General features: G+C 35.7%; 1 protein-coding gene across 12 annotated transcripts; it reads left to right on the top strand.

The window, feature by feature from the left end:
* Positions 1 to 20,190: 20,190 nt before the first annotated feature.
* LOC149550839 (uncharacterized) lies at positions 20,191 to 51,047 on the top strand. 12 transcript variants are annotated; one of them, XM_089786415.1, is made up of 20 exons: positions 20,395 to 20,484; positions 21,325 to 21,416; positions 46,177 to 46,206; positions 46,295 to 46,357; positions 46,893 to 46,965; positions 47,091 to 47,239; positions 47,506 to 47,571; positions 47,762 to 47,836; positions 48,213 to 48,321; positions 48,416 to 48,462; positions 48,564 to 48,621; positions 48,834 to 48,883; positions 49,054 to 49,110; positions 49,218 to 49,270; positions 49,481 to 49,675; positions 49,798 to 49,956; positions 50,070 to 50,097; positions 50,296 to 50,415; positions 50,529 to 50,594; positions 50,703 to 51,047. In XM_089786415.1, exons 6-20 carry the CDS (start codon positions 47,156 to 47,158, stop codon positions 50,730 to 50,732), a joined length of 1,197 nt encoding a protein of 398 aa, XP_089642541.1. In that variant the 5' UTR covers positions 20,395 to 20,484; positions 21,325 to 21,416; positions 46,177 to 46,206; positions 46,295 to 46,357; positions 46,893 to 46,965; positions 47,091 to 47,155; the 3' UTR covers positions 50,733 to 51,047. The 12 variants fall into 12 exon arrangements, with proteins under 12 accessions (XP_089642537.1, XP_089642539.1, XP_089642544.1 ...); XM_089786413.1 differs by lacking the exon at positions 21,325 to 21,416 and having other exon boundaries at positions 20,204 to 20,484; XM_089786411.1 differs by lacking the exons at positions 21,325 to 21,416; positions 46,177 to 46,206; positions 46,295 to 46,357 and having other exon boundaries at positions 20,191 to 20,484.
* The last annotated feature ends 21,042 nt before the right edge of the window (positions 51,048 to 72,089 follow it).

Raw genomic sequence — 72,089 nt, 5'->3', positions numbered from 1 at the left:
CTTGCATGTGGGATCATCACATTACTTGACAACTCTAGAGCATACGATTGTCATGTCCCCAATTTTTAGGTGATAATTCGATTTAATTAATTTAATTAATGGTTGTCCAAGGACGACTAATTAATTATTTTAATTAAATAAATAATATTAAAAGATAACCTTGTATTTAATAAAGTGACTTGGAAAATATTTAATAAAGTCACTTGAGGGATAAGATCAAAAAGGTTCTAGAAGTCTCTGGAGAGGATGGAGGGAAAAGAATAAATAAGCACCCCGGGGCTCCATTCGAATCAGGCAGTTGATTATCTCTCTTTGTGTTTCAGATTGTGATTCAATCACGGGTGCATTGTGGAACCTAGGGTTTCTACAATTGTCACAGTTGGCCATTGAGAACAAAAACTCTCAATTGGTACGCAACTTTGAGGGTGTGAAATATCATCTGAATTATTGCAGATTGGAGGTGACATTCAGTCATTTCATCAGGGTGATTAATTGCGGCTTAAGGCCAATTTGTAGTTTTTTTCATTGAAGGATTTGATTCAGATCCATCGGTTCTGAATGTTCAAGTAAACAGATTGAAGACCAAGATGGAAGCTAGGCGATGATGGAGTTAAGGAAGCAGCTGAGTTTGAAGAATATCGAGGGATAGCTTATGAATTTTCAAAACAGAGATCACCATTAACGGATTGGGAAGCATATCTCAACTTCACTCCATAGTTATTCATGACTCAGGGCACAGTGTTTAATATTAGACGGATCATATTAACTCACCCACAATATCCTGCAGATTGCAAGTAATATTGATTTGTATTAATGGTGAAGCACTTAAGGTCATTCGCTTCATAGTTATAGCAGGGGTCGGGTGTATTATTCTGCTTTAAAGATAGTAATCGACCACTCATGGTTCACGGCAGACATTCATTGTTGGCATCATGTGTCGTTATTCTGTGGTAGAACAGTATTTTGTATGTGTATCGAGCAGTGTACATCCGATATAAATCGAGCAGTATATCTCTTTAACAGTAAGCTGCGCGAGGATCTCCTGACAGAGGTGTGATGATTAACAGCAAGTTTGTCAATAATATAGTTCCAAAGACACCGAGCGAGCAGACAAGAACAGATCGCGGGCAGATCCTAGGCCGTCCTACCATCCGTTTTCCATTAGCGATGGACAGAAGTCTGAATTGATATAGATAGATTGCAAGGTGGTGAAGTATAGTTGCAGACGTCCAAGTACGGGTAGCAGAAACTATCAATCTCCAAGCATTTCATGCGGACATTCAAACTCGAATTGTATTGCAGCTCCAAAAACGCGTTAGGGAAAATGCGAATGAACTCGGGAAAAGGACAATAAAAGTCTCTGTCCATCTAGGCATCATTGAGGGACGCTGAAATCATAACCGGATAAATCGCACAGACTTCAGCAGCTATTCAGTCACCTCAATTAGATAGTCCATTATAGGATGAAAATCGCAAACCAAAATCTGGAAGTCTCATAATGCAGGCGACAGAGAGGAAGGAAAGAACCAGAACCTTAGCATGTTATTATCCAGTTTTCAAATCTTACAATAAGCAATAAGTCAGGGCTATGGTTTGGAAATTGGATTTGATAAGACTTCCTCCCTGAACATTGAAGGTACGGTTACATTTCGCATTTGATATGTCTTGGTGAATTATGTATTCATGACAAATCTCATAGGGTATTGTACAATTCTGATTATGAGAATAGAATTTGACATCAGTTTGTAACTAGTTCGTTAAATAACCTTTGTTGGCTAATTGTTTGACGAAATGTCAAACCCATGAAGTTTAGTATTTTGGTCGGGGTTATTTCAGTACTTGCAACTTATTTGACGAATTGCCACAGTACAATATTGGGATTTAGTGACCTTTATAGCTAGGGTCATTTCAGTGGTATCAGAGCCGAAGTATTAAGAGTTTTTTTGGTGCTGGAAAAAGCAATAACCTGTCAGGGTTATTTCAACGATCCCGCTGTTAAACCTCCTTGGTGGAGAGATGATGATTATTGCAACTATCATAGAAACAAAGGCCATAAAACCGATAATTGTTTTAAACTAAAGGACATTATTCAAGATCTCATCGAGGACGAGAAGATTGGTGTGGATGGGCTCATTAAAAACTCAGATCATAAGGCTTTCAAGGAACCTTTACCTAAATATAATCAAGGAAAAAGTTCAAACACCAACATGAATGTGGGAACGAAGAATCATGATGGTAAAATCAACTATATGTATGCTCATACTAAAAATCTCATTGCTACGCTTGAACCTGTTTGTGAGAATGTCAATATGATGAGGCCTAGATATGATGACTATGGTACTAATGATGAAAGACCAAAACTTATCTTAAGAGGTGTTGGTTCTATTGAAACACAAGATTCTACTAAACATGAATCCTTGATCATACTTGGAGGGGCTACTCCTTCATCTCATGGTGATAAATTGAACGTTGTTACTAGAAACCATCCAAAAGTTGTCCTTAGAGGAGCCAATATTTCTAAGCAACCAAGTGCTAAGCCAACCAATTCATCAACTACCTCTGCCTTGATGTATGACCTTGTCAATCAACTACAAAATACCCCCGCACAAATTTCCATTTTTCAGTTGTTAGAGTTCTCACCTCTCCACAAGGATATCCTTGAGAAAGCTTTACACTCTGCCAATGTTTCCACAGACATTAATGTGGAACGATTCCAAGCTATGGTGAACCACATCTCCTCACCTCACTATATTGCCTTTTCTAAAGAAGATGATCAAGCTCTTAGTCATCCCCATAACCTTGCTCTCCACGTCGAAGTTCAAATCTTCCATACTCGCGTCCATTGAGTCTTGATAGACAATGGTGCAGGATTAAATATTATCTCATTCAATGTGATGCAACAATTGGGCATGTTAGAATTTGTCATTGATCCTAGACGCAAAATCACCATAAAAGCCTATGGTGAGGTTGAACGACCTTCTAAGGGTTTAATTGTGCTACCAACCCGAGTTGGTCCGGTGGAAAAAGATGTTGTCTTCCAAGTCCTAGATAAACCTCTTGCATATAACTTGTTGTTGGGGCGACCATGGATTCACGACATGCACGCAGTGCCCTCTACTTACCATTAGTATATCAAATTCCCATTCAATGGTACCGAGATAGTTGTTCCCAGTGATAACTTGATGTCCATCAACACATTGTCTACTGTTGAAATGTTGATTCCACACAATCACTCTTCACATGAACCAACACCGTCCTTTAGAGAGTGTGAACGAAAACTATAAATGATGAGCCTTGGTATGGGCGAGTACACTCTAGAATCTATTGCTACTCTTCCAATTTCTTCTCGGTCTTATGGGAAACCAATTATCACAAAGAAGCCTTCCGCTTCTGCTATGACACTTTTTGGCACTTTTGTGCAGTCATCAGTACCTCTAGAGGCAGAAAAGGAAGAACAAGCCATTAAAGATTGGATCTACAAAGGAGAGGAAGATGAAGAAGTTACCATGACTACTCTTATTTCTCCTAAAAGATATGGCAAAGTCTATAAATTTCTGACAAAAATGGGCTATCAAGGCCATGGGTCCTTAATTGGTCATAAGAATGCTCTAGTTGAACCTTTAAGTCACACTCAAGGTCATGATACTCAAGACATTGTTGGTTTAGGCTTTGGGCTAGAAAATGACATACCAACACGTGGTCAAAGACTACCCATATCTAGTGAATTAGAAGATGATGACCCTCCCATGATTGCCACTACTTCACGAGATGAAGACTTTGTCCCTCTCCCTTCCCTCCTTTGGGGAGAAGAAATATTGACCACTAATAATGATGAGGAATCTTCCACTTCCCAACAACAGGAACCAACAGAATCTACTACTTAGGACATGAACAGAGGACGAATTAGACAAAATATTGCTCTTCTCATAGCTAGGGATTAGAGTACAGATTCTCATGAGTATGAGTGGTAAAGTCTATCAGATGCATCTTGTGAGCTAGGGGTGGATGTAATTCATGCCTATGCAACCCAACCAAGTGTAGTTGAATGGTCTAGTATAGGGTTGGATGAGTTTGACTCACAACATGTCTCAATGGGTCACGCTAGTCCCTCTAGGTCTATTCCTGAGTTGGACTCCTTTGCAACATTTTCTATAGGCTTGACTTCACAAGTCACTAGAGATGACTCCTTCCATATCAATCACATCAAAACTTCCACCTCACTCTCGCTAATTCACCCAGATCTCATAGATTGGTCTCTCCAAAATCAAAGACCTGAAATACGATCTTTCCAAAATGATTACGAGATCACTTGTTACTTGAATGCCATTGAACCCATCACTTCTTCCACCAGCGAACCCACAGTTAACATGACAGAATTAGATATCAAGTACCTTAGTCAAAAAATTAAAAGAAAAAATAAGCAGTCAAATGGTGAAAACCACATTGTGGCAATGTCTGATCCCCTAAAAAGTAAAAACAAAGACGTATCTAATGGTGAAAACCTCTCAAAGGCAGTTGTAGATGAGGTACTTGGTAGCCTACCAAGCTATTTCCAAGAAAGATCTTCAGTTCTCATTGAACCTATGCAACCTATCAACTTGGGTACAGAAGAATGTCCTAAGATTATTCATGTAGCTCAATCCTTGTCAAACGAGGAAAAGACACAGTTTGCTCAATTCTTCCAAGACAAGAAGATCAACTTCGCATGGACATACTCTGATATGCCAGGGCTTGATATAGATCTCATCATGCATCACTTATCAATCTCCCCAGATGTGAAGCCTGTCAAACAAAAGTTGAGAAAAATGCATCCACATGTGGCCTTACTAGTCAAGGCGGAATTGGAAAAACTATTAAGTGCAAACTTTATCAGAGCCATTGATTATACATAATGGATTTCCAACATTGTACTTATCTCTAAGCATGACAAATCCATCCGAGTTTGTACTGATTTTAGAGACCTCAATAAAGCATGTCCCAAGGATGACTTTCCACTACTAAATATTGATATGATAGTGGACATGACTGTGGGTTATGAGATGTACTCTCTCATGGATGGATTTTCTGGGTATAACCGAATCAAGATAGCTCCCGCAGACCAAGAAAAGACAGCTTTTACATGCGCATGGGGTACCTTTTTTTGGAATGTCATGCCTTTTGGGCATAAAAATGCTGGTGCTACATATCAAAGAGTAATGACAACCATCTTCCATGATATGATGCATAAAAACATGGAAGATAATGTTGATGACACACTGGCTAAATCTAAACAATGAGACACACATCTTGGAGACCTTAGTTTGATATTGGACCGTATGGAACAGTTTCAACTTAGGCTGAATCCAAAAAAATGTGCCTTTGGTGTCACTTCTGAGAAATTGCTAGGTTATATTATTTCAGCAAAAGGCATTGAGGTTGATCCTGAAAAGGTCCAAGCTATCATGGATATGCCTCCCCCAAAGAATATTAGTCAACTTAGAAGTCTGCAAGGACGTCTACAATCCATAAGAAGATTTATCTCTTAATTGGTCGATAAGGCTCAAGCTTTCAATAAAAATCTGCATAAAGGATCTACCCATATTTGGAACAGTGACTATCAACAGAGTTTAGATCAACTCAAAGGCTACTTGGCAAAACCTCCAATTTTGATGTCACCCATCCCAGGCAAACCTTTGATTCTATATATTTTAGCTACGAATTCTTCTCTAGGAGCACTTCCAACCCAAATTGATGAGATGGGTAAAGAAAGAGCCATATACTATATTAGTCGAACTTTAGTGGCTTATGAAATAAACTATAGAAGTATAGAGAAGGCATGCCTTGTTGTAGTATTTTCTTTCCAAAAACTCGGACATTATATGTTGGCACATACAGTTCACTTAATTACTAAGATAGATCCTTTGAAATATCTATTAAGTAAAGCTGCACTCACTGGTCATCTTGCTAAATGGATGATGATTTTTTTCTGAATTTGACATTTAGTATGTCGAACGTAAGGCAATCAAAGGGTAGGCCATAGCTAACCAGTTGGCTAACTTTCCACTTAAAGATACAACACCCATGCAAATTGAGTTTCTAGATGCCTCAATCATGTACATCACTAAAATAACATGGAAAATGTTTTTTGATGGGTCTCATACTCAAAATGGAGCTGGAGCAGGTATCTTGTTTGTTTCCCCTCGTGGATATACGATTCCCAAATCTTACAAACTCTTGTTCCCTCGTACAAACAACATGGCAGAATATGAAGCTTTAACAAATGGGATCAAAATTGTTCTTGAATGGCGGATAATTGAACTACACATCTATGGAAATTCTCAACTTGTTGTGAACCAAGTGAACAATGAATATCAAACAAAAGGTGACAAGTTGATTCCTTATAAAAAATTGATAGATGCTCTAAGGAATTATTTTACCTTTGTAACATTCCAATAGATTCCTAGAGTAGAAAACAAGGCTATCGATGCTATGGCCACCTTAGCATCTATCCTCCAACTATAAGAACATGAATCACAATTTGAGTTCCTGGTGGAAGAACTGTCATCCCGCCTATGATTCCTCAGATACCCAGGTGATCTACACTGTTGTAGGTCATGATTCCTCCCGCTATGCAGCTATCTTCTCCTACTTGCGTGATTAGGCTATCCCTAAAACCCTCACAAGCAACCAAAAATGCCAACTCCTCTGTAATGCTTCACATTACACTTTGGTCTCTGGTGACTTGTATAGAAAGGGTCTAGATGGAACGTTGCTTAGGTGTTTAGAGCTAGAAGAGTCTGAAAAGGCACTTGTCGAAGTCCATGGAGGCATTTGTGGGGCACATTCTAATGGCCTTGCACTTGCCCAAAAATTGCTTAGGGAAAGTTATTACTGGCCCACCATGCAAGCTGATGTTGTTTGCTATGTGAAGTCCTGTCAGAAATGTCAGCTCCATGAAAACTTGATACATGCTCCTGGGCGAGAATTAATCCCTTCTGTGACATATTGGCCATTTCAACAATGGGCCTTTGACTTGGTAGGAAAGATTCATCCAAGCTCATCCAGCGGTCATAAATTCATCATCACAGCAACATAGTATTTCACTAAATGGGTTGAAGTTGTACCATTATCTGCTGCTACAGGCAAACATGTTGCACTGTTTATACTAAATCACATCATTTGCCGATATGGTATCCCATCCTCTATTGTTACAGAAAATGGAGGGCAGTTCAAGAATAAGGACCTAAGGTAGTTGTGCAAAAAAGTTTCGAATCAAACAACATTGGTCCTCTATTTACTATCCCCAAGGGAATGGCCAAGTTGAGGCCTCCAACAAAACATTTCTGAAAATCTTGCATCGTACAGTTCATAAGTTTGGGAGAGATTGGCATCTACAGATAAATCCAGCACTTTTGGCCTATAGAACTACCATTCGTACTCCTACAGGGGCCATGCCTTTTTCTCTAGTCTATGGCTCTGAGGCTGTTCTCCCATTAGAAGTAGAGATCCCCTCCTTGCGAGTCTCTTTACATGGGTTGATAACTGATGAAGACCATAGAGATATGCAGATACATGAATTAGAGACTCTTGATGAGTGTCGTAAGGTAGCTTTTGATCACATGAGAGCTTATCGGAAGCGCATGTCTGCTTAGTATAATAAGAAGGTTCATCCGCATGAGTTTCATGTTGGTGACCTCATGCTTAGAGAAAATCCAAAAAATCAATAGCATAGGGAGCAGAAAGGAAAGTTTGAACCTAATTGGTTAGGCCCATACATTATTACAACAACATTTGGGTCTAGGACTTATCATTTGTCTACTCCCGAAGGTGAAGAACTATAAACATTCAGTTTCTCGCATACAAGTAAAGGTTTTCCCTACTCTACGGATTTTATTATTCACACTTTTACAGAAATTACCTTTACAATAGTCTTCAAAAATTCCAAAAACATTCACATAGTCTTTAAAAATTCCAAAAACATTCACATATTCTTCAAAAATTTCAAAAACATTCACATATTCTTCAAAAATTCCAAAAACATTAACATATTCTTCAAAAATTCCAAAAACATCCATATATTCATAAAAAAGCTTACAAAACATTTAAAACATTTTTCAATAAAATCACAAGAACATCGACCTACGGCATGAGATTGCCACGATCCACTTGAACAAATACTTCCTACCACATGATACACAAAGTCACAACATTAGTTCAATGCTCGTCAATGTCCTCCTTGTGGAGGTGGGGCATTTGGGTTTCCAGTTGGGTGTATTCCTATTTGTGTAGCCCTAGATGATGAAGCTCCTGCGTCAGTCTCGCACCTTCCCAGATTGTATCCATCAGAATCGGGATATGGCTGTGTCTCAACAAAGTATTCATCTGAGTAATAAACATCCTATCCGAGAAGGATATTCCTCTCCTGTGCTCTGGAGGGACTGCCTGATGGTACAATCCCATGTAGTACGCTGCCTCTCATGCCAGCTTCTCCGACTTCTCCCTCACTTCATTCATGTCTGCTCACAATTTTGCTGCCCTAGCTACTATCATTTCTTGTTGAGCAATGTCTCATTCCGCCTTATATGTATTCCTAGTCATCTTTCATGATTCCCTCTCATGTTTTACTTCATGCATCTGGCTCATGAAGTGGGTGATCCTTGTGTTGGCAGCATTTAATTGATCTTGTGATCGGTATGCTATGGCATTAGTCTTTGTCATAGTTTCTTTGAATGCTTCCACCTGAGCTTGTAGCAACACCATCTCATTGCGAATCTATTCCAACGCTGCTTGCTCTATCGTCAGAGATGTCTCTGCAATTTTTGCCCACGCTCGTTCTGCTGACAATGTTGCTTCCACATGCTTTGCTTCCTCTCGTGCTCCATCTTCTTGAGCTCTTTCAATCAAACCTTGAAAGAACTCTACATCTTTTTCTGCATTATTAGCCCACTCTATCTCTACCACTAGTGCTTTCTTTAGCTCTACTTCCATCGCCTTGGCTGCATCATGAACTAGTGGCAACACCACGCTAGGTTGTGCTTCCTTAAATGGACAAAAGGTAGACCTTAGAGCACCACTTGTGTTCTCCTCAAGGATGTTGCTCATACCCCCTAAGATGTTTTTCGCCCACCTTAATGGTGATGCAACAAGTTTTAGCACTAGTCCTTGCTCCATATCTTGAGAAGGCTCCTCCATTGGCATTTGTTCCTCTGCTTGGCTATCTATGAAACCAATATGCACATCTGTAGTCTCACTAAGTCTCTCCAAGCTTGGTGATCTTGTTTCCTCTGTTGGTTTCTCTTGCTCCACGAGTTGCATTGCACTCTCTGCTAACAATTGAAGCAAAGTAGGGTCCTCTGCGTTGTTCTCCATTGGACCCTGGATTGGTAGCTCCACTTGGCTTGCTCTAGCCACTTTTGGGTTGGATCTACCAACCCTTTGATGAGACGACACTCCTCTTGGTTCTGGCCGCTTGCGCTTTTCTCTTCTCTATCCCCTTCGCCTCATTCCATCCACCAAGCTATCGCTTCCCTCATCAATCCATCCCCCCTTTCCAGTATCTACCATCTCTGGTTCTTGTTGCACTTTATCGTGAGTGCTGGCCATGACTATAATAATTCACAAACTGTTTTTACTTCACTCCAATCTCTCAAGACTACTACTAATCTTGCAGACTTGTGAATTGGTTCACTCAATGTAACTGCTCATTTATAGAAAAACTTCCACATACATTGTTGCCTCTGCATGTCATTTCACTCGTCTTGTCATTGCAATGTGTCAAAGTAATAATGGGAGTAGGTGAAGTTGTCCGTTGATTTGCCAATATTAACTTGGGTAGTTGTGGACAGATGTCTCACATATCCTTTGTTATTATACTTTTCACTCGATTTGTCCATTGGATACTGAACTTTTCATGATATGACATGATTTATCGATTTTCACTATTCTTTAATGGTCCAAACTGACTCCCACTTTTGCTTTATTCAACAGGATAAGAACAAATTGCACATTGTTAACTACTATCACACACACTGTTTTGCAATACACAAAGGCTATGTGATATTTTATTTTCTTCAGCCCCATGTTTCTTGCCACTCAATGATGTTCAAAACTAGAGGAGGAAAGACTGTGGGATATGATATTTTATTTGTTTTTTGCTTGATGGTTTAGTTCCAATGATCTAACGAATCCATATAAAAGGGGTGTCTACTATAAGAGCCTCTATCTTGTGTTGGATGGCCATGTATACCTCGACTCATTTTGTATGGATGCTTTAGTGAGGTTGGTTCTTCTCCTTGCTTGTTGGAGTGAACTCTTCATGCTATAGTAAATACTAATACTTGTCTTGTTAAGTGAACGTATGGGTCATTGCAAGTATCCTTCGCAAACTTCTGTCTCAAGTTACGAACGCAAGGGTTGTTGCGGACAGAAAACTTCCTGATTACTTAGCATAAGAAGGATCTCTTGTGTGTCTGGTGTGCTTGTTTGCAAGAAACATTCTAGTCATCCTAGCCTTTATGCTTTGATGCTTATGTTCTCTTGCTAAATTAAAAGAGATAGGTGTTCTGGTCATTCTGGCTTCTTATGCCTTAATGCTTACACCTCATCCCGACATCCAGATAAGGTCATATTCATATCTTCATAGCTCATGCTAGTGATGATTGTATGATCTTATAAAAGCTCGATGATGAAATTAGAGTCTAAATGTTTTATACTCCTTGCTAGTAAACCAATTTGCATATTCATTTGCATAGTCTTGCATTCCTTCATATAGGGAGAGCTCTCTCTTTATCTTTTTTTCAGACATCTCAGCTAACTGCTTTCATCTCATCTTTTACTTTCTTCTTGATCATGTCTTTTCACTCTCTTGATCTTTCGCTTCGCCTCTTTGATATTCTGTCATCAAAAGGGTTAACCCTATCATCACATCTATCTACCCTTTTGTATCTCTTATTATTTTTGACCCTAGCTACTTTTTGCCATCTTGGATCCATTGTCAGGATTGAAATTAAAATTTGAGTTTATCTTTCGGGTCAAAATCACATTTTCACATTCTACCTTCTTCTCTACAGTTAGATGACTGTTGGTGGTCTCGTCCTTGAATCTCCACTGGGGCATCTTCATTCCTCCATGAATTCATCATTACCATGCTTCATGTCTACTTCAATTCACAATTTTCATCTCTACAACACTCTTTTCGATTGATTTGACCTCATTTTCATATTTCATCATTCATGGTCAACTCTTGTTCACTTGGGGCATTCCATCACTTCTTTATGGTCAACCTTTGGTTCTAATCACCTATTTGTCGTTATGGACTTTGCTATATCTCGATTTGCTCATATCTTGCTAGTTTTTGCACTTCCTCTCTACCATTTCAATTTCGATCTCGAGGGGGCAGACATAATCTATCATTACTATGCTTGACAACTTTTTCTCTTTCAGGGGCATATGCTTGACCATCTCCATTTGCTCTTGATCTATCTACTAGTGTTCTAGACTATTGCTATCAGTCTGGTCACTCAATGCTTGCTACATCCATCGCTATTATAGTCTCTTTATTCTTTGACTTCATGTGTTCCCATATCAATCACACATTAGTTAGAGAATGGTTTCATTCTTTGAAATTAGAGCTGTCATGGCTTCTTCATTTGATGTGTTCTCATATCGATCACATATTAGATGAATAGTTTTAAACTTTTTCTAGTCTTTGACCACATGTGTTCCCACATCGATCACGCATTAGTCAAAGAGGAGCAAATGTAATCACCTAAAAATGGTTACCTAGACCATAAACGCCCTTCTAGCATTTCTTGCTAAGGTTATCAAGTGTTTGATCACAAGAATAAAGTAAAATCAATTTATTTGATTTTAACCTATAATTTGACCATCATATTCTAAAAACATATTTGATTAAAAGAATTTTATCCCTTTTATTTCAAATATAATTCTCAAAAATCCATCCACACATTTCTTATTTCATAAATAAAAGAAATGCATTTTTGTCTACAAATGAGCCTTCTATTTTGTTTACACATGAAGGTGTAATTTTCCATGTGTAGAGCCCCCTATTTTGACCAAATATTTTTTCTACACATGAAGGTGTAATTCTCCATGTGTAGAGCCTTCTATTTTGACAAAATATTTTGTCTACACATGAAAGTGTAATTTTTCATGCGTTGAGAAGCCTCCCATTTTGACAAAACAAAATCATTTTCTACAAAACTGCATAATTTTCTATGAGTGAAGCCTTTTATTTTGATTAAGGACGTTTTAATGTCAAAAATTAGGCAAGGATTATTCTCTGCCCTTGATTAACCATTTCTTGTCTTTTGATCTCAACCATCCAATTTTCTTTAGAAAGAGGTCTCTCTCCTCATATGAAGACACACTCTTGAATATTGTTATGGTGCAGGTTTTCTAACAGGTTTCTTGGATCTTTGTGGAGAACTCCATTCTCTTATCTTCATTCCTTGATATCATAGCATTTTAGCTTAGATTCATATTTGCATGCTAGTCTAGTTTCCATTTTGCAATAATTCTATCTCACATAGCTTAATAGTTGGTTTGTAATACTCTCATCTGTGCTTAGAGTAGTTGCACTTTGCATTCTCATCTTAGCTTAGTTTTCATCTTACATTGCATCATTGAGGCATATTTGGTGGACATTTGCACTCTTGCATCTCGTCTCTAAAAGAACCTCCCATTGCATGGTTTACTGGCAAGAAGCACATTTCTAAGACTCAGCTGAGAGCTTGCATATTCAAATCCTAACTTCTTGCACTCCGTGGATAGGGAGCTCTAAGCCGACATCTAAGCATTCCAATTTTATGGAATACCTTGGATTGAAGGGTTTAGAGTGTTACACAAAATACAGTGTATAGGTTGCCTTATAATAATCAATAAAATAATTGATTATTAGATGCCTAAAGTTTAGCTTAAACAAACTAGAGTTAATTAGGAAATATCTAATTACTCTAACACCCTAAAGATAAACTTAGGGAGTAGCCAAAAACCTAGAAACTACTATAGAAAGTAGAACTAGGTCCCATCAAACAAGGCCTGATGAGGTACCCAAGCACAACCAAATCTTTGAAAAGAGGAGAAATAGAGAAAACCACTTGGGAAAAACCCTACTCCAAAAAGAGATGGAAAAACATGCTGAAAGAAATTAATGAAGGACTAAAGAAGCCTCCAGACTAGGGAATGTCCCAGAAGATAGGAATAAACGATGATCATGAAGAACATCACTAGAGCATGTAGAAGCTGCACAGCTCTGTCAAAAAGTAATTGCTGATTTGAAAAACCTCCACTGAAATAAAACTTGACTAGGTAAAAAAGATTGTAATCTGCATCGAATCAACAGGCACACAAAGGCAAACAAATGAACTCAAAGATATAGATGACATGAAACACCAAAGCCTGAAGAGTTGATCAATCGAACCAAGGAAGCATGAGAAACAATAAAAGAACCCCCCTGATGCAAACAAGGGTTAGGTGACAGACAACTAGAAAAGTGGACCAAAAGAATTGCATGTCAAGGAACCATGATGAAGATGCACAAAATAATACATATGTGTGTACTGAGATGATCAATCTCAAACACGTCATGAGGCTAATGCCACAAAAGGGACACTCATTGGACAAAGGAAGATGGTAAACAAAAGCAAAACATCAACCCCTAATGACACTTTAATTAGAGTAGTGCATGTACAATAAGGCACTAGATATGGTGAATCTCAAGAATACAATAATCTGCATGAGTGTCCTCAGATGACACCACTCAAATCAGATGGCAAAACCACTAAAACTAAAATACAGATGCAATATGACACTTTATTTGAATGCATTTGCAAGAATGCATAAAAATGATGCTTGAATATACTAGAAGAGACATAAGACTGATACAATAGATAGTACAAGTCATGACGAATCATCTAAAGCAATGAAATTGATCCTCGGACCTAAAACAACCAAGTTATCTACCAGAATGCAAAAATGTAGAAGACTGAATAGAATGTTCTTGGAGAAGAATTTGGAAAAAAAATCATCACCTGAAAGAGCTTGGAAAGACCTTTCCAACGATATAAACAATTCCCAAATCGAAGATTGAATGCTCAAGATATTTCTCCCAGAGTGCAAAACTATACCCCTAACTTCGATAGCAGAAAAACTATAAAAAATATCAAAACTGAAAATCACCTATATTATTGTGACGACTTCATAACTAGCTTTTTGGTGATATCTCAGTTTTGGAAAATGAAGTTTGTATGCCTGAGATATGAGCAAAAACACGAAGGTAGGTCCAAATAGAGCTTGAAGGGAAAATTGGTTGATGATGTAATGGTGACATGGTGCTGACATCAACAAGTGACGAGCCCAAATTTGATGGTCAAACAGTCATCGAGGCAAAAAAAATGCTTGAAAAATGACTCTTACTGGATAAAAGTATATGATCACCAGAATCAAGACAATGTATGAAAAATATTGTCGTTGGTAAAAGAGTTAGTGCTAGATGAAAAATCTGATAACCAAAATAGCACATGTGACAAATATATCAAACTTGAAAATTCGAGTGCATGACAAAGGTTACAAATCCCTTAGTGCCAAAAACAAAGCTAATTAATCTAAAATCATGAACAATCAACGTTAAAGTGTGCCAAAACCTTAAGAAGTGCAAAAAATTTGCCTCAATGCCCAAAAACATGAAAATTTCCCACATATTACAAAAAAACGTAATGATGGAGTGATCAAGAAGAGGAAGTAGATTAGAATGGTTTAAAAGAGATGACACTTGTATCTCTTGTTTCACCAACTATAGTTGCTCATCAGTTTGGATCAACACCATCTTTAATGCATACATTCCATCCTCTAAGATGTGTAATAGACCGATAGGCTCCTTGGCAGGGGCTAGAGGTGTTTGCTCTTTAACCAAATAAATGAAAGAAAACCCTCCACCAATTTGCCTCACAATTTTGAAGCAACTTTTGTTAATCCAGATATTGCCTTTGCCATTGACGATGTCATAGAGAGCACTAAAAAAACCATTGAAGTCAACATAAAATGTGTGTAGTCTCCAAGCATTAATCAGAGGAAAGTAAAAAAACTCCAAGCATGAGCACCATGAAATTCGGCTCAAAGTGGGAATACCAAATAAGGCCACCGATGAGGACCACTGAACACTCTGTCTCCCCATAAAAAGGTGTTCCTCCTCCAAAAATTATAGATCACGGAGAAGATGGTGTGTTGAAACTGGGCACACGTAAGATCCAAAGGCAAATGCAGGAGAACAAAGGATGGTGGACCATCCAATAATCATTGAGAGAGCATAAAAATACTTGCATGAGTGAGAGATAACACAAGGTGGGTGTGGATTCCAAAGCATAAAATCCATCATGCACTCCAAAAATTCAGATTGTAGCACTAGTTGACCCTATGCCTGATACACGAAATATAATTCTAGAACCATCTGTGAAAACAAAATGAATTCCTTTCTTCGATGCAATACTCCCATCAACTAGATCAATGTATGAAAAATCATCTGCAAAATTGAGTTTATAGCTCCCATACTTTTCTCTTGATTTAGTTTTAGAACGTAAATCCCTTAGATGTGCAACCATTTTGTTGGCTCCATTTGATTGTGTAGAGGTCGTTCTCCAAGATAACGGAGCCGATGCACTTTTCAAAGCTCCAAGTTGACAAAAGTCTATGTATGGAGGGGGGGGCATAAAGAGCTTCCAATCAAATAGAAGAGCCCGATAACAAAGTCATTGGGTGTAACAAAAAGTTGGATCATGTGTAGTCACCAAAATGTTCATAGGCCATTAGAGGATGCTGATATGGTTGCTTTGATTGATGGAGGGCGTGTGGGAATGCTGAGGTGAAGACCCCAAAAACTATGTACCAATTCAATAAGATGTACTCAATAATTTTGGCATGCATTTATGTAGCGCAAGCCTGCCAAATATAATGGTTCTGTAGCACCATGTAGAATCTAGAAGACAAATCTCTCCACCACCAATCAACTATCTGCAGTCCAATGATACAACAAGCTTTCAATTAAAAAAAAATATTTTGATAAAAAAAATGCCCTTACTAATACAACTTTTTTTAAATCAAAAAACAATATTTTGATAAAATAAAATTGCTACCTCGATTTGCATGCTCAGGCCAATATGGCCTAGGTGCAAATTTTTTTGGTCTCGTATTTCAACAACGTCTAGACTGGACATATTTTATATGGAAATGGGGGTTTTTGAGTGCTCTAAGCTCAACAATGATGTCCACTTGGGCTCAAAGTGCTCCAAAAAATAGGTCCCCCCCAGATCCAATACAAAAACTTTTGAAAGCCACAGATCTGAAAGTCGATGCCAAATCTCTCAAGAATAGAACAAGGGCATGAAGATCTAGAGCTCTAATACAATGTTGAAGTTGATGAAAGATCAACCCCACAGCTCCAAAGAATCGCCTACATGTAAACACTTGTCAAAGAAAGAGAGAAGAAAAAGCTATGGAGGTTGAAATTGCTAGATCCATAGATGAAACATTCTTAATGAGCAAAAAATAGATTTCAATAATCAAAAGTGAATCGGTCAATAATTACAAAGAGAGATCATCCTTATAAAGGAGATCAAAACCCTAAAAAGGTCTAATCTAGCCTACATTATAATAATTAATAAAAGAATTAATTATTATATCCCTAAAAGTTTGGCTTAAGAAAACTAGAGTAAAGGGAAAAACCTAATTACTCTAACACCCCCTTTCATTAAAAAATCACTCCATTTTAATCCTCTATCTACTAGGTCTCCTCCTTACATCTAGAATTGAACATTATGGGAGAAAATTGAGATCTCTTTACTTTAAACTTGATTTTTGTTTTATTGAAAGTGTAAATAATTACTAGACATTGTTATTAAAATATTTTAGCCCAAGCTATTGAATCTTTAATTTGACAAATACTTTAAATACAAAAAGAAAACAACCCTAATTTTGGGAGCCCTTGGGACTTGTTAAGGAATACATTTGGCCTTTTTTTGTTTGTTTTATCGATGCCCTCAGGTCATAGAATGTGTGGTTATGAAATACTTGATGAACATGCAATACACGTTTATTTCTTGTGATTCAAATTAGTTTGGTATTTACATGTAAATCAATCAACATAGGAAGCTAAGCAATCCATGTGTCAATTGTCATAGGTAAATGATAGGTTTTATGAATTTTGAAGATTAATATTATTGGTAGAGAGAGGATAGTGAAGGATAGGTGTAGTTAGCCAATCACCACCTACACATAGAAGACAATGGTGCTCGTATTTCAACTCTGATCTCTTTCTCTGTCTCATACTAGAGAACTGTGATATCTCCTGCATAGATTCTTATAATGCTATTTAGGGTATCTATTGTTAAATAAAACTTACAATTTTTTCTATAAAAGATATAGGATGTGCACTAATTACCTCTATATTGCCAAATTGAGGAATTTGATAAGGGGTATGTACTATGGATATACATAGGAACAAAATTAAAATAAATATTTTATCAGATGTTGTTGTTGAAAGCACACTTCAAAATATGTATAAAAAATATACAAAAGCATACAGAAGGAAACTAACAACCTAAAATACCTTAGGCCAAAGGTTAAAAAAACTTACAACACTCTGAAACACAACTATTAAAAAACCACCCCACGATCTTACCCAACACTTTGTGGAAATTATTTTAGACTCTTGCATTTTAAGATACTATTGCCATGAAGATCTGTGCAATAAAATCTTCCATTTACATCCACCTCAAAACATGCAAGCAAACCCTAATTGCCACATTTTCCTTGCTATGACATGTAATAGATGCCCTAGACAGACATGTGGACAACCATAGCAATATAACAATCTAAGAAATGCAAGAATAGAAATTCTAAGCCTCCTACAAAATCCCACTGGATGCAAGTTGTGAAAGATCGCATGGGGCACATGAAACATTTATAACATGACAATTGCCTAACTTTTTAATCGGTCGACCACAAATTTTGTCTAATATTTGGATGAAAAAATGGAAAAGATTACCGAAAAAAATACAAACAACTAATAAAAAAGAAGAAACTATAAAATTTGAATACCACTTTAATACAAAAAAACCATAAATTTAATGAAGTTTGCACGATGTCCCAAAAATAAACTAATAGTAAAGTTGCTACCAAAAACTATAATTTACTAGAACACAAACTAACAAGGAAAAATATTATTTTAAATTATTTTTTATATTTCATAATAAAATTTATGAAATCTTATGAAATCTAACTTCCCTCTATTTAGAAGCTTAAGACCCCATTTGGTTGCAGGCAGGAATAGGAAAATCTAAATACGCACATTCACTAATCTGACATTTGTTTGCAAAATGCAAATTTGGAATTAGCATTCGCCTATCCTAATTTGACCCCAAAATGAGCCTAGTGGAATTCCTTAAAAAGATGGAATAAGAATAGCTTATTCTTATTCTAATTTTTAATAAACCCAATTTGATGGGTTGTCGAGTCCATGACTTTGTCGTTTGATTGTATTTTGCCATTGATTTTTGGACTATTTTCTCTGTTCATCATAAGATATAAACTAGGTCAGCATTATTTAATGTTTAATATGTATTTTTTTAAATGACAAAAAAGACTAATATCATATTTGATATCTTTTTTACACTTTCATAAAATTATCTTTACAAATAAATCTTGAGTTTAGTCTTATAATTAAAACTATGTTGAAAGATCATTTAAATATCATATTAATGATCTCCACTTATTTGTATTTTTTTCTTTAATATATTTATAAATAAAATGATTTTAGTTTTGATCTTATACTCATCAAAATAATTTGATTTAATTTAGAATTAAATTTATAATATACAATATAATATGTCCTTCGAATTTTGATGAATTTCAGAGGTTGTGGTATATCTTTCATTTATAAAGTCAAAACTAAAAATAAAATGAAGGCTAGTTAAAATAATTTAGAATTTTAAAAAATTAATAAAAAATGAGTTTTTATGAACAAAAGATCTTGTTTACTTAAAATATTACCAAACTAAAAAATGTACTAATTATTAAAATTTTAAAACAAAACTTATTCCAATTCCTATTTCAATTGTTGCAACCAAACATACAATATGCATTTTTTGACTCCTCTTCTAGATTAACCAAATAGATCTAAATGATATTCTAGAATTTTTTTTAAGAATGCACTATACCAGAAGAGAGGTTATTTCAATATAGATGAATGCCATATTCAACAATTCTTGTAGCCAAACGGGCCCATTAGGAATAGAAAATTTGGAATTTATCAATTAGAATAGGGAATAAAAGTACATATTACCATTTTACCTCTAAAATAGGTTATACCCATTCCAAAAAATAACTATTATTGATATTGTTGCAACCAAACATAGAATATGCATTTTTCGACTCCTCTTAAAGATCAACCAAACAGATCCAAATGATATTCCAGAACTAATTTTAAGAATGCACAATACAAGAAGAGAAGTTATTCTAGTATAGATAAATGCCACATTTAGCAATTCTTGCAGCCAAATGGGCCAAATAGGAATAATAAATTTGGAATACATTTTAAAATAGGAATAAAAAATTTATAATTCATCAATTAGAATAGGGGAGAGGACCTAGTACTTAAATGGGTTCCAATGGTTGTGATAGAAATTGTTTACTTTATACCTACACTTGCTGATTTAATGTCCAATTTTTTTGACAACATTGCACCAATACTTGTGACTTTAAAGTTGTTAGTACAATGATGATTATGAAAAAATGAATGAAAATGTACCTTTTGATCTAAAAAGTAACCAATGATGTGATGCCACATTAGCTCTTCAACTACGGGTACCTTTTATGCACGACCATTGGTCTCACTGTGTTTGGGGCTATTTTGGACAACTTGGCAAAAAGCATGCTGATGTGGCATCATAACGAGTGACGTGGACTTGAAACCTTAGTTATAAGTAGATGACTCGCCAAATACGCTGCTGTAAAAAATTAGAAGTGATCTAAAATTTTTACATAAGATTTTGATAAATGCATAGTTAAAGTGTTCAAGTACCGGATCCTCTCCCCTAGAAAATAAAAGTACATATTACCATTTTACCTCTACCATAGCGTACACCCACTCAAAAAAAACAAGTGGTTATTGAAATAGCCATTCCTATTCCCAATATACATTCCTATTCTCCATTCAGGTTTTTTTCCGCTCATAAATTTATCCTACTTTTTACAGCGTTTTAATATGAGGCGGTGATTCGAGGCGTTAAAATCTTCAATTGCTTCTCTCTGGTACCGAGCCTATGCCATAGCTGTGGTTCTTGGTCGAACTTGGCTACACACTTCATATATAATTAGCCCGACTGAAGGAATTGTTTTTCCGGAAACATATTCGAAAACGAGGTGGAAGGGATAGAACACTAGCGCTCTGCGTTTTTCAATCGTTGCATGGTCTTCGTTTTGAGTCTCATAGTGGTACGTCTATTATTTACTTCTTTGATTTTAGATTTTTTCTTGTAGGGCTATCTTTTGTGTAATCTTTCTGTTTTCGAAATAAAAATCTGACGGACAAACCCTCATCTCGTATTGATTTATAATTCCCTCGATATGCACCGGATTTGAGGGTAAAACCCTAGGAGTTATTGGTTTATTGGTGCTTTTAAGTGATCCGTTGCTGAGATGAGAGAATTTCCTGTAAACTACCATTTAATGGATATCTAGGGTTTTAAACGTGTTAAACCGTGTTTAGGGAACTGCGACACTCTTAGTTTAGATATCGTGGAATTGTGTATTTTCAATTTGCTGGACTCTTCGGTCAGGTTTGGGGTTTTCAAATGGCTGTTCTTTTTCTATTTATTAAGAAATTCAAGTGAATATTAGCTATTATGCGGGTAATGGTTTTCAACGAGTTGAATCTTTGTTTTAGTTGGAGATATATTATTAGATTCAAGATACTAAAAAGGCTGTCTTAGCTGTGATTTGATATCACGGTGTACTTCAAGAGTGCTGTTAGATCAGATCGAGTAGGTTACCACATAGCAAATACAAAAGAAGACCCCTTGTATACTTTGCACATAGAGAGAGAGAGAGAGAGAGAGAGAGAGAGAGTATATGCTGTGTAGAAACAGCTGTCTGTAAATATATACCTGCACAAAAAGAGTACAAACTCCTGCTGGATCCCTGTAGTCCCCTCGCCTCTCTATTCATGCTACCTAGACTGTATGCCTTTCAATACGCTTCAATACCCTACTTCCTGGATCTGCTGGCTGTATGGATGTGTTACTTGTACTGAAATTGGAATGGGAATGTGTACAGATGCTGATGGCGCATCAAGCTTGAGCAGGACGGATTGATGGTGTGCCAAGCTTGAGCAGGACGGATAACTGCTAATAGTACTGCTGCCACTGGTTCATTTGCTGCCTTTTCATTTCTCTAACCCTCTTACTTAAGCTCTGCCATGAAATTGTTAAACACGAGTTTTCAACAGACATAGCAAAAAGAAAATTGATTCTATCATAATCGATGGATAAGTTTTTGTCTGTAATTTGTTTCATGTGAAGTCCATTATTTCTATTGATACCCTGTGTATATGCAGGATATTTCTCATAATTAGTGAACTTAAAAAGAAGCCATTTCATATGCATTGTGACTTTGGAAACATAGTACTCTATTTGAGTCTGAATTCTGATCTTTGCATGATCATGATGTAACTAAGAGTTTATGAAAGTGTTTGTAATGTGGTCTTGAGAAACTTAATGAAGGAATCATCATTTATTGTGGTTAGGTTTTCCCCCTGGCGAGGAGGGTTTTCCTAGGATAGGGACTTGTGTTATTTATTTTGTGTTTTGCATCTCAATTATGTTATTTTGGTTCAAACATTAGCACTATTAATCCTCTCTTTAGCTTCTTTATTTTTACTAGCATGAAGAAAATTGTATATGTGATATGGTGATTGATATGAGTGATCAAATGATATGAGTTGTGTTATAGTACAAACGAATGGATTACCATCTATTATAGTAGTTCTGATACATTGGTGACTTTCACAATTGATACGAGTGATGACCTTCACAATTGATATGAGTGATGACTAAAATCATGTCACACAAAGAATAGATGATGCTGACATCTCTCTAGAAGATGTAACATGACCACAACATATGAACTTAGAGCCTTTATCTTCATGTTTCAACTAATTTACTTTGGCCTTGACTTTGACACCTTGAGTCTTAATATTTTGAATTGTTCTCAAAGAGTCTCTTGCTTGAGTAAGGGCTTCTCTAGCATTCTGATGAAGGTGATCTTTTTCAATATGGTGTGCAACAACTAGGAGCTCTTTATTTAATTCAAACGCTTGTCTCTTAGCATCCTTGACTTTCTTCCCTCCCAAATGCTATCAATCTCATCCCCAGCATCTTTACTTATTAGTAACTGAAAGAAGAAGTTAGAGCCTTCATCTTTATGCTGTAACTAATTCCCTTTGGAGTAACTAGGAGGTCTTTATTTAATTCAAACACGTGTCTTCTAGCATCCTTTACTTTCTTCCCTTCCAAATGCTACCAATCCCATCCATAGCTTCTTTAATTATTAGTAACTGAAAGAACTTAGAACCTTTATCTTTATGCTATAACTAATTCCCTTTGGCCTTGACTTTGAATCCTTGAATCTAGATGTTTTGAATCTTCCTTTGAGGAATTTCCTGAATCTTCCTAGCATTCTGATTAAGGGGATCTTTTCAAATATATTCTGTAACAATTAGGAACTCTTTATGTAATCTAAACACTCGTCTTCTAGCATTTATGGCTTTTTCCCTTCCCACCATCTAGAAGAGTGTTTTCCATTTCTTCATATTCAGAACCCATAGATCAATTACATTGTACTATTCAATTGTCCAATGATGTAGATTGCATAACAATTCCATCTTCTAACAGATTGACTTTTAGTTCAAAAGCATCCTTCTTCGCTTGCAAAGCCAATGGTTGGTCAGTGTTTGAGATGCCATGTAGTATGTGGTGATAATATGGTAATGTATATGGAAAGACCTTACACACGATCCTCATTTTTTATTAATTTAAAGACATCCCTATTTGCATAAAAATGGTCTAGTCTACTGTAGTTCCTCTTGCCCCCTTGTTGGAAATGTCACCATGTATATTGAACGCCTTGATTGCCATGTTTGTTTCCAACTGTGGGTTCAAAGAGGTTGTGCTTGTATAGCATTTTGTACCAGTAGACCTGCTCTTCCCCGTTGCATTCGATTTTTCTTTCCCTAAGCTTATCTTGTGGTTTTTCTATCATGTTAAAATCATCTCACACAATACATGGTATCTCCTTCGTTTGAAACATCCACTTCCACAATTCCACCATTTCCTTATAATCATTGGGATCATCAACAAAGCATATTCCAATCTCCAACTCATCTTTCAAAATGACCGACACCAGCCTGTTGCAAGGAGAATATCATCACCTAGTCATTGCATTCCTCCATCTGGGCCCTACTAAAACATCACTCCTATTCTCCTTGTTATGCTTTGTGGTAAAGAAATTTGCCTCTAATTGCATCTCAGGTTAACTTCTAATTTAAATTGTACAACTTTCATCTCTTACTGAAGCATAATGCTAATCTTCTTGTTTATGTTGACAAATCTCTTAAAAATGTATTTTTTGTTTAGGGATTCCAATCCCCTGACATTCCAAGAATGAAGGTTCAACTCCATAAGATGCATGGGGTGATATCCATGGGTGTCTTGAAGTTCTTATAGCATCCAGGCAAGTCACCTTTGGTGATCGTCTTCTCACCCCTTTTGGCCTTAGTCTTCCTTATAGCTTTGATATGACTGTAATGATCCTTTTTTTTACATTTGACTAATTTTCATAATAACTGCTAATTAGGGTTATTTATGTTAGGGAATCATTACATATCTAATTATTGAATTATAATCAATATATATGATTATGTGAAAATCACATTACCTTCTCTAATACTAAGGTCATCCTTAGATGGTAGATTTACTATGCGAAGGTCGTGTGAAACAAACTACATGCATTGTCCCTCAATATCTAACCCTTGTATTGGGATAATTTGTCTTGTGCCTGAAATTACTCCTCCTTTACCTTCCACAAACACCCTATCTTAAAATACCTGAGTACAAAGCAAGGGATGGAATTTTTATGTTTGGACAAATATAATTTTAATTCCCTTATAGTTTATAATTCTAAAAAATGTAAATATATATTATGCTTAATACAATTATAAACATATTTATTATTATGATATACATTATTTTCATAATATGCCACAAGATTATTTATTTAATTATCTTTACATGTTTGACTATTTATCATGTTATAAGAGCATTATAAAATCTAATAAATAACAAAAATGCCTTTGCATTTATATCTCTAAAAATGGTAACTATTTCCAATTTCTTATATAGTTTTGATTAAGTAAAAGCAGGTTTTAAAAGGACCCGAAACCTATACAACAGTACAGTTCTGGAAACAAGCAAGAGAAAAGAACTACAGAGAAAAGAAACCAAGACCAAGCAAGAAACAAACCTCAGACAACAAAAAGAGGTCACAGAGGACAGTGTTGGAAAGAACAGCAAAAGTCTAGCAAAGGAATAGCAACCGACCAGCTAAGGAGTATTGATCAGATTCACAGCCTAGTCCACCAGAGAATGCATGGTTTCAGCAGCAACTTTGACCTCGTCTTTCCTATTGGTTTCCTCAATCTTCTTCGAATGGGCCTGGGTACGCATACTTGGTTCTTGAGAATCAACCTCCAAGGGAGAATCCTGGTCTTTACCTACCTCATTCTTCTTCAGGAAGGTAGAAACATTTTCCACCATCTGCTTAAGATGTTTGTCCATGTTGCCCAGTCTGGATTCTAGTTTTGACACCTTCCCCTGGACACTACTAATATCCTTGTCCATAACCCTCTGTTTAGCTTCCAATACAGGAATCTTATGCATCAAATTTTTAACTTCTTCAGCATTTCCTATGACCTCTGAGAGCTTGTCAATATGCTGTCCTAGAGTTCTTTCCCCTCTCGCCATTTTGGAAAATTGTTCCATTTCCTTGTTTAGCAGAAACATTTTATGCTTTAAGATGCCAATGTCCTTCCGAATAGAGCCCGGGTTGCCAAACATACCTTTAGAAAACCCTAACCCACTATTGCCCCCTTCAGATTTAGATCCCTGCTCATCAAAATCAGCATCAGAATCATCTTTGACTTTCTTAGCATTTTTATTGACCTGATACCGCACAGGCTTCCTTTTCCTCTCCAGGCGTTGAGCCAAAGGCTCATCATCAGAATGCATAGGCACTCTCTCATCTAGACAACCCTTACCTTTACCTTTACTGCCTCCCCTGTTTTTGATGTGCTCGCGAACAATTTCTTCAACAAAATCACTTTCTTTCTCCCGGTTAGAATCTGCCTTCTCATTATTCTTCTTCTTTTTCTTATTGTTGCCACCGGAACCAATTTTAGGACTAGTCATACCTCCTTCAGCCTCATCTTGTGGATCAGAGTCATAGCCTTTTTCTTGAATACTCCCTTCAGTATCTTGATCTTCCACTTTAAAATTCCTTGGTTTCTGGATTTTTTTAGATTTGAGCACATTTATGATCAAAACCATAAGCCCTTCATGGCATACATGTTCCCCAGTTGGGTCACGCTGAATGGCTTGAGTAGAAATGACAAGGGATTGCATCAGGTAGGAAGGAAAATTCACCCTAATATTATGTCGAAAATGGTTTGCAAGCACAAAGTGATAACCATACAATTTGGTATATCTACCATCCAAAGTTAAATATTCCATAATGACAAAGAAAATAAACTGCCATGGACGAGACATAGAAGCCGGGTTAAAATAAGAAGTACCTATCTTAACCAGATGGTTTCTTTCCTGTTCGGTCTCAACAAAATCATCAATTGTCTTGTCCGATATCTTCCTTTCCCTGTAGAAATTCATCCTGTCCAAATCCAACCTAGTAGCCCCCGCAATGGTCTCAGCCGTAACCTCCATCCTCTGATTCTCGACCAAAATTGAGCCATCCTTCCAAGATTTTACAAACTGGTGTGTGATAGCAGGATTATTTCCTTTAAGTCTCTCCTTGTAGCTGGTAAAATTGCCACACCTGAGGATATCCCAAACCTCTGGTTCATTCTTCCATTTTGCACAACTAGGCGGTTCAACCCGTTTCCACTTTCCCCCCATAATCTCTGCAACAAACACCCTAAATTGCTCTGACTGAGAAACCCCAAACTCTCTACAAGATGAGGCTCTGGTTTCCTCACACTAGAGGACCCCAATCACCCTGCGATCACCACAACCTAAACATTGATAGAAAGAAGTAACCCATAATCCGTGCGAGCTGCCCACATTGCCAAAAATAATTGCCCACTTCACTACAAAGAGGTAAAAATCATAATTCCCTGACAACGTCATTATTAAAAGATGTTTGTTGGGATTTCTGTTTGTCATGCTTGACAAACTCGCGGCCATCAGCAGGTAAAGTGGCATATGAATCCCATATGATTTTTTGATCATTATAACAGGCCACATTGGAAGCCCAATCGGCTAAGCCATTTGCTTCCCTATAATTATGGGAAATAATGCAATTTTGAAAAGAATTAATAATATCCCCAGCCTTAGATATAATGTTACTAATGTTCCATGATGGTGGGTATATCTTCTTTAAGCAATTTATAATGTTGAGGGAATCACCTTCAATCCAAATATTTACCAGATTCAAGTGTTTGGCATACATAAGACCATAAAGAGCAGCTGAGGCTTCCGCAACATGATTGGTTTGACACCCCAAAGGTATAGCCATACCACCAACAAAATCACCATTAGAATTCCTAATCACCACTCCACAACCAGCAAGGCCCAGGTTCCCTTTCAAGGCCCCATCGAAGTTCAACTTAAACCAATTAGTCGGAGGACAATCCCATCTAGCACTTTCCCTTGGGTTAGGATCCTTTGTATCTAGAATCAGGCTCCTTATATTCCAACTATTCATCACCCCCACATCCCAATCATTAGAAGGTTGCTGTCCCTACTGTCCCTTACCACAAATTTTGATATTTTCATGCAGAAGGACCTTGATTTTATGGAAAACTTGAATAGAGTTGGATTCCACTCCTCTGAAGATCCTATCATTACGTTCTTTCCAGACCCCCCAATTGTAGTATCCCTTCTGGATATTCTACTAAAAATTGAGATATAGACTTGCAAGTTTAAAATCGAACAATAAACTGACACTTGATATAAATTTCAGAACTTAAAACAATTTGTTACCCATAGATTTGCATTCAAAGAAACTCAGAAAAACTTGTTTTATTTCTCCAATAATCAGAAGTACATATTAAATCAGGAGTTAACTCAAATAACTCAAAATGCGCTACTGTATTATACATCAGCAATACAATAATGTGCAACAACTCCAGTAATCCAATCTTATAAACTGAAAATGACAGTCAGATTGGAAATATAAATGAAACCTGTAAGAAGGCTAGGTTTGCGTCCAACCTTCAAACGCTTCTCCAAGGGTTTGCGTCCTAGAAGAAGAAACCAACAACTGTTTCCAGTTCCCAGATTAATATTTGCCTGAATATTATAATCTTCATATATATCCTCTCAAGTGGAGCTTGTTGTACCTTTATTACATTTCCCAATGAGATGCACGCTCATTCAAGCAATGTGGGATAAAACAACCTTTTGTCCTTTAGTCACTTAAGTGAACATAGAACCTTTTTAAAATAGAGTGACATTAAATAAACCTTTAAAGTCACTTGACCAGTAAACCATAAAATCTTCAAGCATTAAAATAATTGACCGAACGAACTCGGATAAGCTTGTGCTATAGCTCGTTGGAAAGCTCTCAGCGAGACGCTTCCAGCCCAACACTGAAGTACTGAAAATACTGAGCTCTGATTACTTACTAAAAATAGTAAGTATCTGGACAACCTGCCAAAACTGCTCCGATGGGTTTGGAACTGGAAATGTCTAGGCCAAATCTCGAACTGAACCCCATACAGAACCTTTTCGCCCCTAAAACCTAGGCGAAGTGAGCTGGCCACAAAGAATTATAATGTCCCAGAAAAAGGGGACATTACAAAGCCTCCCCTCTCAAAGATTGCTTGCCCTCAAGCAATCCGCTCATACCTGAAGAAACCAAATGCCAGGATCCCATACTCGCCTTGAGAATGCGATTTTACTCCTCAGCCACTGTACCCTAGCATGCATCATCCCGAACTCAAAATGGTGAAACAGTACAATAGGAATCAATGTGCCCGATAACTGAATGCCAGGATCCCAAGTCTTACCATAAAGGGACACCAATGGCCATGTGCTACTGCCCCGAGTACCCCACTTCCCTTAGTCAGAATGAATGCCCCACTCCATGAGTGCCCTTGCGAATCTCTACTGATAAGTGATGATGGGAGCTCGACAAGATACCAATATCCACTCCAAGATGATAATATGCATAGGGATGCTCCCCCTGGATCCCAAATGAGAACTCGTGCACTGATTGAGATACCACTGACTAGCACCTGTAGTATATGCACCACTATATCGATGTACCACTCCGGCAATATCCGTACCGATGCCAATGGTCAATCCAACCGATCTGACTCCACCACTATATCAACCTGGTGGAAATTGAGTAAGCCTAATCTCTGGAATTCTGATGTGTCAGAAGGTTGAAACACACAAATCATAGTCATAGCATAATCCACTAGAACACCTGGATTCTCAACCAACCAATACATTGTGTCAAACCTGTCGCCACTTGGATCCCAAAACAATCGAACCCCACATCCATTCACCATATAGAGGTAAAAATACTTGGTAGTGACTATAACACAACATCCGTCTACAACTCCCGCTAAACTCCCATGGATGTGATAACTAACCAAACCATCATGCCCACTGGCACCATAGTCGTCCTGTAACCATGTACCCATAAGAGAACTTTGTGACATAGAAGTAGCAAACCATGTTGGATACATATCAACATGATGTAAAATTGATGGCTTTCCCTGCAAGTAATCCCCCATAAACAGCTGAGTTGGATGCTTGTATCCGCTAATCCCACCTTCCGAAGATGGTGAATACTCATCCCACAAAGGATGATATAATTCTGGAACCAACCCAAACCAATGCATCATCAAGTCCTTCGTGCGTGGGTCAAAAGAAAAATGATGAGCATTCCTCATTGTGTATTCGTGGTAAAATGCTCCAACCTCTGTCAATGGCTCATCACTAAAAACACTTGAATCAAGCAGCTGATCCCTTTGACTCTGAAAATCAACAAGCTGGTATCCAAAATCGGCTGCATGGAATGAAGTGACAGATTTGCTTCCAGGAGATGGAAACAGATCAACATGAGAGCTATACTCCCATCCGGGTGACACTCTGCGAATGCCCTGTGTGGATGACGGAGTAGTGTCGTGCACTACCACACAACTCTCAGGAGAATCCACTATTGTGACACAAGAGCTACCAGTAAATTGTCCTATATCAACTGTCACGACACTAACCTTAGGAGAACTCAATACAACTAGTGGTTCTCTACTGTTCTCCATCAAGGTACTCTTCCCAGCTGAAACCTGTGTAACTATATCTGTGATAGATGTAACCACATCCCCACTACAACCTGTGGATATAAGATCCTCATCAACTGCCTCTGTATGTAACTGTACTATATCTGCAGCTGGTGGAGACTGTGCCAAACTCAATTCCTCTGTAAGCTTCTCAATCTATAATTGTGACTCTTGAAGGGCTAACCGGGCACTTTGCAAAGAGTTCGTAGTCACCTCAAGCTCATGAGTGAGCTTATCAACCTTCTCCTCTTTTCCCTGCAATGCAACATAACAAATGCGATCCCACTTGAGAAGAAAATCTCTATCTGCAAGTAGTTGTAGGTAATTTTGTTTCATTATTCCAATCGCCTCTCGAAGTGCATGTATCTCTGCAAGGGAAAAAACACTATCACCATGCTCATTTGTCAAAGGAGTACCCCAACCATAGATGGCCAACATTTGACGAGCAACATCAAAATGCTTAACGGTTGTGGCAACCATCCTGTCATTAACCTTCAATTGACTTGCTAAATGATGATCCCCTTGAGATAAAACATATCCGCACAAATCTTCCCATTTGTCATCCGTGCTGTGATATGAGGCTGAATCAAAGTCACTCTCCATATGATCAGCAGCATCGTGTATGCTATCCTCTAGGCACACCTCAATATCTAGGGTTCTATTGCTATGCACCTCATAGGATGGCTCAACTGGCAGGGTAGAAGCTGTTGATAAAACAGTATCTTCACGCACTTCCACTTCCAAAGTGACTGCGTGTCCATCCACATCATGATCTTGGGATTCATTGTCATCAAATGAATTTTTTGATTCGTTTTCTAAAGTCTGATTTTTGCCCTCCATAAGGTCAGCTGTATCATGGTCACCAACTGCTGGGAATTCATCATAGATGCTTCTAGATACTATAGAGGCCTCTTGTTCCTCTTTCTCTTTGTTCTGTGATGGAGTCCTCTTAATCATGGAAACCATACATCGTGCCACTTTCTCTAGTTTTGCAGGGTCTGAAATCAATGCATCCATCCTTTTCTGATTTTCATCCAACCTTTTCAAACTTTGTTTAAGCTTCCCCATATTCTGGTCCCACTGCTTCTAGGTACTTGAAGTAAACATGATTATCTAACTGATTCAATGTCTAGCTCACTGTAATAAACTGAGATTAAATTATGTAATCAGAATGTTGAATGTTTAGTATGAGAGGAATTTGGTCAAACAGTTCACAGCCCCACTGGAACCATCTTGAACCACTGTATAAAACTCAGCTAATTCTGATCAACAGTAAAGATCTGGAACTGTTGTACTCAGAAAAAAAATGCTTGTCTTTTAACAACTTCCTGAACCAGCACAGAGAGTCAGTACCATGACAGAATGAGCCTCCAAAATACATAAATCTGTGAGTGCAGTACCAAATGCTTTCCAGCAGATCATCTCAGAAAATCATTTTCACACGTTCATATAATAGCTGGATCAGGGTTCATCACACTAGCCTCCAGTTGAATGTTTCGTATCCAGAACACTTCAGTTCCTTCTCCAACACTGCTGCCCACTGGAACTGTATATGCAATATTTGATATGGTCTCACATGTTCTCTTCTCTGCAAACACTAGATCCAATCTGTTAATTTGCACAACAACTGGCTCTATTTGAACATTTGAAACTGACGGAATCTGTATGATCTGATATCATTAATGCAGTCAATTTATGCTGCAACTTTAAAAGCCAACATGTTTGGTGAAAAATGTATATAATGACCAAGCAAAAGAAAACAACTCCAACACCCACGTTTTCTTCTTGGCCTATTCTGACTGTCAGGTAGCTATGAAGTTGGTTGGCACCCGAAAAAGGGCAGGAATGGATAATCAAAATCACTGCTAGACTGTATTTGAATGCCCCTCCGGTCACAACTTTCTGCCTACAAATTGTGTTGTAAAAAGGCACGCCCCTGTATGATAATACTTCCACCGATAATTCCCAGAAAAATAATATGAAAGGAATTCAAAACTCCCTACAACATACAAGACAATGCTGACGCTAAAATCTGGAAATTCCCGTATTGAACAACTGCATCAACGACAATTTCCAAAAAAAAAATTGCACACACTTCCAGCATATAGGTATTTGTAAAATGATGCAGGGCCCTTCCCTTCCAATTTGAGATTGCTGATTCTGTCCAAAACATCTCTTGTAATAATCTATTCTTGAGTTTTATGTTCAATGCTGATGGATAACTGAGTTATACATTTCGTCAAACAGTTCTCACAAATGCAATGTAATACCCTCACTGGATTTTAAACAAAATACTGGTTTGTGTTCAGAGTCATTATTTCAAGCAGTTGTCTGCAAACTCAGTCTACATTAACCTGTCATTGTTATGTTACTGCAGAGTGCTGATGACATTAACAAATAGCAGAATATTCACTGATATTTCCAATAACCAGGTTCTCATTCAAATATCAGAGATGAGTTTTAAAACTTGCAGATACAGTAATCCAGAATGCTTATTAATAAACTGAACCATTCATTCAAATCTCTGAAGCGAAAATCAATTCACAGCTAATGAAGTTCTGTTAGGAGTCATGGCGAACAGAGTTACATACCAAAATGGTCTCCAGAATTCTTAAAGCGTCATGTCTGCTGTCATCTAGTAAATGAACAGGCACATAATGCTAGCGCAAATCCAGAAAAAAAAAAAGGTGAATCTTATATATTGCTGTGTTATGGTGGTTTCGACCCTATCACATTAATCCCGTGGGTCTGGCGGCTCCTGTTGTTGCCTCTTCACATATAAACTGCTCAGCCCGCTATGGTCTTCAATGCAACCCGTCAATGCCCACGTCCTTAACCTGTACACCCACGTTGCCCCCTTTTAACTTGATGTGTCAAGGGTACAACAGTATTCGAAGCTCGTGTTCAGACTGTGAATGTTCACCCAAAGAGCTGATTATATTTTTGTGTGCCGTAAGCGTGAATGGAGTTTAACCCAGTCCTCTTTCCACAAGCTCAGCTAGTTTCTTATCTCCTTTACTTCGACCCCCATGTGAATGCTAAATCCATCTATAACAGGAAAACCCAATGCCGAGTTTGCTCCAAACGTAACCAATTCTCTCTGCCACAGACGTCCACAGAAATCTGCCAGTATCATATTCCTTAGACGGAATGAATAGCCTTCAACTTCAGTGGTATTAAATTTGTTATTGCCAATCCGACTGTGTACAATGCCGTTTTTTGACCAGTAAATCTGTCCCGACCATACAATGTTATAATCCCTTCCACGTGTCTGCAGCTGAAACACGAGTAGAAAATGCCGCCAGTTATGGCAAGACAAGATTTAACACTGTACCAGTTTCCACCCTGGATGAATGCCGCCGACCTAAACCTTTATTATCTCAGCAATGGTGACGACCTGATGAGAATGCCTCTACATCTGAGATACTCCTGTTGACGCCGCCCAACTCACCATGTTATACCAGTATTTCCCACACGAATTAAAGGTGATACCTGTATCAAATAATTCTCCTTGAACGTAACCAGGTTTAATACTAGATGCTGCTGCTCAGACTTTCCTGCTATCATGTACCTTCGACTGACTGTATTGAATAAATGAATTCAAGCTTCCAAAGCAAAGAAAGAGACCAAGAAACTTACTTCTGCCTGTCCTGAAAAACAACACTATTTGCCGAATATGCTGCTATGGAATTTCCCAGCTTGGAAAGATTGGGGTGACGTCCAATCAGTTCCAGAAATCAAACTCGTGGGGTTTTGTCCTCCGAATTTCCAAACCAGTGACATTTAAGCAACCAGAACTCACAAATTTTCTTTTTCATAAATTCTTCTATGTATTTCCACAGGATGACAGGATAGCTAGGCTCTGATACCACTGTAGTATCCCTTTTGGATATTCTACTAAAAATTGAGATATAGACTTGCAAGTTTAAAATCGAACAATAAACTGACACTTGATATAAATTTCAGAACTTAAAACAATTTGTTACCCATAGATTTGCATTCAAAGAAACTCTGAAAAATTTGTTTTATTTCTCCAATAATCAGAAGTACATATTAAACCAGGAGTTAAATAACTCAAAATGTGCTACTGTATTATACATCAGCAATACAATAACGTGCAACAACTCCAGTAATCCAATCTTATAAACAGAAAATGACAGTCAAATTGGAAATATAAATGAAACCTGTAAGAAGGCTAGGTTTGCGTCCAACCTTCAAACGCTTCTCCAAAGGTTTGCGTCCTAGAAGAAGAAACCAGCAACTGTTTTCAGTTCCCAGATTAATATTTGCTTGAATATTAGAATCTTCATATATATCCTCTCAAGTGGAGCTTGTTGTACCTTTATTACATTTCCCAATGAGATGCACACTCATTCAAGCAATGTGGGATAAAACAACCTTTTGTCCTTTAGTCACTTAAGTGAACATAGAACCTTTTTGAAATAAAGTGACATTAAATAAACCTTTAAAGTCACTTGACCAGTAAACCATAAAATCTTCAAGCATTAAAATAACTGACCGAACGAACTCGGATAAGCTCGTGCTATAGCTCGTTGGAAAGCTCTCGGCAAGACACTTCCAACCCAACACTGAAGTACTGAAAATACTGAGCTCTGATTACTTACTAAAAATAGTAAGTATCTGGACAACTTGCCAAAACTGCTCCGATGGGTCTGGAACTGGAAATGTCTAGGCCAAATCTTGAACTGAACCCCGTACAGAACCTTTTCGCCCCTAAAACCTAGGCGAAGTGAGCTGGCCACAAAGAATTATAATGTCCTAGAAAAAGGGGACATTACACCAACAAAGATAAGGAAGTATAAAATCCCACAATTTAATAATCAGAGGGTTCTTAGAAGGAGCTTTCCAAGACAAAAAGAACAACTGGATAGTAGCATGAGGGACCCAGTCCATATTCATTAAGTCCCAAATTTTATCCCAAACCTCAGTAGTAAAGGGGCAATGGAGCATTAAATGATCCATTGATTCCTCATCATTCTTACAAAGAACACACCGATTAACAATGAAGAATCCTCTCTTCTTGAGATTATCAAGGGTTGAAATTTTGTTTTGCAAAAGGGTCCAAAAAAAGATATTAATTTTAGGAGTCATACCTTTTACCCAAGCCAACCTCATAATCTTCAAAAGAATTAGCAAAAGCTGACGAAGTAGAGTACACACCACTAGGATCCTTTTTCCAAATCAGAACATCATATTCATGGTTCAGACAATAAGCATTCAAGCATTTAGCTTGCTCAACAAGATTCAAATTCACGCTAAGAAGATTCACCCATGAGTCATTCTTCCAGTAATCACTAAACAGAGTACCAAACAGAGTCTTGCACTGCTCCATAAACCCATTCCATCTTGGATCTTCACAGAGGGGGTAATCCAAAATCCAAATATCTTCCCAAAAAAGTATCTTCAAACCATTTCTAGCCTTCCATTTGACTCCTTTCCTTAAAATGTGTTTAAATTAATGAGCATTCTTCCAAATCTGAGATCCCCCTTGATTAGAATCAAAATGAAGGAAATGTTTAAAATCAAAGTTATTCCAATTATATTTATAATCCCAAATATTCCTCCATTCCCCCTCTTCCTTATGCCATCTCCAAAGAAGTTTAGCCAATAAAAGTTCATTCATAAAAGAAATCCTTTGAAGCCCAAGCCCTCCCTTCCCCTTGCGAATGCAAACATTCTCCCAAGCAATAAGAGGAAGTCTCTTTTTAGTCTCCATACCAGTCCACAAGAAAGTTTTCTGTTTTTTCTCAATAGCAAGTGCAGACTTTCTCGGGATTTTAAAGACACTCAAAGCATAGAGTGGCACACTTTGGAGGATAGATTTCAAAACAATGACCTTCCCAGCTTGACTAAGGAGGGATCCCTTTCAGCCAACAAGTTTCAAGTGAATCTTGTCAATCAGAGAGTTCCAAAAATTATCAGGGGGAGATAAACCCAAAGGTAGCCCCAAATAAGTTCCAGGCAAGGACCCACTTTCACACCCAATAATCCTTTTAATCTTTAATTGTCTAGCCTCACTAACATTAATAAAATAAATCACACTTTTATTCTAATTAATGGTTTGCCCAGAAGTGTCCCCATAGTCAGTCAAGGCCTTCTTAATATTCCTAGCATTTCTCATCGAGGCCTCTCCCATGACAATAGAATCATCCACAAATTGCTGATGCGAGCACACTAGAGCAGAGGAGGAAGGGCTAAGACCAACAAAGTCTCCTTTAACAACCATATTATTAATAAATCTTCCCAAGCATTCAGCCAAGATAATAAAAATAATAGGAGAGATTGGGTCTCCCTGTCTAAGGCCCCTGGAAGCCTTAAAAAAGGAGGAAGGGGAACCATTAACCAGAATAGAAAAGGAAGCTGAAGAGATAAGCATAAAGATAATATCCTTGAATCTCTTATTAAAGTCAAACGCTTCCAAGCACCTAAGGAGGAAGTTCCAATCAACTCTATCATACGCTTTAGAGATATCAAGCTTAAGCAGAAACCACAAGAGAATGGATGTTTTCATGAACCGTAATTATGGAATCCAAGATCTGCCTGCGATGAACAAAGCCATTTTGCTGACCAGAAATAATAGCTGGAAGAATGGAGAGAATTTTGAGAGTCAAAACTTTGGAAATAATTTGATAAAAAGAATTGCATAAACTGATAGGCCTAAACTGATCCACACTATCAGCACCCGACTTCTTAGGAATAAGGGCAATAAAGGTCCCATTTAATTCTCTAAGGATGTTTCTTGAACCAAAAAATTCCTTAACACCATTACAAACATCAGAACCAATGATATGCCAATATTTATGAAAGAACAAGAGGGGAAAACCATCAGGGCCCGGGGCCTTATCACTCTCAAAAGAAAAAACAGCCTTAGAAATCTCATTCGAAGAGGGAATGGAAGTCAAGACTGAGTTTTGAGCTTTAGAAATACAGGAAGGAATATTGTCCAAGAACATTTGTTGCTTTTCCATATTCAGGTTTGGGTCACACTGCAACAAGCTATCAAAGAACACCATGGCCTCCCTTTCAATGACATCTTCCTTATCAGTAATACCATCAGCCGTCATGAGTTTGGATATTCTATTAGCCATCCTATGCTTCAAGGTAGTCATATGAAAGAACTTGGTGTTTCTATCACCTTCTTTAAGAAAAACTTTTCGGGAACACTGTCTCCAAAAGGTCTCCTCCTTAGAAACGAGATCATGAAGTTCAATCAGTTTATTGCTTTCTTCTTCCCTAGAGACCATCTCATAACCATCAGCTTGAATCTTGTTTTGAATGTCTTTAAGCTCCTCCAATATCTTGGTTTTGTTCTAAAAAATATTACCTAAAGTAGTTCTATTCCAGATTTTAATGTGTTTCTTGACATTTTTCAGTTTGGCCGCTACTATAAACATAGTTGTACCCTCGAAATCAATATTCCACCACTCTTGAATGAGGTTCTCCAAATTAGGATGAAGGGTCCACATTTTTTCTCATTTGAAAAGAGAATTCTTTTTAAAACTAGAAGAGTCAGCAAAAAAGAAAATTGGAAAGTGATCAGAGCCCACCCGAACCTGAGCAATAAGAGAGCATTTAAACTTCAAAATCCATTCATTGCTGATAATGGCCCGGTCCAGTCTAACCTGAATAAGATCCTTACCAGCTCTTCTATTCGTCCATGTGTATTCAACCCCATGTAAATCAAGATCATGAAGCATATGGGGGTCAATAAAGTGCCTAAGATCTAATCTATTGTCCAAAATGGACTGATTACCTCCCTTTTTTTCAAATTCCTTTAGGGGGGTATTAAAATCCCCTATCACCAACCAATTATCCTCAGCAAAAAGCTTTCTTTGATTAGAATTTTTTTCCCACAAAGCTTTCCTCCCCCATTTAGTATTAGGGGTGTAAACATTAGTGAGAACCCAACTAAAATTATCCTTAGAATTAACAAAACGCACATTCATCATATTTCTATTTTGATAAATGAGTTCCCCTTGAATCCATTTGTTAATCCATAACACTGCCAAGCCACCTGAAGCACCATCAGAGTCACTTCCAAAAATCTTTCCTCCCTTAAAGATAGAAAGGTGTTCCACCTTATCTTTGAGCATCTTAGTTTCCTGGATAACAAAAATAGTAGGTCTATTATCCCTAATCATATTTTTTAAAATATCATGTTTGTGAGGATTATTTAACCCTCGAATATTCCACGATAGGATCTTCATAGTTTCACAAAATGTTTTGAATCGAGGATAGTTCTCTAACAACCATCAGCTATACTCTTAATAGCCTCAGCTGTTTTTTTATGCTGATTAGAAGGTCTACCAGCAGAAGATGGCAAAGACCCAACGTCACCATTCTTGATGGCGGCACTACCATTCTTAGATAGACCAGTCTTACCCTTAGAAGGCTTGGAATCAACTTTGGTTCCCTTCTTGTTGTTATTCATTGGGGTAAAGTTCTCTCCATCTTTAATCCTTCTACCTTTAGATTTCTTCCCTCATGCTGTCCCACAGGTCCCAGAACTATCCTTTTTCATAGCTACTTCCTCAACAAGGGATATAGTGAGAATGTCCTCAACCACTCCACTAAAAAAGGAATTATCCTTCACAACAGGGGCCCTGGGGTAAAGTCTCCTTGTGGGAACCATCATAAACCTTAATCCTATCCTCTGTAAAAGGAATCTCCAAATTTGTAACCTCCAGAGGATCCAGGGAAGGGGTAGCCAAATCAGCCACGGTTGACAGAGGTAAGGCAGAACTAAGATCCTTTGAGGGACTTGACAAAACAATATCCTCCCCATCTTGATTTCTCAAGTCAAAAATCTCCCCATTCTCCTTTGAAATATCATGCAATACTGGGGTATCTTGGTGGGAAACAACATCCACACTAGCCGCATCCACTACAATCTCTGGATTGCTAGAAATTTCCTTATGAGCTTGGTTCTTAGTAGGAGAAGGCACCTCAGCAATCGCCACAACAACCTCTATAAATTGAACATTCTTTTCCCCTACTAAAGTGCTTCTTCTATCCAAATGAGCAAGGTCCTTTGAAGGAACAGGCCCCACAACTTCCTTATGACCTTCCTTGGAGATTTCCAATGAGCTTGGTTCTTAGTAGGAGAAAGTACCTCAACTGTCACCACAGCAGACTCTTTAGATAGATCTTTCTTTTCCCCCACTGAAGAACTGCAACTATCCACATGGGCAATGTCCTTAGGGGGAACAGGCCCCTCGACTCCCGCCCTTGTCTCTTTAGGTTGGGCTTTTTTGACCCAGATTTTCTTGCTCTTCTTAACATTCTTTTTAGCTTTTCCTTTCAATAAAGGACATTTCTTAGCCCAGTGACCCGCTTTCTTGCAATGGAAGCAAGCAAAAGGGATAGATTCATATTCAATCCTTTGGTCCCAAACCCCAAGTTTAGATTTTAGAGCAATAGATTTCGGGAGGTCTATCCCATGGGATACTCCAACACAAAACTTGGCAAAGTTCAATCTCCTCCTAGAAATCGTCACCGGATCTAAAGAGAGAAGTTCCCCGAAGGTGTTGGCTATGCTTTTGAATACATCTTTCATCCAAAACTCAAGAGGGAGACCATGAAGTTTCACCCATACAGGAGCTTGAATAGCTAAATCATCCAAGGAGTAAAGATTGGGGGCACATTTCTGTAAAAGCATGGTATGCTTCTCCATAACCCAAGGACTACTACACAAAATATCTCTCTTATCCTCATCACAAGAGAAACAAAAAGAAAGACAGCCTTTAGCCATAGCAGAAATATCCACTTGACCCTTCAAACAATATTTTCTCCGCACAAAAGCCCACACATCTTCAATATTAGGTCGAGCACCAATGAAATGCTCAACTCGAGTAGACTCCATGCAAGAGATGTTTCTATCAATAATCTGATCAGGAATCTCAACAAAAAATTTACCTTTCTCCTTCGCTGAAATGTCTTTAACTGGTGGAAAAGCAAATTTTCCTATGGGTCGAATCCCAAACAAGCTAGACCATTTTTTATTTTGCTTGGCCCCCCTCGCATCCGCTAGGAACCTGCCATCACCCGCATCCCCAGATTTGACAGGGAGATTCCCAGATTGTTCTCCAGGTACAAGGGAATTCAAAATCTTATTCCCACCCAAACTCTCACCATTCCCGCTCCCACTCGCCATCGCTCCTCCAAATCCAATTTCTTATATAGTTAACAACTTAACTAAGATGACATTAATACTCTCTCCTACTATTTCGGCTTTTTCCCTCTTAACACGTCTTACCAATATCCTTATATTTCTAATTATTATTTTCCTTTGTTGGAAATGGTATTTAAGTAATCTTTGTTACCTTTCCTTTTCAAGTGGTGTCCATGTGTATTGTTTTTGGATTATAATGTATGTTGATTATGTTTGGGGTCAATCCATCATTTTAAATGCCTTCTTTTCAAACTCAATGATGTTGGCCTTTCTATACGTCCTTTTGTCCTTTTCATTCAATGTGTTCAACCATGTTGGATTTTACCTTGGCATATGTTTGCTTATGTGTTCCTTGTGGGGTGGTACTCTTAATGCTGAGTTTGTATATATATATATATATATATATATGTTATCCCCATCGGTAAGGTGGCGTTCCTTGGGGATTAATAATATTTTGGTTTATGTATTGATTATACATTTAGTGAATTTGTAATAATATATTATTATTATTAGTTTGACTTTTTTATTTAATTGATTAGTTTTTAATATTTACTTATTAATACAAGGTTGATAATATTGTATTAATTATATAAATACATTAGTTTTTTTTGATCGGTAAGAGGCCGAAGACAAGATTCATTATTAATTATTAAGCTCGTGTAGAGTCGAACCCAAGACCTCTCTAATAAGAGGCTCACAATTCACCATTGTGTTGTAGGCTCTTGCCTATTATATAAATACATTATTGGTTTATTCATAAATATTCAGTAATTGTAATCTATTCAATTAATTTAATAATTTCAATTAGAGATATTTGACCATTGTGATCTTACATCAAATTCTATAATTAGAGGGGATATTACAGTTTTTACGCAATTATAACCTTCAACACTTTGCCCACTATATGAACATTTTGCCTACACTCAAATGAAACTATAGCCTAGTTCAAATCAGCTCCTTTCACTAGGTCAAGGGCACAAATGGGTTGGACTTTAGTAGCATGTCTTATGTCTACATCTCTAGAGGAGAGCACATCACCATTGCTCAAGTGGCTAGAGTCATTGACATGGTATAATATGGTTTGAATGAGAGGTAACAACAATATGGATGGCAATGAGGGAGTAGTTGGAGATACAATCATTACAATCATAGGCATTCTTAATGGCTTCAAGTTCCTCCACTATCCCCTTCAACATGCTTATAGTCATGCTGGAGATCCTTTTTACCTTTCCCTTCCTCAGGGACTAGCACACCTTTATCAATGATTGGGGTCACCTCACCATTTGTGATGATATTTTCTCAGAGGTACAGAGCATGATTGGTGCATCTTCAACATTGATCCTCGTTCCTCCTAGGCCTAACCCAAGAACACCTCCCTTCTTGGCAATCGTCTCACCTCTCTTTCTATAATCTAATAAATGCCTCAATTTTTCTACATCCAGTTCTTGTGCATTGAGAATCCTGCCTTTAGGGAGGCCGATTGAGGAGGTAACGTGAGCATTTGGAGTTCTATCATTAGGAATGGAAGTCTTATTAGGGCAAGACGTCTAAGAGCTTCCTTAAGTTCACTAAGCTTCTTAGTCAAAGATTCTCTATGCATCTCATCCATAGGAATGGAGTTTTGTGCCTCTTGACCATTTAGGATTTTATGATTCAAAAACTTGGGTATGAACAATTTCATCCTCAATGATTTTGGGAGTTTTTAAGTTTTTCCATTAGGATTTGCAACCATTCAGTCCTTTTCAATAGATCTATCAGGGTTAACTTTGTCTCTCAACATGGGACAACTCTACCTGTGATGCCCTTCCCTTTGACATAGGAAGTATGCATTTAATCCTCCTAGAAATTCTATTCGGGCAAATGACAATTTCCATGTCCATTTCAATTTTGAGAACTTTTGGGAGGTCTATCTCGTAGATAGCAACTAGAAGCATTACATTCATATGCGGCAGAAGAGAGTTTGACTCCATCCTAATGACCCTACCAATAGATCCCAATGTTCTTCGCAATAGATTCCATAGATAAGGAAACCTATATTTATCATGACCAATTTAGGCCACAAAAAGGCCAAGATAATCTTTATTGGCTTTCGGGGAACATGATATGGCCCTAAAAACAAAGAAACCAATATTCCAAAATTGTCTTCTTATCACTTATTTTTGACGGTTTTTTTGAAAAAAAAAACAAATAAACACTTCCAAATCATTTTGCAGTATGTAAATTGAAACCCTTACCTCTTGTTCCAAACATTGTACATCCAATCATTCATAAAGCTATGAGAGGGTAATTTAGAACTACCCCGAGCTGCTAAAAAAACTGTGATTTATTTTAATCAACCTTTTTCATTTTTAATTGCATTAGCTATGTGAACATTCGGTCTGACAATGAGAGAGGTATCAGTGAAATCCTTACCTCTTTTGCATCCATTGTCTTTGGAGGGCTTTGCGTTTGGTTACTGACTGGCCACAAACTTGGTGTCGACAGGAAAGTTTCTTCCTCAACTGCCAATGCCTTAATGATTTTTCCCTGGTGTCTCCAGTGGTGGCTTCTTAGTAGAGGGTTAATGAGAATATTTTGAGGGTCATCTATCTTAAAATAAACCACACTTTTCCCAAATCAAACACCCCTGGCGATTGGTTGAGATACTGCTTGCACACATAAGGGATGCTGCCTCAAGTGCTAATGTGGGATTTAGTTGCAGAGCAGGGCAAACGACCAGATTCAATCTCTGAATCATTAGGTTGAAGCTTTGTATTTTTGAACTTTTCTTTTTAAGTGAAATTCTAATGGTTTGCTGCGTTCTTTGAAATGCAGATCTATTTTTTAAAAGACTAATTGCTAAATATGTTTCTAATAAACTAGGAAGAAATCTATATATTATGGATTTTCAGGTTTTTAATTATATAAAATTATTGCTCTATGGATACATGTTAAATTTAGGTGCCATGAAATTTACGCTCAGTTGGCAGAAGTCTTTGCGGAAGGTCCAATGATTGTTTATTCAAATTGGGCTGCTGTGGTTAATGCTCAGAGAACTACAGAGTTTTTCTTTTTACTAATAGTAACCCGGGAAGACAATCAAAAGCTGCCAATAAAATACCATGACAGTTCTGGAATCTGGTAACATGAAGTGCACTAGATCAAAAAGAAATCGTACTAGCTTTCTAGACCAGTTTTCAAAGGGCCAAACAAAAGCATAGACCTATACCAAAATGAATCATCTTCTTAACGTTTAGTGTTTTTCTTAAGTTTCTCTTAAGTTTCTGAGATGGGAAGTTGCAGAGAATGTAATAATAAGCTCTAGACCAAATTTGAGTAATGCGTATATGCATAACTTGGTTCGACTTTGGTGCTTGGTTGGTTTAACTCTTTAAGATCTTTAGTTTATCAATGTGCCATAAGAGACATAATTGGCACCATGTGGATTTTGCTCATATCCACATCATAAATTAAGTTCTCATTAAAGGCATCTTTGTAAGGCACATGATGAGGACCTTGTTCAAAATCAATGTGCTGAACAAGGCACAGACAAATTAAAGAAGAAGACAAAACGTTATTATAACAAATGTATAGTAGTAAGTTTGATCTATTATTCTACTGAGTGCAGAATGTAATGTATTAAATGGTTAGTGTTGGAGCTTGTATTTCATATGTTTAAACACAAGCAAGCATCTAGTTAATATGAGAACCTGACACAGCAGATTTAAATGGGAGTAGTTTTTGGGACAAGGAAGTATAGAATAGAAATATTTAGCTTATCACGCATGAACTGTATATTCTGAAAAAATATCTACCTCTATATTATTGAAGGCAGAAGAAAAGTTTAATTGCTATTACTTAAGCTGAAAAATTTATTGTAAATGTGTCAACACTTAATGATGAACACATTAACAGAAATAGATTCTGGATTGGTGTGATGATTCATTGAATTGTTGCCAAGATATTTTCATCTTGCAACAGTGTGGTGGGAAGAGGAGAGAGTGAGCAGGATAAGGATAATGAAGAGAAACAGCAGCCATCAGCAGGAAATTATGCTGTTAATTATAATAAACTTTTGAAGCAACAGGAACTACCTCTGATGGTTTTGGAAATTAGTGTTGTGGTGGCTGGAACAGTGGGAGTGGAGGGGACTCCTTGATATTCTTGTCATCTCCATGTGGTTATGTGCGGGGAGGTGGCTTCTGAAAAATTGAGAGTAAAAGGGAACCAGATGACGCTGATTTGAACTTTTTCCTGAATGTGCAGGTATGGGAATGGCAGGAAAACCCCAGGAAATGCTGTTTAATATCTCTAAAATCAGGTTCAACAAGTTTTATGAAAGGGAGCAAATTACATTTTCGCAATTCTATATAGGTTGCGTTCAGAGGCAGTGACGGCAAATTTGAAAATACACCGGCCTTCTCTGACTCAGAACAAAAACATATATTAAATAGGGTGGCAGGGCTTACAGATGAATTCCTATTATCACAGAGACTCCTCAAGATTCTCATCCCATCATCTGATCGGCTTCAAATTCATGCAAGTCACTATCTCATGTTAATTTGTGGAATTGTTGATAAGATCATTGATCACAAAATGCAGAGCCGTCAAACTTGTTGCATAATCTTTACTTGCACATCCCATCCATATCGTTATGTGGTAAAAAGATCTGGCTGTTGTATAGAGCATGTTTTCTGGTTAAGACTCTGTCACATCAAAGGCTTCCTATGCCAACTTGACTACCCAGGTTCCAACAAAATCTCTGCTATTAGCTTTCTAATATTCACAGCTGATTCTATATTCATCTCCTTAGCCAATGCTTACATATGCAGCATTCATATCATCCATTCAGTGGTTAATAACTTAATATAATTGACTAATTTTGTTGGCATCATAGCCACTTGCAGAATTTTTGGAGGAAGATACTCCCAATCTTCATCCCCTACCACAGCACTCTTCTCCAGTTTTGTTTTCGACTCTCACTTGGAGTGTGAATGCTTCAAATTCCGGCAAGCTGCTATTTCACGTTGCTGCTTGGAAATGTTGACAAGATCATCAATAACCAAGTGCATATTCTTCAAAACTTGTTGCATAAACATTCCTTCCTACTCGCTAATCCCATCAATATTATCATGCAATAAAAGAGAACTGGTTGCTGTAGAAGCATGGTTGCAGGGCTAAGATTCTGTTTCACATCAAAGGCATTCCTATGCCTGATTGGCCACCCAGCTTCCAACAAAAGGTCTGCTATAGCCTATCTGTATAATTGAGGATCGCCTACCCAAAGGCTTGTGAACTTATCATTGCTGTGGCCTGCCTCTTAAATCCATCTGGGTCTCCACTCCGAAAGCCACACTAGTTAGTGGGATCTCTTGTCATAGAAGAATAAGAAATTTGATTACGAGGAGTCAAGATAGTGCTAAATATTTAACTATCAATTGGAATTTAATATTTATCTTTATCAAACTCTGACAAGCTGCTATGTCTTGTTGCTGCTCGGAAATGATGACAAGATCATCTATAACCAAATGCAAATTCTTCTGAACTTGTTGCATAATCTTACCTTCCTACTTGCCAATTCATCAATATTATCATGGAATAAAGAGAACGGGCTGCTGTAGAAGCATGGTTGCAGGCTAAGTTTCCATGTCACATAAAAGGCATTTCCATGCCTTATTGGCCACCCAGCTTCCAACAAAAGGTCTTATATAGCCTATTTATATAATTGAGGATCTGGCCTTTGCTATAGCCTTGTGTACTCAAAGGCATACCCCTTTTAATGCTGGCTAATGCTCACATCTAACACCTTTGGAAGCTTATCATTGCTGTGGCCTGTCATAAAAAAATGATTTCTAGATATTATTAAATATTTAATCATCAATTAGAATTTAATATTTGTCTTTATCACTAACATTTTGGATTTTGGCACTAATCAATAATGAAGTATAGTATACTAAGTTTTTTTTGTATATACATACACATGCCCTAAGGCAACAAACAATTGGACCATACTCATGCACTTGTATCTTTATTTGCAACTTAAGCTTTTTTAATACAGCGTCAAGTCCTTAATAATTCAAAAACACAGGACTGAGTTGAATTATGTCTTACAAGTTAAACTGGAATGTTTGCTTTGCTGCACTAGTCTACCTTTGTTGGAGGATATCTTCAAACAAGTATTTTCATAAATTAGATATAACTAAATGTTGAATTTAAATGTTAACAAAATTGATTGTAGTAATCTTAGAGTTTAGTATTCTTTTTTTTCCTGTTTTCATTGTAGCATGATTCCTTTCTCTGTTTGCATTGGGGAAATGGTTTACTTCTGATCTTCCGCATCAAATTGGCAGTGATTAATTTGTTTTTGTTGCTCGTGTAGTTGAGGTCTCAGGCTGCTTTGTTTTGTCAGGTTAGTCATGGGACTGTTTTGTTTGTTCCCTCTTTTAAAAGATATTGAGATTGAAGTATTTGTAATGGATGCTTATTTTGTGTTTTAGAGGGGCATTCTATACCTTCTTTAGTCGCGTTGTGAGAACAGTGGGATTCAATTGTTAGTGATGGTGAGAATTTTCAATGTCCGGATGATAAAAACATTCAATGTTATTGATGTGTCACATTTATCTAATTGTATGTGATTCATTTTATTATTATAGACTAAACTCTTTTAACTTCTCATTTCTGGAGTGCTCCCATGGTCGTAGCCTTAACAAATGCTTAAGAATCTAGAATGTTTGATAGAAATATCTAGTGTATTTTCATTTGGATTGACAATTTGTTTGCTTCCCTAATTTTTTATTCATTTAAAGCATGAACTTCTTTTGTTGGGTTCGTCAATGATGTCGTTGTGTCAAGTGCTTTACAGGCTTGAGATCACTTTTAAAGTGTTTTGATTCTTTATATAAATAAAATCTTCCAATTCAATAAACATTGAATAAACCCAGTCAATATCTCGCAAATTAGGATTTAGCTGTAGCAAAGTTGTTTGGTGCACCAAGTTTAGTCCACATGTTTGTGAAGTTTTGGATTTTTCTGGGTGTAAGAATATGTTTAATCAGGTCAAATGGCATTTGGTCTTTGATTTGTTTTCCCTTATAGAGGAGGAGCTCATGGAGCAAAGGATGGGAGCCATGGAGCTCGCGGGGCTTCATTCGGACCAAAATTGTCCTTGGTTTGACTTATGGCATGCTCCTTTTATCAAGTCAACTGCAAGTCGCAGAATATTATCCATGGATTGCACATTATTTCCTTGGTTGATACAATTTTGAATATGATAATGTTTGTTGTCCTCTGCAGCATAAATATAATAAATTTTCTGCTTCTGTTAGCAAAGAGAAATTGTCCATCTCCAATAAGTCACCATGAGAAGATCAAACTGCACTATTTATGTTGGCAATCTTCCAGGGGATGTAACAAAGGGTGAAATTGAGGACCTCTTTTACAAGGTGTGTTGGTGACAAGTACCTGCAGTTTGATTTCAATTTTTAGTTGAAATTATTGGCACCTTATTTTAGCCAATTTGCTCCTCTAGTATGAATTCTGTGAGATAGGTTTTTTTTCACTTATGAAGTAATTTTTGTGGATTGTATTAGCCTATTTTTTATTATGAATGAATTCTGTGAGATAGTTTTTTTTCACTTATGAAGTAATTTTTGTGGATTGTATTGGTCTATTTTTTATTATGAATAATATTGTTTCTATTCTATCGTAGTATGGACGCATTATAGATATTGATTTGAAGCTACCACCTCGACCACCTGGTTATTGCTTCGTGGAGGTATTTTCAATTTGATTTTGACACCTTAAAGGTTAGAAATATTTGTTTTATTGCCGTATTTCCAAGTGGACATCTTGAACTCACTTGAAAGTTGGGAGGTGTTAGATCATGGGTTGTCAATTTTGTGCTTTTGGTCTTAGCTTAGATTAATGTTTAATTGAAGCAAATTATACTATCCTTCTTTTGGCAGTTTGAGGATGCTCGAGATGCTGAGGATGCAATCAGGGGCCGCGATGGTTACAAGTTTGATGGACACAGGCTTCGGGTAATTTTACAATTAAATCGCATACTATAATTGGTTAATTAGTTTATTGGTAGCTTGATTAATCTGTTGAAATAATACCATGGTTTTCTTCCTGCCCATTCTTACCCTTTACCACTTGCGTTACAACATGTATGTTTATAAGAGGTTCTATTCTGTTCTTTTACTCTTTTGTGATGACCCCGATATGAAAACTGATATATTAGACATGAAGGCTCACACTTCAATACACCACTGACGGTCACTGAAATATTGGATATTAAGAACTTTATGAAATTAGATACAGATTATCCCAGACATTGACACATGGCCAAGAGGAGTAACTCATAACTCATAAGCAATTAAAATTTACGTTCAAATTAATTTTTCCTTGCTACAGGTTGAGATTGCCCGTGGAGGACGTGCGTCATCTGTTGACATTTATGACAGTGGTAGCTACTATTCTGGCAGTCGTTCAAGTAGTACATACAGACGCTCTGGATACCGAGGTAATTAACTGACGTGGATGAGATTTTGGAGAATATTATACCTATTTTCTAGTTTTCCATCATTGTATGATGTGATTTTCTTTTGTCTTTGCAGTTCTCGTTTATGGATTACCTTCTTCTGCATCTTGGCAAGATTTGAAGGTATTCTCTGTTTTAACTTTTATTGTCTAAGATAACTTTAGTTTTGAACTGATATAATAGTGCTTGATAATTTTATTTGTTGCTTACATTCAAACTTGTAGGATCACATGCGACGAGCTGGTGATGTATGCTTTGCTGAAGTATATCGCAAAAGAAGTGGTAAGTTTTTGATGGCTTGATTTGTAGATATTTTAATCCATTTAAACTTTAATGGTCCATGATCAACAAGGATCATATTTTTGGTTTCTACTCTTTGCAGAAAAACAAATTCACGTATCACTAGCTTTGTTTCTAATGTTTACAGTTTCCTCTAATCAAATGAATTTCTAGTATTTTGATTTAAATTGACACATTAATGGTTTCTTTGATAGGTACTGTGGGGGTTGTGGACTATACAACCTATGAAGATATGAAGTATGCGGTATGCTTTGTTCTTTGTTCTTTACATTTGTTGCGGTGATGGCAGATTTTTCTATTTTTGTATGCATCATAATTTTTTACTAAATCTGCATATTCTTTTTAATGATTGTATGCTTTCATTTTGCTTTTGGTGGTCAATAATTTTTTTTTTTTTTGTGTTCTCTTTCACAGATAAGGAAGCTTGATGATTCAGAGTTCCGTAATCCTTTCTCTCGTTCATACATAAGGGTGTGTTATACTGGATATCATATGCTGAGATTCTTACATTACTGTGGAATATATACCGAGTTCTCACATAAACTTCAATTCTTAATAAGTTTCATTACTTGATGAAGGTTAAAGAAGATAGAGGGTATCATAGTAGCTATTCCCAGAGTCGGAGTCGCAGGTATTGCTTTGACTTTTGGGTGTTAAATTTGTTTTGCAAGCAGAAAAGTGGGAAATTTGCAACTGGTTTGTTCTGCTTTGTGAAAAATTAATTGGTGCATGAAATCTGTCATTGAGTTTCATCGGATTTACAAGTTCCATTTGAGTCACTGCTGCATCCTTGTTTATGTCAAGAATTTTGGTAAGGTGTTTACAAATTGTACTCTTACAGTTATAGCCGAAGTCCAAGTTATGATTACAGGAGAGGATATCGTGGTCGCAGTTATAGCAGAAGTCCAAGCTATGATAATGACAGGCGAGGATATCGTGGTCGCAGTTATGGCAGAAATCGAAGCCCCAGTTATAGACGTAGCCGTAGTCGAAGTGACAGCCGCAGCTATGGTTATCGTAGGAGCTATAGTGGAAGGTGACCAATGAGGGCTCGCCATAATTTATTTTCAGATATTATCAACTTTCGTTGCTTTTGACGGGGTAACCTTGTCTGAATTTTACTTATTGTTGAATGGTTTTCTTTGATAATATTAGCAGTCGCTCCAGAAGCCCATATGCTAATTCACGTTCACGATCGAGATCTGTCTCAAAGTCCCCATCTGGTTCATACTCTCCTAGGCACAAGTCTGTTTCACGTTCAGTATCACAGTCACCATCACGGTTGCCATCACGTTCCCGTTCCTGTTCTCCTTCCAGGTATTATAATCTCTATTAATGTATGGTTCTAATCTACACTTATTTATCTTGTCATCTTCTAATATCTTTTTTCAAAGTCCATTTTAACTTTATATTTGATGAATATTTTTCAGGTCAAGATCATGTTCACAATCTCCAACGGTATGAGATAATTGTGACTTCTTTTAATTCAATTTGTCTCCCGAGTGTTAAAATTTTAAGCTTACAATATTTGAAATGAAAACTGAAGTTGGAATATACTTTAAAAATATAAAATACATTTTAGTCAGTCTCGTTTCTGTAATTTGCACAACTTTATGCTGCTTCTTATTTGAGTTGATTTGTTTAAAAACACTGTAGAGAGCATTTTCACGAAGCCGAAGCAGAAGTCAAAGCCCGAGTTTTAGCAAACATTTTAGTAAAAAGCAAAGTGCTAGTCCATCACGCTCCCGTTCTGGTTCAGATCCTCGATATCCATCGGTACGTGAATATGTTAAAACTCGTGTGTAGGTTAATGATCTCCTCTATAGATTACAGTTAGGATTCAGTTGAAGGAAATCATTAACGATGGTAACTTTTTCCATTGCATGCAGAAGAAGTCACACAGTGGTAGTGAAGGTCCAAGTGTACACAGTCTGAGTCCAAGATCTGAAGATAATGTAAGCACTATAATATTTTTGACCGAGAATTACATCTGGTAATTCTGTTATATATATTTTGATCTTGCTGCAGATATCATCTGACTTATTATAACGCATTGAATACAGGGAATATCTCCTGGCCGGGATTCTTCATGATCTGCATGGAGGTTGAAAATCATTTATTTTTTATATTATAGATTCAGGGGACGTGAGCAATCATACTTTTCTAGAGGGGATAGGCTTAATTAATTAGGGTATCTGTATTCAGTGGAATTTTCTGTAGGATTTATTATAACCAAGATTTTTCGACTTCTGTGTAAATTATGTCTTCCTCCAATATCTTCATTTGTATTCAAAATGGTTGGATGTTACTCTTCATCAGTGGAACTCTCTTTACATATTATTGTAATTAGATATATCCAGAGGATCCTTCTGCAGGTTTTATCATAATTTTGATATTTTTGTGGATTATGTGCACGCATATTTTTCCTGACATATATTGATTTGTATTCAAAAAATGGTTGGTGGTACTATGTATCGGTATAACTTTCTGCATGTTCTATTATATAATAAAATGTATTCTGTGGATCTTTCTGCAGTTGAGAAAATTATGTGGTTTGTGAGCACATTTATGTTTTCCTGCAATGTCTGTCTGTTTCTGGTAAAATGTTCCCTTTAGTAGTGAAGTATTTTGAAGGGTATTTTCAAATGTGGTCTACACTCTTCACATGGCTTGGGGACGTCCTCTGGGTTTTGTCATCATTAAAGCTGGCACGCTCTTGCGAAAGTGAATGCAAGAAGTTTACTGGATTACATATTATGATTCAACATTATACGAGCAATTGGGTTCGATCTGTATTTCGGTAATGAATTATGATGGCAATACGGGCGTTTTCCACTTGAGGTGAATATAGGAGGAATTGGGGACATTGTTATTGCGTTACAACTTTTGATTGAAATTATTGTTGCCCATGGCTTGTAACAGTGAGCCGAATTTTATTTGAAATTAATAATAATTTTGTTGTTGATTCTTGTTCACAATTTCGGTGGTTGCCACATTGGTCTTAGATTTACTTGTTATGACAAAAGCAATAATATAATATTTTAGGACACGATTTCTTTACAATGGGTTATGGTTTAAAGGTAATCGTTATTCCTCTTAAAAGAACATTCTGAGGGGATGAGTTGATAGGATTGTGCTGATTGCTTGCCAGCGTGCTGGTTTGAAATCTCCATAATCCTACCACAACAATCATGATTACACAAATTGTTAGGGTTTGTTGGGCCAGCTCTGCTGAGCTATGACATTAATCATAAGCAAGACGAAAAAAGAGAGTTGATTGAAGTACTTGTGATGCAGTGTGATGCAGTGAATTAGTTTGGTCATTTCTTGCAATACATTAACAGTTGTGATGGTCTTTGACGTAATTGCGTAATAAATACAATTGCAAATTTGAGCTTATTGTCCATTTTGTTAATCTCTTATTCTTCTCGTAGGATACATCTTTACTGGCCATTGTACGTAGGAAGACACTCATACCCTGGCCAAATGTTATCTTGTTATTCATGGCCTCGTGGTCTGGGATCGGTTGTTTGTAGAATTATTACAATTTCAAACAGTTGTTTTTAAAAAAGAAAAAAACAAAACTTCATCTTGTCCATTTCGCTGACATGATTGCACAACTTATGGTTGTATTTATGGATAATTGACCGCATTTGACGATATTTGGAAAGCATTGGAGATCATGTAAGGGAGAAGAACGCTAGGATTGCATCGATTGGAGCACTACAAGAATCCCACTTTTTTGGTTCGGTAAATGTAATAGATCACTTGTATTGCGTAATCTTGAGCATTTGTTTATACCGATTCCTTGGCCTCGATTTAATTGTACAATTATAAAGATGCTCTTTTTGAGGGTTGAGTGAAGAGAAAATGTATCATGCCTGGTGTAACTGTTATAGATCACTCCATGTTTGCAAAATCCCCATATAACAAACTAAAGCAGTCATTAGAAAGTAAAATTTTATAAATAAATGTATCTATTAAAGCCACTGACATGAATTCTCAATAGTTAGTCTTTTTTGCGACTATTTGGAAAATTGTGTTTTAGTATTGACAATTTTCACGGCGGTTGTAGTGACTGATTATTGTGTAATATATAAGTAGGTATTATTTCAATAATTTGAAATGGCCTTTTTTTAACAATTTGATCCCACAACATGCATCATTACTACTCAGAAGGTACAAAAATCATTACTACTTAGAAGCTACAAAAGGTAATAAGAATTGAAAAAAATAGCATGGTTATTTAACAACCTCTTTTAGATCCTCATGGGTTAGAGTGGACACAAGGATCTTTTATGTGGATATCATCCACGGCAGAGACAGACCCTTGGGCTGGTCATCAGGATGGCAAGAAGGAATATACTACCACATGGTGGATAGTGTCGATCCTTGCCTTTTGCACAATACATTTACTTTTGAACTTTTTTAATCACTATCATAATTGTACTCATTGGAGTCATAGGGAATACCCCCTAATAATTCATTATGGGTTTCATGATAATTGGGTGAAGGTCATCCCATCAATAGAGATTCTACAGTTTGGTGTTGCCACTGTACATGTTCTCCATCGGGATGATTAGCATCATATACTTGAATCTTATGAAGATAATGTAATGTTTGTACCCAAGTGGGCATACACCAGTATACAATGAAAGGTAAGAGAGTCTACAGTTTGGTGTTGCCATTGTACACGTTCTCCATCGGGATGATTAGCATCATACACTTGAATCCTATGAAGATAATGTAATGTTTGTACCCAAGTGGGCATACACCACTATACAATGAAAGGTATTCTTTCATATAATGGTTTGGTAAGGAAAATTCCTCGAGGACGATAAAATTGGCCTTTTAGTTGAGAGGGTGGTTTGATGCGAAGAAATCCCTTTTCCAAAAGAATTTGTTAGCAACTAAAATAGTCTTTGTGCTCTTGCTTACACACTCCATTGAGGTCATTATCTTTTATATTAACATACCTATTGTGAATGCGAGATTTCATGACCATATGCCATGGTTTCGCTTTTCTTTAGTTTGACAATGTTCTCGAGAAAGAAAATCAACCACAAGATTTTGCTTGCTTGGGTAGATAACACAATCAAATTCAAACATGTCCAAGAATTGTGCCCATCAAAGCTGTCCCACAAGATTTTGCTTGCTTGGGTAGATAACACAATCAAATTCAAACATGTCCAAGAATTGTGCCCATCAAAGCTGTCTACCACACATTGTTATTTTTCGACTCCTTGAGAATATTTTCAGATTTTGCAGGTGTGTTCGCAAAACAAATTTTTGGTCAGCCAAAAATAAATGAAATGCGTTAAATGTATTTAACTACATCCAAAATTTCTTTTTGAGTGTTGTGGTAGTTTAGTTCACTTCCTTTAAATGATCCAGAGGGAAATTTAACAATTTCTTCCTTTCTCACAAAGGTAACTTGTTTTAAGATACCTCCCCAAGAGGAATCGCTTGCTTCAATTTCAATAATCTTGGGACTTGAACCAAGTAGAGAATGGAGGAAGTTCGACACATTTGGCCTTGATATGTTGGAAAGTTGCATCATGTTCATTGGGCCATGCAAGCAAATTAATTTTGAGAAGCTTGTTCAATTGTGCTATGACAGAAGCAACATTTTGGTAGAAACCACCAATGTAGTTGACTAGTCCCAAAAACCTGTGGAGTTCTTTCGCATTAGTGACAATAATATTTTTTGATTCGGGATAAAATATGGCTTTGAGTTTTCATCATTCCATCGGGAAGGAGTTTGGTGCCTATAAATATAATAGATTATGTACAAAATTGACATTTGTTAGAGTTTAATAGGATATTTTGTAAGCATACATCAAGGAAGATTTTTAAGTGCTCAATATGGCTTTTTGGATCCTTAGAAAAACTAAGATGTCATCTATGTAGGGAACCAAAAATTTAGAATATGGCAAAACAAATTATCCATGGTCTATTGGAAGATAGACAATGCAATCTTGATGTTGAATGGGAGAACTGTCCATGAGAGAAACTAGTCTTATACTAATCATATCCTTTAAGGTTTATCTACTAGAGTCCCTTTAATAAATCAAACTTTGAATAAATGTTGGCACTAGAAATACATTGCCATTTGTGCTCTTAAGAGGGAAGAGAATATTGATTATCTAATAAGCAAGCATTTAAAGGCTTGTTATTAACTACTAATTGCTTCTTAGGTAGCTCATTTCCATTTTCATCCTTTTTGTGGACATACATAGCTTAAGGGGCTTTCTAATGAATGATTCATGAGGCAAAACACTTGGAGAAGGTTTTGCGAATGGAGTTGCAAGCATAGTGGGTTTAATCATGGAGGAAACTTCGTAGTTAAGCGCGCTCAAGCTAGAGTAGTACTAGGATGGGTGACTTATTGGCTTCTTCGTAAGTATCACCTAGATCTAATGAGAGCTAAGTGATCTATTTATTCTTATAAGAGATGGATACGTGGTGAATCACCACTCATGGAACATGGGTCAACGAGTTTTACTAAAAACTACACAGTTAAATCCTAATAGCAATATCACAATTTGACTTGTAGAAATTATCTTCTACTTATTAATTGATGAGCTTAAGGGGCTTTCTAATGAATGGTTCATAAGGCATAACACTTGGTGAAGGTTTTGCAAATAGGGGCAAGCAGAGTGGGTTTAACCATGGAGGAAACTCCGTAGTTAAGGGCGCTCAAGCTAGAGTAGTAATGGGATGAGTGACTTCCTAGGAAGTCCTAGTGCTTCACCTAGATCCAATGAGTACAGTTAAATCCTAATAGCAAGATCACAAATTGACTCGTTGTGGAAATTATCTCCTACTTATTAATTGATGAGCTTAAGGGGCTTTCTAATGAATGGTTCATAATGCATAACACTTGGTGAAGTTTTTGCAAATAGGGCTGCAAGTAGAGTGGGTTTAACCATGGAGGAAACTCCTTAGTTAAGTGTGCTCCAGTTGGAGTATTATTGGGATGGGTGACTTCCCAGGAAGTCTAGGTGCTTCACCTAGATGCTTCACCTAGATCCAATGAGTGCTAAGTGTTCTATTTATTCTTATGAGAGACAAAATCATGTTGTGTCACTACTCATGAAACATGGGTCAATGAGTTTGACTCAAAAACTACATAGTTAAATCCATATAGCAATATTTCAAAGAGAACAACTATGCCTGTACATATTTCCTCATTCATTTTAACCACCACAATTCCCCTTCCATTCAAATTTGATATATTTTATTGCTTGCTACTGCTCTGGTAAAATTTGTTGTAACCACTCTAGGGGGAGCAATGTCGTTGACGAGGTCAGGAACAACTATAGGAATTTGATTTGCTCTTTGTGCCATTGTAGCATTCTTCATCTCCTCCTTTTCGTGCACTATATTAGCAAGTCCCATCTAAAATGGTATTTTCTCTTTGTCCTAGTTCAAGTCTATTCATTAGCAATTTCCTACTACAATATAAGCTTAAAAAAATGTCAATTACTAGTACTAAAAGTTTCATTATTTCGCTATTTCCAAAACAACCAAGAAATTGTTTACTACCACTAAGAACTTCATTATTCAGATATCCAAAATAACCAAATAACTCCACAATAAATAATGAATAAAATAATTAGTATCTTTCTTAAACCTAGAGACATGACCATTTAGGACTAATATTGCCATTTACATTGTAACCAAATGAATTCCAAACATCTTTAGCAAAAATACCAAAAAAGTAGAACGTCTTTAGAAAACATACGTTAAAAAGAGATATGTATACTAGTATAAGGAGTTTGTAAACAACACACATGTTGGTTCCTCCCATGGAAGTATGAACATGAAGTTTAAATAACATAAGTTGCCATAGGAAACATCCTTTCTTTGGTTCATTTGGTCTACTTCATCGATTGGTAATGGAAATCAACTAGGAGTGAGGATCCTAGTTGAGTTGTCAATATCTCACCATTATTAGCTAGGAAAGAGTAGACATACTCGACTTTCACATTAGCCAACAAAGAGCAATCATACTTAGTATTATAAATTAAAACAATCAAAAGAACTAACACCATGTCCAAGGAGGTATAAGGCTAAAGCACCCCAAGCACAACATAGGTCCTCCAACGATATCAAGGTTAGCAAAACTTTGTACATATATCATGCCAATAAATCAATTGTTGTCAATATCTTGACAAAGGTTGCAATGCAAACCAATTTTGAGACTAAGTGTTGTCTAAATTAGATAAAAAGATAGAATCTTGGAAAGATAAATGACTCTCTTCAACTCAGAGAGTTACAATGATTAAATATGTACTATTTTCCATTCCTATTTTTCAATTATTATGAAATAACTTATTTACAAGAATTAAAGACAAGATCATTAAAAAACTAAAGGACCTTTGCTCGATATGATGGTTTGGGTTAAAATTTGTAAGGCAATTGAAGGAGTTATAAATTTCAAAAATATCCAAAGTAGAACAATGCCTTGAAAACACAACTTGTATGGAAGATATGAAAGACCCTAACTTAAAGAGGTTGAAATAGTACACTACAAATATCCAAATGGGGTAAAACCAGTAAGCATATTTAGAACAAAGCTCTCACCAAAGTACCCTGAGTTTGGAACTTTATAATGAAATTTAGAAAAGTTATCAACTTTTTTTTGGGAAGATTCTAAGGTAGGCTATCCCTCTGTGGTAAACAACAACCAAGTCAAAGATGTCTTAAAAAATACCTAGACTATATAAATGTCCCAAGTGGTAATCTTGCATTGAGGTGGAAATTGAAAAATGTAAATGAATTAAATATTTCAAAAAGAGGAGCAATTCAAGATAGAATAAATTTTGGAGAAAAGGAAGATAATAGTTTAAAATATTGAGTGCAATACAAAAGATGGCTACAAAGCCATTACATTTATGATGAAATAAGAATTGCCTTCTTAATGTAAGTTTGTTTGCATGGTCTGCTCTTCAAAAAAAAGATACTAATGGTAGGATGGATATTAAGACGGGCTATCGTGGCCCATCTAGGTGATCCCTATGTGAAAAGTATGAGGAATTAGCAAAGCATATCTAGATTAGTTATGACTGTGAAAACAAGTGGTGAAAATGGCTTAATAAAAAGCTTGGATGGAAGAATGCTCTATCTAATGGAATCTTGAAACATTTTTAGAGCTAGCCTAAAATAAAAGACCATAACACTTATGGTAATATTTGTATAGTTGTCCCATCTATAACTATGGGAAATTTTGAAGAATGTAACCACTGAATATTTAGATGGAAAAGATGGAGTGGTAGCAAATAACAAACAACATAGAAGCAACTATCCTTGAAATAGTCAATGATAGAAATTAGATAAATCAAAAAAACTTTAAGAAGTTTACTTATTGGGATGAAAACAGAAGAAATCAGTGGAATGGTTTGAATATTCCTCCCTATATAGGGAAAGACAATAAAATTGAGAATTGAAAAAAGAAAAAAAGGGAAGAATGTAAGTAGATACCACGAAAGAAGGGCTAATTCAAATTTAATTTAATTGGCACCTTGAGGGGTAATCTAGGAAATCTTACAATAAGATGCAACATACACAATTAGGAAGGAGTAAAGATAGTAAAGCAAGACCAATAGGAATAGAGACAAACAATTATTTATAGTTTACTGCTTTAATAGAATGACTATTATTTTGAGAATTTACTATTGAAAAAGCTTGAGATAGAAGGGGATTCAACGGTAGTAGTAAATGCTTAAAGAAGAGCTCAACTTTCAATTGGACTTTAAAGAATCTTCTCACAAGCTTAATTATTTTAAGAAATATGTCATTAACCATATATATAGAGAAGGGAATGGTAAAGCAAACAAGTTAGCTAATCTAGGAGGAAATGAGGTCACTCTAGAGAGTATAAGATGACATTAACCTCAATTTGGTTTGTTTTGAGCAACCCCTATATCCACCATGCCTTGTGTTTCTCCCTTCCCCTTATTTACTCTATGGATTCTTTTACCTCTTTTCTATGCTCCAATATGGATCATCCTATTTAGCTTCCTTTCCACCCCTCTTGTCATGCCCTCATACGGATTAGCTTTTTGATTGACTTTGTTATATTATTTATGATCACTTATATATATATATATATTGATTTATTATATTGTTACTACATTTTCCCCTTTCTTTTATCTTTTCTTTTCAACTTTCCTCTTATTTCAAGTAATTTTATTTATATTATACTATATTACTATATTCTCATTATTCTCTAGCTTAGTACTATTTTATTCCATTGTTATATTAGTTTTATCATTGACTATACTATGTCATTATTACTCATCTTCCTTTTCTTTCTTTCTTGGTCTACTTTTTAGGTTCTTGTTCTCTTCTCCTACATTATCCTTCTCTATTGATTGTCGACTTTATATTACCACTACTTGGGCTTGATGTTTTTGTTGTAAAAATGTTCAATGCTCCCCTTGAGATTTGTGGCAAGGGCTTAAACACCTCTTGTGTACTATAAGTTTAGTGGTTGTATTGGGCATCGACAGATTGGTCTTTTGGTGCAAGGAAAACTCCACTCTAACAAGTGGTATAAAAGCTTGGTCATAGGTTTGAATACTTTGACCCTTGGGTAATGCTAAGGGGGAGATTGTTGGAAAAATGTTCAATGCTCACCTCGGGATTCATGACAAGGGCTTAACCACCTCATGTATACTATACGTTGTGGTTGTATTAGACACTAACTGAGTGATCTTTTGGTGCAACGACAACCCCACTCTAATAGTTTTGGCTTGTCGAGTCATTCTAGTTGCGTGTGATTACTACTTCTCAAACCTCATTCCACCTTGTTGCACCACATTTCTTATCCAGAACCATGTTCATACTTGCTTAATTCCATATATGACTAAATTACGTTTATACAATACTAGATTGACAATATCCATTATGCAAAATACAATAAGGATCCTTGGTTTCTACCTTGGAGTTAACACTTTGGATTTACATATAATCTTGGAGGGCCCATATAAAACATATTTATCTCCTACAACCATTAGATGATGTATCCTTATAATATAAAATGGTTGTAATTATCAAGAATTACATACAAGTTGAAAACCACTAGAGGTATTGAGAAGTGATCTTATTAGGAAATAAGCAAGACTTTTATAATTCTTAGAACCACTACACCACCTTATATAATAATTGATCTAGTCATATGTATAAGTTTGTAAAAGGTTTTTTTTAAAGGTTTGTGTTTGTCAAGGCTATTAGGGAAAAGAGGGCATTGCGGGCATACACACAATTCTTAAGAACATTGTATCCCTAATTATGGTGGCAAGAATGACAAAGAAAGATGGAACAATTATGTAGGAGTGTGTTACACGCTGAGTTGCTGGAAATATTGGACATAGTAGTTGGAACATCGATGAAAAACTTAATGATACCTTACCTAGAAGATTGCATTGCAAAGGAGAACAACAATAGTGGACATGGTAAAGAAGCCATTGTTGATTATCAAGGATATTTTTCTATTTAAAACAAGGAAGACGATTTTTTAAAGAATTTATCAAAGGAAAATAATTGAAATTGTCAAGATCTAGAAGCTCAATTGAGAGAGAGAGAGAGAGAGAGAGAGAGAGAGAGAGAGAGAGAGAGAGAGAGAGAGAGAGAGAGAGAGAGAGAGAGAGAGAGAGAGAGAGAGAATGATATGATTACATAATTGATTAAATATTAATCAAATAATATCGAGTACAAAAAAAGAAGAATATAAAGTAGACGTTCTTGAATATATAGGCAATGCATGATGCAAGTGATAACCTATCAAATAGCAATGTGGAAGACGAAGATGTTGTTGACCCTTTTGAATGTTGGAAGTACCTATGTTGTTGTTAAGTTTACTGGAGAAATTAAATTGCTAATTATGTCAATAAGAGTATAATGGGTATATAATATATGGAGGCCTAATTTTGGTAGTATTTAGGGCAAGCATTTTGATATTTCTAGTTAAATAACAATGAGAGGGAATAGTTTTTAAGAGACTTTATGGTGTTTTACTCATGAATTTTATGTATATATATCACCTAAAAGAAGTAGACCTTATGTATATTATTTTTGTGGATTAGTGCTAGTACAGCTATGAGAAGGTCATTAGAAATTTCTCAAGTTAATATGGTTGTTCAATTAATTTGAATTTGTACTTTAGAAATCTATTAGTTAAATAATGATCTATTTTTAGAAGATCCCTTATAAAGGTAACATGGGTATTTTTGTAAAAGGACTTGGCATAATGGTACTTCTTTCATTAAGCAAAAAGATGGTGCATGGGATGTTATTTGTTTTCCCTAGTTTCGTAGACCTTGATTTTGGAATATAGGTTGGACAAATGTTGTGTTAGAAGTAGTTGTTTGTGATGCAATTAGAATGATATCAATGTATGAAAGTTCTAGCACATTAAGGAAGCACCCCTAGCTTTCAACATGTAGGAATGCAAATATAGGTTTGATATTAAAGGTGCAAGCAATTAAGGGATATATGGTTTAGATTACCCTCTTTGTGATTTGGTGTGATAGTAAGCCTTTGGTTTACATTTTTAATTCCAAAAGGTTGCGAGTTCTATTTGTGTGCACATAGAAATATAAGATTGGAAATAGACATATGAAGATAATAGAATTAACTACTAGGAAGAGGAATGCTAGAAATGCCACAAATGGTAAAATAATATTTGAATTCATAGACTAAATAATTGGGGAAGATTAAATCAACTAGTGCCAAATGTTCAACGAATGAAACAAAAAGTTGTTATTAACAACACTCATAAGTTTTAATTAATAAAGTAATAAAATATCTAATTGAATACATACCCTTACAATTAAGTTAAAAATGGATGTATGAAAGTCGATATGAAAGGCTCCAAGCAATTGGATATGATAAGGTATATATATATATACATATATGTATATATATGTATATGTATATATATGTATATATATGTATATATATGTATATGTATATATGTATATATATATGTATATATGTATATATATATGTATATATGTATATATATGTATATATGTATATATATGTATATGTATGTATACATATACATATATATACATATATATACATATATACATATATATATACATATATACATATATATATACATATATACATATACATATATATACATATATATACATATATATACATATACATATATATACATATATGTATATATATATATACCTTATCATATCCAATTGCTTGGAGCCTTTCATATCGACTTTCATACATCCATTTTAAACTTAATTGTAAGGGTATGTATTCAATTAGATATTTTATTACTTTATTAATTAAAACTTATGAGTGTTGTTAATAACAACTTTTTGTTTCATTCGTTGAACATTTGGCACTAGTTGATTTAATCTTCCCCAATTATTTAGTCTATGAATTCAAATATTATTTTACCATTTGTGGCATTTCTAGCATTCCTCTTCCTAGTAGTTAATTCTATTATCTTCATATGTCTATTTCCAATCTTATATTTCTATGTGCACACAAATAGAACTCGCAACCTTTTGGAATTAAAAATGTAAACCAAAGGCTTACTATCACACCAAATCACAAAGAGGGTAATCTAAACCATATATCCCTTAATTGCTTGCACCTTTAATATCAAACCTATATTTGCATTCCTATATGTATATATATGTATATACATATATGTATATATATGTATATATATGTGTATATATGTGTATATATATGTGTATATATATGTATATATGTGTATATATATGTGTATATATATGTATATATGTGTATATATGTATATATATGTATATATGTATATATGTATATATATGTATATATGTATATATGTATATATATGTATATAAATGTGTATATATATGTATATAAATGTGTATATATATGTGTATATATATGTATATATATATGTGTGTGTGTGTATACACACACACACACACACACATAGAGAGAGAGAGAGAGAGAGAGAGAGAGAGAGAGATGTAGCTCTTGACTTGAAAAATGTGAAAAAATCATGGGAAATAAAATCTTCCTCTAATAAAAGAGTTAAAATTACATGTGATAAAAAACAAAGAACTCAATATGTGTCGCCATATACTAAATTGATCATATAAGCACAATCAATAACCCTATGTATAAGAGAGAATGATAGGATGTATCTCCCCAATAATATAAAATACCCAATGTTGAAGGTGATGCTTAAAGATGAATATTGATGATGGTCCAAAAACATGCAATCAACATCCTTGTGTATAAGAGAGAGAAAGATAGGATGTATCTACCCTATAATATAGAAGACCCAATGCCGAAGATGACAATTAAAGTTGAATATTGATGATGGTCCAAAATTTATAAACTACATTCCTCTCCTTGGGAAGATGCACTTCTAATGGCCAAAATATAAGAAAATCCACAAAAGAGGAAGTAAAGAATATATTCATAAAGACTATTTTCCACATGTTTGAATTAAGATATATTAATTGAAGTAAATGCAAAAAATTGTGCAGATATTTGATGATTAACTTTGGAAAGAACTGATCAAGATGAGATGACATGAATGCTATAAAGCTTCTAGCAAAGAGGTACAAAATATTCTCAAACACGTCCAAAATGCCTGGTGTGTGATAAATAAACCTTATATATCTAGCAAGTACTCATACAACTCGCTGAATGAAATTGATCTCTAAAAAAGTAGGCTGTAATAGGCACAATAGAAGTCTCAAGAATAAAGGTGGATAATGGAAGTATACATAAGTTTAAGTGATCAAACTTATCCTCATATATTTTCTCACTATTCATACATGAGAATGCAAATAATTTAATGGAATAATGACCTTAGGGGGTTCAAAGTCTGGGACTATATAAGTGAAAAACAAAGGTAATATTTCCAACCATAATAAGTTCTCTAAAATGCAATTTTTGATGAGCATTAAATCTTGGGTGAACTTTATGTTGGAAATGGGCTAGTGTCCTTGTGGATTCATGACATGGTTTGACAACCTCTCATGTCTTCTATAAGTCATGTGGTTGTATCGTATGTTAATAGGTCAATCTTTTAATGCAACGACAAATACGAGGACTAACAAGTGGTATAAGATCTTAGTCATAGGTTTGAATTCATGCAAGTCATGTCGAGGGACAATGGGAGGAGGATTGTTGGTAGTAGGCCAACATCCCTTGTGGATTTTTTACATGGTTTAATAACCTCCCATGTCCTCTATACTCATATGGTTGTATCACATGTTAACATGTTGATCTTTTAGTGCAACAACAAACACACTGACTAATACTTAATTATCTTGCTTGTCTAATTGTGCATATTAAAATTTAATGTGCAAAGGACATGAAATTTAATATGCAAAGGAAGATATTAGAGGGATACACAGGAAATGATTTAATGTGAAATCATTAACCTCAATGAAGCTTGTATTAGTAACACTCATGTTATTATCCACCAAAATGTGTTGCAACCATGATGTTATATTGTCTTGTTTATTCCATTGAACATGCATTTACTAAAAGAGGCCATGGAATTTAATAATGTGCTACATGCCATAGAATTTGACCCAAAGTATATGGGTCAAAAAGTATTATAAGATGATGAATTAGATAAATGTAGTTAAATATTGTTCATGTGAAGAAAATATTTCAACCCATCTATCTACTTTGCATAACAATGATGCTCATCATGTCTTTCCTTGGTGCAATTTGCACATTTTGGCATGTTCTTCCTAGATGAGCACCTCCCTGAGAAGAAGGAAACTTTAATAAGCCTCGTGAATGAAGTTTTTTACCTCTATTTGTTCTTTTGTTTCTCTATGGATGATTGAACAATCAAAACTTGTGATTTAGAACTTGAAAGTGAATGAAGCTGTTCAACTTGACAAGTTCTTGTGTTAGACAATCACAAAAACCTCAAAATAAGAAAGAGTGAGGGTTGGACCCAAAGCATACTTAGTGGGATAAAATTTTGAAGCGAACACCTAAAAGGAAAGTCAAAGATACACCTTTTATAACACTTGTCCATGCAACATTATAAAAAAGATGCATGCTTTGTCAATCTTGTCTTTGCTATAAAATAAAAAGATGCATTATTTCTCACTTTATTGGAATTTTTTTTTTTAACATTTGGAAAGAACTAGTCTAGTATGAGGATCTAAAAGAGGAATATTCTACCTAAAATGAGAGAAGTAAGAAAGGACTCCAAATGAGTTTTTTTAGTACTTTGTTCAAAGTTTGGAAAATAAGTGGAGGATCTAGGTAGAGCATAAAACTAACTATCCAATACTTATTCCTTCAAGAAAATAGATCTTAGATGTGAAAAATATGTCCTACCCAAGCACAAGAAGAAAATTAAATTGTAAGGTTTTTAATAAAAAGTATAAGCAAAGTCTTGAAAAAAAAACACCATTAGATTTTGCTTAAACAAGATTTGATTTTGATGGTAAGTGAAAATTAAGGCCACAAAATATTTGTCAACATCTATTCTACCATCATAAAACTAGATCTTTTTAAGGAGAGTTACAAAAACCTAGATGCTATCAAGGGGAGTCATAGAAAACTAAGTCCCTCGATAAAATTTAAGTTTTTAAAGGTTGGATAGACATCTCCAAAATATAGAACATATTTCAGAGTGCAAATTGAGGGTTTGTAGGGGCATCAATAGTAATTCATATAGTTTATGTTAGGAAATATTTAGGAGAACATTTATTATTTCTAGGAAAAAATTTCCATATGCTAAAATGAGATACATTAGAATATGTTACCATGATTGTTGGAATATCCCCTTTGATTTATATGTGAGAAAAAAAGGAATATTCTCTATTGTTGAGTGACATGATATGTGAGGGTTTCAAATACATGTGAGGATGCTTGTGAGTGTCACCATGACTTTGAAGGCTTGTGTGTGCAAGTATAATGTCCACATGCATAGGTGTACAATAAAACACTCCCTATTTGGTCAAAATAAGTTGTTTAGGTTTTATAACAAACCTTTTTTATACCTAAAAAACTAAAATTATTGTAATAAAAAGGACCATGTTTGTCTCTGATAATTACTAAAATTTATTAATCTTAGACTTTAGAAAATGAAAGGTGCATCTAAGGGTTTTAATCACTAGTAGCATAATGGTGAGGTTGATTTTCCTTCACTGTATATATATATATATATATATATATTCTGAACTCCAAATTTTATCTCAATTTTTGTTTCTCCCAAAAAAAATACTCAAAATAACTAATCTATAGGTATATGGATGCAATGAACAAAATGACAAGATTCATTTGAACACAAAGTGCATCTAAAATTTTCTCAATGCTACATCTCTTTATATTTGAAAAGAAACTTAATAGATCTAATTTAGCTATACAATTCTACATGCTTTTATTGCAATTTATCTATGATATACTTAATCTATCCTTTCATTGGTTTTGTCAACTTTAATTGCACATATAGACCTCCATATAGCTATCCAATTTTTAAGGAAACCATTCATACCTTATTCTTGTTGTGCTTTTCCACTTTACATTCTTGAGTTTTTTCTTGTTTACCTCATACAATCCCTTATACTTCCTAAAATGCTATGTGTGGTTGGTCTAACTCCTATAACTACTAGATTATCTTCCTCATCCCAAAACTTTTAGCTTTGATGATAGTGCCTAATTGACATCTTAAAATAGATACAATGATGAAACAAACTAATTTTAAATAACAATTCTATTTTGAGGACAACTATTTGTTACAAGATAGGATTGCTGTTGCACAAAAAGACCGACCTATCAATGCCTGATACAATCACTAAACTTATAGAACACAGGAGGCAGTTAAGCCATGTCATGAATCATGAAGGGGAGCATTGGTAGTTAGTCCAACAATGCCCCCCTCAGCATTACCCGAGGAGATTCAAACCTATGACCAAGCTCTGATACCACTTGTTACAAGATATTATTTTCGTTGCACCAAAAGATTAACGTATCAATGTCCGATACAACCACTAGACTTATAAAACATAGGAGGTAGTTAAGCCATGTCACAAATCCTTAAGGGTAACATTGGCGGTTAGTCCAGCACTATTTGTTTATCTCTTATTTCCACATGACTATAATACCAATGAGCTTTAGTTCCACAACCTATGTATCCAATCGACATCAAATTATTTCCTTTTATATATCATGGAAAGGTAGCTATATTTTAGTAGAAATTTGTAATTCAATCTTCTTGGGCATGTCTTCAAGTAAGCATATTCTTCCTTGAAGAATAAAAAACTTTGTATAAAAGGTTATTCTTTCCTTAGGATGTAGGTAATAGAAATGGGATGAATTTTACATTATTCTAAGTACTCTTTTGCCTCTTGGTGCTTAAGACTCCTCAATCCTTGTGGATCAACCTTCCTTTCAATGTGTCTTTGAAATAGGTGTGAGCTTCCTAGTTTGATAATCCTGTTATCCCCATTGATAATTTTGTAAATGTATGTGAGAGTAATATCAGTTGTTATGATATCATTGATGTCAAGCCTAATTGGTTAAACGTCATGCTAATTCAATAGAGTGCCATACCATTTGATTGATGAAGAGGATTTGAATAAATTATAATGATGGTAAAGTGTTTATAAGTGTATGGTAATCAATGGGCACTTGGATGAGTTAGACTTTGACAATAGAATGTTGGTTTGATTGTTTTACATGATTTGATTAAGTGTTGAGATTATGTATAAGAAATAAAATTTGGTTGATGAATGAAGAATCCTAGTATTAACTGAGCTACTACAATTGTCACCAAGCTAAATAAGTAAAGGATGTGTAGCATTGAACGAGCAAGAACATTGTTAACCAAGCCTAGTATTGAATGAGAAAAGTGTATTGCTAATCGAGCAATGGGAAAGAATAAAAGTTTGGAAAAGAATTAATCTGAGGCTAATGTTTGATGAAAATAAAGATTGTTCAAGAAGTTTCAAAGATAAGAATGAAGTTAGTTATGAGATCAACAACTAGAGAAATTCAAAGAAGATTCGATGAAGGAGATTTGATGATTTTAATTGAAGCACAAAGTTCAAAGTGAGGGCATGATACTCGAGTGTCTAGATTTAATGTATCTAGGTTAGATGAAGCTCAAACGATTGTGATTAAGTGACAAAACATGGAAGAATCTAGTAAAGCAAAATTTTTTTTTCTATTTATGGGATGAATGCATTGCTCATTATTATTTATCAAGTTGAAGAAGATTGATAGCAATAGGATAATAGAGCAAAACTAAATTGTGAGGATCAAGCAAGAGAAGTGCTATGCTAAAGTGTGAGTGAGTAGATCAACTAGAAGGGGGAAAAAGGAAGAAATATGATGAACAAAGGAAAGAGATAGAGAAAAATAGAGATCTAAACAAGCAAAGGTATTGTTATTCTAAACATATAATTTCATTATTACTCTCTAACCATTGTAGCAGAGAATCTCTCAATTGAGTGGACCTAACAAGTCTTCTTTTTAAATCCATTGTATGGTGATATTTTGTTGAATGTTTTGTAAGTCCTTAGGGGTAGGGAACTCTATAGATATTTAGGATTGATAAGGTCTAGATGGTCTTTGGTGAAAATCCTCTAACAAGATCACATTAAAAATGTGTATGTAACCTTTAACAATGTTGGCTTTTAAATAAATCACTTCAGAAGAGTGAATTTTTTGGGTTGTTGGTCCTAGGTGATTTTCTCCTTAACATGGTTTCCATGTTAAAATACTTGTGTGAAAATTGTGTGGATGCTTATTGTGTTTCATGTCCATTTCATGTTTACTATTTGTTGTAGATATGTAAAGAAGCCCTGATGTTTTGAGAATAATCATAAATATCCAACTCATCTTGAGATATCCAAGAACCATCTTCAACTAGTTTATTTTGTCACTGAACTAGATACTCCTTGTAGTCTTTTTGTCTAGTTCTCTTTCTTACTCTGGTTTTTCCAAGATTCTTTCAATTCCCTTGTCTTCTTCTTAGGATAATCAGGATTATCAACTACCTCTTTTTCACTTTTTTAGATTCAAAATACTCATAGATGTTTGAAATGTTGCAAATAGGTGAAACATCCATGTCTTCAAGCAATTCAACTTCATAAGCATTTCCATTGTCACACTTCCTCAATATCTTACAAGGCCCAAATTTATTCATCTTCCAGTTTTTGTATGTTCCAAATGAAAATCTATTCTTCTTCAAATGTACCATCACTTCATCTCCAACCTCAAAAGTTTTATGTATTTTCTTCTTATCTTCTCTTTCTTTGTATTCCTAATTACTGGTATTTACATTGCTTTTTACTTCCTCATCCAGATTCTTCATAAAGTCCCCAAATTCCTCTACTTCAGCATTGCTCTTTACTTTAGTATTCAAGTTCCTCAATTCTGTAGTACCTCTAGGATGCATACCATTCACAATCTGAAAAGGAGTCATCTAAGTACTTATGTTCATTGAACTATTATATGAAAAATTTGCTTGTGCCAAAATCAAGTCCCAATTACTAGGTTTTTCTCCAATCAGGCATCTTAACGAGTTATCTAAACTTCTATTCACAACTTCAGTTTTTCCATCTGTCTATGGATTAAATGTAGAACTAAACTTAAGCTCAGTATTCAAGTTCTTCCAAAGTGTCCTCCAAAAGTGAGTAGTAAACTTAATATCCCTATTTGAAACAATATTCTTAGGTAATCCATGTAATCTCACAATCTCTTTGAAAAATAGATCTTCTATGTGTACTGCATCTGATGTCTTCTTACAAGGTATGAAATGTGCCATATTTGAAATTATATCAACTATAACAAAGATAGAATCATCACCTCTCTGAGTTGTAGGTAATCCAAGAACAAAATTGACCATACTGATATCTTCTCAAGGTTTACTAAGAACAGGTAAAGGTATTTACAATCACTTTCTGAGTAGCTCCCTTAGGGTCCATTTAATTGCAATAATTTTTGAATGTAGAATTCAACTATTTTGGAATAAAATCTCTTTTGGAATTAGTACATTCTTAAAATAACTTCTGGAATAACATTTATAAATTTTTGGTTGATCTGGAAAAGAGACAGAAGATGCATCTTCTATGTTTGGTTGCAACAATTGAAATAGGAATTGGAATAAGTATTTTTTGTAATTTTAATAATTTTAAATTTTATAAAGTTTGATAATCTTTTAAATGAGAAAGATTTTTTATTTATAAAAATTAACTTGTTTCCATAATTTTTTTTAGTATCTTAATTTTATAAAAACTGGCTTTATGTATGAAAAGTATACAAGAACATTTGAAATTCAAAGGACATATTATATTGTGAATTATAATTTAATTTTAAAAATTAAATCAAATTGGTTTAAAAGTATTTTTTGAATTTTTCATAGCTAATTTCTAATTGTAATATTTAAAATTTTATGTTTATTATTTTAAAAAAATTGAGATTATAAATATTTGATAGAATTTTCTAAAATTTGATTATATTTAATTACAAAATATATCAAATATGGTATTGGTCTTTTTTATCATTTTATAGAAATCATATATTTAAATCAAACTATATTCAACCATATCAATTAAATATAAATATATATAAATTCTTGAATCATTAGTACTTTAATCATACTTTTTTAAAGAGATGGTAGACACATGGGTTCAATAGGAAATCATCTTAAAGAAAACCAAGTTTTTTTTGAAATGATCATTCAAACTTAAGAAATTTAGAAAATTATGATCCAATTCTAGTTTGGTTATGGTCAAACAAAGAAATAAATCCTTATACAACTTGTAGCTATGCACTTTTTTCGCATATGGTCCCAACAAATAAGTGTATTTATAAGGCAAAGAAGACATCATAAAAAGTGAATTTCAGTCTTCTGAGCCTTACAACACTTGCAATCTATTCCTTCATCATGCACTTCGTCACACACTATATTTGTTGATTATGCACCACTTGCCCAACCAAAGAATCCACACCCATCATTTCCCTACAATAGAAAATCTTCATTAGTTCTTAGTATAACAATTAATTATCCATTATGCTAACTGAAAAATTAATTCTATTAACAACCCTTTTTATTTAGGCAACACCAAAATTTATGTCCAATATTTTTTTGTGTGTTTGAGGTCTTTAACAAACATGGGCCTGCACCACATCAACATGTTGGCACATTCATGAAAGCCATCAAGCCTGCACCATCAAAGTACATTTGTTATATAAAAATACACACTCAAAAGCATCAAAATAGGAATAGGTACACAAACATTCGATTGGAAGACACATTGTCAAATCAAATATCACTACCACTGTCAAAACTATTGACTAATTGTATATTATACTATTTTGATCTATATTGCAATCTAATTGTATTGAACCATCTTTTCATTAATATTGATATTCAGAACTCTACAGATTAAGAAATATTCATATACATTGATATTAATGGAAAATCCAATATTAACATACAAGTATCCAATATTTACAAATATTAATGGAAAATCTAATATTAACAATTAATCTAGATATATATAAGTGTAAATAGCATATATGAAATACATGCAAATCCAATGCTCATAAAGCACACAAGATATAGTGATAATGAAATTCAATGCCCATAATGCAAACAAATAGCCAGCCATACATTTATATATAACCAACAATATATTCAATACATTTCCTTACCTACCATATTCTAGTATTCCTCTTTTTCTTGCTTGCTTCTCTGTATCTTTAAATGCCACGCCTACTATTGTTGTAGTGAGACTGTGGTTGAAACTCACTCCTCTTCGAAACATACTTCTATTTATTCATTTTTTGTTATGCCTCTGCTACCTTCTATGATGAATTGGATCTTGAATGCTTGAATTATTTCTTTCTCCTTCTTGCTTGCACTAGCTTGATTATGGAAATAATGGATTATCTGATATCATAATCTTGTCTTCTTATTATGTTATGTATGTTCTATTAGATAAAATGAGAGGAGGTTTCCTTATATAGTGATCTAGGGCACAAACTTCTAGAGAGGCCGACATTGGAGAATTAAATCTCAATTAACCTTAACCCCTAGAAATGGACCTAGATTAAATTCAATTTAAGAGTTTACCATTTCAAAATCCAAAATGGCTGACCCAGAAGCAGGAAAATAAAACTTTCTGAAGTCCGATATCTTGAAACCTTTGGAACTTAAAATTTGGACTTGGGGTCAGGGTTGAAGTCAACTCTACCCTAGGTCTAAGTTGAGGTTGACCTTGACCTAGGTCAGGGTTGAGGTCAACCTTGATCCATCAGGTCATCATTGTCCCAGTAAGTCAAAGTCTTCAATTTCTTGGAGAAAGTTGTCAGAAAAAGGCTGGAAACAGGGGGAGAAAAGCATAACAGGGGGCAAAATCCATTCAAATACCTATTCAAGGCACTTGACATGACCCTAGACAACTTACTCAGAGGGCTAA

This window comes from Cupressus sempervirens, chromosome 6 (assembly GCF_028749045.1).
Source record: "Cupressus sempervirens isolate cs-2001-9-10 chromosome 6, ASM2874904v1, whole genome shotgun sequence".
NCBI lineage: Eukaryota > Viridiplantae > Streptophyta > Pinopsida > Cupressales > Cupressaceae > Cupressus > Cupressus sempervirens.
Note: the sequence above shows the minus strand (reverse complement) of the source record. Positions and strands in the feature narration are given on the sequence as shown.

Coding starts and splice junctions, on each gene's coding strand:
- LOC149550839 (XM_089786407.1), top strand. CDS start 47,156: ATGAGAAGATCAAACTGCACTATTTATGTTGGCAATCTTCCAGGGGAT. Junction 49,957..50,069: donor CGTTCCTGTTCTCCTTCCAG/GTATTATAATCT, acceptor AATATTTTTCAG/GTCAAGATCATGTTCACAAT. Junction 50,595..50,702: donor GTCCAAGATCTGAAGATAAT/GTAAGCACTATA, acceptor CATTGAATACAG/GGAATATCTCCTGGCCGGGA.